General features: G+C 45.0%; 1 protein-coding gene across 1 annotated transcript; it reads left to right on the top strand.

Moving 5' to 3' along the window:
• The first annotated feature begins 27,383 nt into the window (after positions 1–27,383).
• LOC130473802 (C-type lectin domain family 2 member D-like) lies at positions 27,384–71,321 on the top strand. Its single transcript, XM_056845410.1, has 5 exons — positions 27,384–27,507; positions 63,047–63,139; positions 66,272–66,456; positions 68,364–68,470; positions 71,145–71,321. The coding sequence occupies exons 1-5, from the start codon at positions 27,384–27,386 to the stop codon at positions 71,293–71,295; spliced, it is 660 nt and encodes a 219-aa protein (XP_056701388.1). The 3' UTR covers positions 71,296–71,321.
• Positions 71,322–72,089: the final 768 nt, after the last annotated feature.

The raw sequence follows: 72,089 nt of genomic DNA, 5'->3' as shown, positions 1-72,089 counted from the left end.
CCCTATCTCCAGGGGAACTGATCTTTGTAGTCTGGAGATCAGTTGTAATTCTGAAAGATCTCCAGGCCCCACCTGGAGGTCATCAACCCTAAGCAGCCTCTGTTCAGAAGGCCCTGCTTCACATATACAAATACATTCATTGGCCAATGTTTGAATGCTGGGTTCTCTCAGCAAGGCAACCCCATTTCCAAACAGTTGGGAGAATACTGTCGAAGGCTTTCACGGTCAGAGTTCATTGGTTCTTGTAGGTTATCCGGGCTGTGTAACCGTGGTCTTGGTATTTTCTTTCCTGATGTTTCGCCAGCAGCTGTGGCAGGCATGAAGATGCATGAAGATGCCTGCCACAGCTGCTGGCGAAACGTCAGGAAAGAAAATACCAAGACCACGGTTACACAGCCCGGATAACCTACAAGAACCAGTTGGGAAAATCTTTGTGGAGAGAAGCATTCCTTCAAGTGTTCCAGCAGGCCCGGCCTAGGTAGGTCTTTGTGGGTAGGGTTGCCAGCTCTGGGTTGGGAAATACTTGGATATTTTGGAGTGGAGCCTGAGGATGTCAGGGTTTGGGGAGGGGGGACTTCAATGGGGTATAATGTCATGGGCCATTTATGCTTTGTAATTAGCAGCGCGTTCCAGGCTGAAGTGCCCCGCATATATATATTTTTTTAGTTTTTCACGCTGAACCATCATTTAGGAAGTGACTGCGAAGCTGGCGCATACCTGCTTCGCATTTCTTAAGAGCCCCTTTAACGCGACCTTTTGCATTTGCTCCATCCCTCCCCTCGAAGAATCCCCTCATGGAAGCATGCAAAATTACAGCTGTGCGTTAGCTATGCAACCGCCGATTGCTAATGGCTATGCAAACAAGGAGCAGGCAAGTATGTGTGTGTGTGGGGGTGGAATTTCTCCTTTTGCATCGGGACCGTGAATAGACATTTTAAAGGTCGCATTTAAAAAAAGAGCTTTGAGCAAGCATCAAAATTGACCCTGCATAAATGGCCATAGAGTCCACCTTCCAAAGAAGCCATTTTCTCCAAGTAAACTGATCGTTGTCACCTGGAGATCAGTTGTAATAGCAGGAGATCTCCGGCCACCACCTGAAGGTTGGCAAACCTATTTGTGGGTCAAAACCAGAAACTTGAACTGGCACCCCATAATAATTAGTAGTAGCCAGTACTGTTTGTGCTGCAGTTTATGAAAATGTTGAAACATCTTTAGCTACCAAAAGCTGAACACAGTTTAATTTAAAAACCCTCAACTGAAGATATGGAAATCTGTTTCCCTGTGTGGATCTTACTCACCAAATTGTTGTATATGTTTTCTATTGAACACTGCCAAGTTATTGGCTGTCTTTGACCTTTTTTACTAGAAGACCCAGTAACAATTGACCAGGATCAGATGAGCATGCCTATTATATTAGGTGATTTGAAACACAGGCAGGACAATGCAGCTGCAGTTGTCTTGTTTGTGGGCTTCCTAGAGGCACCTGGTTGGCCACTGTGTGAACAGACTGCTGCATTTGATGGACCTTGGTCTGATCCAGCATGGCCTTTCTTATATTCTTATGTTGTCTAAGCAAGAGTGAAGCTTTTCCAGAATTTCACCATCAACTTCAATCCCACAGAGCTTTCCCCAAACCTTCGCTGGTGGAAAATCGGTCTCGGTGTTTCGCTGGCAGGAATTGCCGCTCTGATTGTGGTTCTGATTGTGGTCAGTCTTTCAGGTAAATATTTTGTGCTCTTTTCTTTCTGTTTTGGAAGGACCTATCCATACAATCAGGGCTTTTCACTAAATAAACTCCCAATTGTTCTTCATTCGTTGACCACTAATTCCTCTCAGGGACTCAGGAGGTGGTTTAACCTAGCAAAAAAGTCTGAGAGATTACACCATTTTAAGTTTTGCCCTGAATCTTCCAGAGAATTTTTGTAAACAAATACAGTAATGTTTCTGGGTTCCAAAATAAAGACCAGAAGAACGAGGAGTAGTTCAAACTGTTTTAATCTAAGGAATAACTCCAACACGTTCATGTAAGCACTCTCAACTAACTGAACTGCCTACGTGAACATGTGACCTTTGCAAAGGTCTTCAAATTAACAGACTAGACTAATATAAAAGAATATCTTGAAAGTATAAGTTCTATCACAACAAATATTTCTTGGTTAAGCACAGTATAGCATGGGAACAGCAGATACCAAACCACATGTCATCTTCTGTAGTGGGTATGTGACAGGATATTTATTTTCCTAGTAAAAATCAAGGCTGGTTCCAGGTTTTGTTGGGCCCTGGCCAGAGAGTGACCAGGGCCTCCTCCCTTCCTCTGCTTGCAACTATACCCCCCTCCACGCACACCTCCCTGCCCATCTGCCTCCATTCTTTCCCCCCATTGCCTAGCCATCTGTCCTCCCCCCTCCCCATTCATTTTCCAGTCCTTGTCTACCCTTCCCTGACTGTAGTGGGCAATGTAGAGCTGGAAGCGCGGATGGAGGGAGGGCTCAAAACAAAACTAGTGGGCAGCAGGAGAGGTGATTAGGTGGGGGGATGGCAGCAATGGTCCCTACCTGATGACCTGGACCTTGGCAGCTGCTCCACCTCAGGGTATGTTGATGACGGCCCTAGTAAGAATAATACTTAATTGATGGGAAAATGTGATTCTTTGTACAATGCTGGTATCATTCCTATTGCTATGCCTATTATAATGCTCTTGGATGCTGCTAGCTTTGTAACCCATAATGCCTTCCTAGCTTCCCCAGATTTCTCGGAGATGCAACAGATGGACTTTCATCCACTGCTGTTTCCTGCACGTTTATGTGGCACCAAGGATAGCAGTGTCCTGCAGAGTCTCTATCAACTCCCCAAACACAATTCGTGCATGTTGAGTGAGGCCTCATGTGCAGGTGAGTTCAGCTCTGAGTGTGCATTGTGAAAATGAGTCCATTTTGTCATGAAAACACAGTCAAATTCAGTGCTACAAATGTTGTGCCAGCCTTTATGTCAGACAGTTTTTAACAGAGGATTGGCAACTATTAATCCCAAAGGGTATATGAAACTTCTCTTCAGAGGTGGTATACCTCAGAGCATCAAGGTCTGTTGCCATCATGCCCTGCTTGAGAATTTCTCTGAGACATCGAAGTTCTCTGACAAGTAAGATGGTGAGGGGTCTGGAGATCAAGTCCTATGAGGGAAGGTTGAAGGAGCTTGGCATGTTTAGCTTGGAGAGGAGATGACTGAGAGGTGATATGATAACCATCTTCAGGTACAATGGTGGGAGGTTGTTTTCTGTTATCCTCAGAGATCAGACCAGAAACAATGGGTTGAAATTCGGCTAAATATTAGGAAGAACGTCCTGACAGTTCCTCAGTGGAACAGGTTTCCTCAGGAGGTGGTGAGCTCTCCTTCTTTGGAGGTTTTTAAACAGAGGCTACTTGGCCAGCTGACAGCAATGCTGATTCTGTGAACTTAGGCAGATCATGAGAGGGAGGGCAGGAAGGGTTGCATCAGTGCTTGGCTGTCATGGCCCTTTCTTACATGGCCAGGGAAATGCTCCACTTTGAAATCAGGAAGGCTTTTTCCTCCAGACCATATTGGCCAGGGATCCTGTAGGTTTTGGGCATGGAGCAGGGGTCACTGGGTGTGTGTGGGGGGGCTTAGTTGTGGATTTCCTGCGTTGTGCAGGGGGTTGGACTAGATGACCCTGGAAGTCCCTTCCAACTCTATGTTTCTATGATTCTCTTCTATGATCTTTCTGTTTGCTTGATGTTTTACAAAGTTGGACTAGATAGTGTGTTGGTCTCCTGCTTCCTGATAGCCTCATGACTCAGTCATGAGGGCAGTTTTTCCTCCTCCATTGCAGGCTACATATCCAGGGCCAGTGGAGAATAAGGACTGCCCAATGCTTCCTGGGCTCTGCTGCTATAGGGCCTGGGCCACAATATTTTGGGCAGGCTCTCAGCAGTCAAAGAACTGTGCTTCATGTCCCGTTGCCTGATTTCTCTGGGAGTGCTAGCTGTGTAAATGTACAGTTTTTAAAAATCCTATTATTAGGATTTGCCTGTAACATGGGAAAGGGCTTGGGGGTCTTGTGAGCAAGTAATATTTTTCTGCATTCCTTGGGGGTGCCCCAAGTATACATTTACCTTCCTCCCCTTCATGTCTGGCCCCATTGTACAGTTTTTAATATCTATGGTGTGGGGGAGGGGTTACAATTTGATATAGTGAAAATATTTGCAAAAAGGAAACTGAATCCAGGTAGTACTGCCTCTGGAATTTTTCACTGCTCAGGGAAGTGTGGAGAATGCAACATTGTTGATAGGGACATGTTGGTATTTTCATTATAATTTAGGGTTGCTAGGTCCTTCTTCACCACTGGTGGGAGGTTTTTAGGGCAGAGCCTGAGGAGGGCGGGGTTTGGGGAGGGACTTTAATGCCATAGAGACCAATTGCCAAAGTGGCCATTTTCTCCAGGTGAACTGATCTCTATTGGCTGGAGATCAGTTGTAATAGCAGGCAATCTCCAGCTAGTACCTGGTGGTTGGCAACCCTATTGTTATTCCCTACACATTTTGTAAAGTCTCAATATTGAGGTTTTTAAAACTTTCTCTCCAGGCTAAATTTTAAAATTATAACCTGTAATCTCAGGTACAAATCTGTGACATTTCGCCACATTTTTTTAAAAAATTGTGCAACATATAATTTCTGCTTTATTTTCTTCCTTCCCTCTCGAACAGCTGTTCCCTCAGAAATCTGCATAGAGATCCCAAAGAGCCCCCTAAACGCTGAGGTAAATCAAACAGCCATCATTCCTGTCAAAATTCACGTCCCAAAACCTGACTGGGATTTCCTCGAGGTCCTCTGGCACCAAACCCAAGGAACTCCAGGTGACTTCATTCTGAAATATGGCTTGAGGTCATGCAGTCCAAAGAGCAAACCGCAGCTGTGGTGGAAGCGTGAATGCCAGCTCTTTTTAGAGGTGATGCCAGCCTACCGATGGAGGATGTCGGCCATGATGAATGCTTGGCTAATTATCTGGAATGTACAGGCGAAACATGCTGGAAGATATCAACTGACAGTCAAATCTAACAACATGAAAGAGGCATGTAGCTTTGTGGAACTGAAAGTGACGGAAGGTACAGGGCAGGATACAGAATTTTTCTGATGGAGGGCAAAAGAACAAAATGAGCCCCCCCCCCATATTATATACTTTTTAAATATATATACGTATATAATTATGTTGACCTCTATGTTGGCTGGTTGGCCTGAGAACTGGACTTTGCCATGTAGGATGTGGTTGCTTGGTATTCTGGGGTTGATTAAGCCGCATTGTTATTGGGTTACTACATTTTTATCTGTTACGGATACCTTTTGATACACATTCTGTTAAGTCAGAATAACTCAAAAACCATACATAAATTGATTGCCCATACATAAACATAAACACTTGTATTTATTTAAGTGCCCTGTCTTGGAAGGCATAAGTCTATGCTAGCCCGATCTTGTCAGAACTCAGAAGCTAAGCAGGGTTGGCCCTGGTTAGTATTTGGATGGGAGACCACCTAGGGTCACTATGCAGAAGAAGGCAATGGCAAACCACCTCTGTTGCCTTGAAATGCTGTGGGGTTGCCATAAGTCGGCTGCAACTTGATGGCACTTTGACGCACTCATTTATTTAAGTATTATTGCGAGGTGGGTTCAGAGAGCCAACTCCAAGTTAAAAGGGGTGGAGATGAGAGAGAAGGAGAGCACCAGCGGGCCATTCAGCACAATCCAAGGCAGCGACCACCCTCTCTCAGGCTGACTGATTTACTCAACAAGGAGGGCTCTTGGTCCAGTGTCAAGGCTGCAGCTTCTTCTTCAGCCCCCCTCTGCCCGCCGCCAGGGACAGCCACTCCCCCCAGCCACCCCCAATATCTGGTCCTGGGAAGGTAAGAGAAGGCAATGAGGGAGCTGTGTGCAAGGTTTGTATAGTCCCCAACAGTAACATGTTCAGTGGAGTCAAATATTAAAACTCTTTCTAGACTTTAACCAAGTCAGGCTGTGTGGTGCACTTTGGATGTTTGACTTCTCCAATATTGGGGGTGAGGGGGGTGGGGGAGAGGAGGAACCCTGCATACTAGCTAGACTTTCCCCATGATGTTCTGGTTTTCTCTATGTAGAAAGCTTATGTGAGGAAATATTCAGAATACATTCAGCATATATTCAGAATCCAACCATCCTCTAAGTAACTTCCCTCCAGCTAGAGGATCCTTCCTCTAACTTAAGTTGCCCTTTTTCCAATGGAAGAACGCTTAATTTGGAGAAACCTCCTTAGATTGGAGGAAGGATTTATCCTTGAGCCAAAAGGAAAGGTGGGGTATAAATATTTTAGTAAATAAACTTAGAGGTAGGAGGTGTGGAGCCCCAAGATCCTCCTGAGGACCAGAAACCAATCAAAAAAAGTGTGTGAGATTAAAAGCAAGTGGTCCAGAATGTAATACTTCGGCCCTACTTAGGCCTCTCATAGCTGAGACAGTGTAGTGGGCCTACCATGCTGTTTCCATAGGTGTGTGAACAGTGGTAAAGCAAAAAAGTTAATTATTTCTACAAGTCAACAATGTGAGAGCATATGCACATTAGGGTTGCCAGGTCCCTCTTCACCACCAGTGGGAGATTTTTCGGACAGAGCCTGAGGAGGGCAGGATTTGGGGAGGGGAGGGTCTTCAATGCCATAGAGTCCAATTGTCAAAGTGGCCATTATCTCAGGTGAACTGATCTCTATCGTCTGGAGATCAGTTGTAATAGCAGAAGAAGCAGCTAGTACCTGGAGGTTGGCAACCCTAATGCACATGCTCCTGCATTGTCACCTTAAGGGAAGATCTGGGCGATGTAGACAAGATTCATCTCAAGTGAGACCTTTTTTACATGTTCAATTTAGTCCTGCTTTTCTTAGCAGTCAATCCACAAATATTTGAATCATTTTGGACATAGTACTTCTGCCCTGTGCCTTTCCACGGCCATGCCGTCAGATTATTTTCTTCTGCACATGCCTTAAATAATGAGGATTTTCGAGGGAGGGTATTGTCATCATTGATAGCATCTTTAGTGGCGTCACAGCACCTCCCTTATTTTTTTTAATGGTCCTAAAATATTGATGTATTAATGCATGCGGAAAAGCCTTGAGTTTGGTACTTGAGGACCTATAGGGAAATTGATTCTGATTCCTTTTTCCCTAGAGAGGCAAGGCTGGGGCAACCAGAACCATCAATGTTTCCAGTTTCAAAGCAGAAATCCATTTTTTTAGAGTGATTTCCTTCTCTTGCATCTTGAATTCCTGTCTCTTGGCTTTTTCTTTTTAGTATTCTGTTCATTTAAACTTCAATTAAGAAAGCCTCCCCCAGCTTGAACCGGATAGATCGCAGCAAGATCGCTCTTTGCAATGGAGCTTCGATGCTTCTAAGGCCAATTAAAATAAATGTAGCAAAGTCAGAGTTGCAAAGATCCAAGCAGAGCTCATTGCAAAAACATAGCAATTCAGGTCAAGTTTGCTAAATTTGACCTGACATCTCAAAGATTAGATCTTGGGCTCAGAGGTTAGCTCCTTTGCCAGTTAGGTAAACAGGAGGTACCTAGGCAATACAGGCGAAAACTGAATTTTAAAATACTGTGGTTTTCCTTTGTTCTTGGAAGAGTTATTTTTGTGCTTTCCTCCCTGCCATTCAGAGTCACCTTCTTTTTGAGTAAATATGTTTACTCAACAGCAAAGGCATAAGAATGGACAGGCAGAAGTTACGCCAGAAGCGACAATGATGTCTTTTTCTTCAATATCTCTCCTTTGCTATCCAGTCACAAAATTTGACTGAAGTTGAGCAGCTTTGCAATGTAGGGTCAGGGATTGAAAGTGGAATAGAAATTTAAACAAACAAATAAATAAATAAATAGTTGGTATGGTTGAGTGGCCGGTGATCTTGGGTTGGACTTTGAACTCACGGCTGAGCTCAAGAAGACCCATCTTCTTTGAATTGCTTGTTGGTCATTTATGTAAGCATTTTTACTTGTGAGGCCCTTCAAGCAGCTCTCTTCGCTGTGAGTCAGCGTGGTGTAGTGGTTAAGAGTGGTGGTTTGGAGCAGTGGACTCTAATCTGGAGAACCAAATTTGATTCCCCACTCCTCCACATAGGGTTGCCAGGTCCGCCATCGGCGGGAGGTTTTTGGGGTGGAACCTGAGTGTGAGAGATCCCCCTCTCTGAGTTTGCTTCTCCAAATCAGTTGCTCAGACGTTGATACAGAAACAATAGATTTATTGAAGCCTTCAGGAGATGAGACAGGCACAGGTAGAAAGTTGCAAGTGAGGGGCTATACGGGTTTACAGAATATATTGACTCCAGGGCACTGGGGCACTGGGGTTCACACTTATTGTTATGGGAAGTTACAAGCTTGGCATAATACAAAACATCAGACGGATCCCAGGAAGTCTGGTGCGGCTATCACACTTCCAAGGCCGCACCGGCCTGAGGGAGTACTGGCAGGAAGAACAGCGGGGGGGAAGATACATGGGCCATCAGGCCTGGCGCCTGAGACCAGAAGGTGTGAACTGCTTTTACGAGTTCACTGATAACACCGCAGGTGATGGAAAGCAGAGACACAAAGACAGAGACCCTCACATTCTGCCCCCCTTAAGGCCCCCCTCCGAGAGGACGAGGCTTATCGGGATAAGCGAGGTGGAATTCTCGGACCAGGCGAGGAGCTGCCATGTGGGGTGCGGCCACCCATTCGTCATGAGCGGAGCCAAGGTTTTTCCAGCGAACAAAGTAAAACAGTTTCCCTTTCTTCCATTTGGAATCTAAAACCTTGGATATTTCCAAATGGGTATCCCCTCCTACTACGGTAGGAATCTCATGAGCGGGAGGGGGGTGGAACTGGGGAGCTGCTACATAAGGTTTGAGGAGGCTTATATGGAAGACTGGATGAACTCCCTTGAGAGTCTTAGGGAGACTCAGTTCCACGGTAACCTCGTTGATTACTCTGGTAATGGGGAAAGGTCCTACATAACGGTCGCTCAGTTTTTTGCAGGGGCGAAGAGAGCGGAGGTTTTTGGTGGACAGATAGACTTGCTCCCCCACCTTGAGTTCCCATCCCGGAGACCGGTGTTTGTCTGCTTGTTCCTTGTACTTGCTTTTTGCCCTTTCCAGATTTTTGAGCAACCATGGCCAGGTGGATTTAACCACCTGAATCCACTCCTGAAGATCAGGGGTAGACTGGAGCTCTGGCGAGACGGGGGCAGAACCGAAAGGGCCAAAATCCGTCCCGTATATAACTTGGAAGGGACTAAAGCCGGTAGAGGAATGAGGCGCATTGTTGTACGCATATTCGGCAAATGGCAGCAGGTCGACCCAGTCGTCCTGGTGGAAATTTACATAGCAACGCAAATAACATTCTACTACCGCATTTACTCGTTCCGTTTGACCATCCGTTTGGGGGTGATAGGCGGAAGAAAGGCCCTGTTCCTCCACTCCCATTAACTTTAGGAAAGCCCGCCAGAATTTGGCAACAAACTGGACCCCCCGGTCGGAGAGGACCTTCCTCGGGATCGAGTGTAGCCTGAGGACGTGCGTGATGAACAGTTTAGCTAAGCCCTGGGCTGAAGGAAGACCTGCACATGGAACGAAATGAACCTGTTTGGAAAAGAGGTCTGTGATAACCCAGAGAACCGTTTTCCCCCGACTTGGAGGTAGGTCGGTGATAAAATCCATGGCGATGACTTCCCAGGGACGGGAGGGGTTCTCAAGCGGTTTGAGAAGCCCCGGGGGTTTTCCCATCCGTTTCTTGGCTGTGGCGCAGGTGGGGCAGCTGCGCACATACAACTCTACATCAGATCTCATACCGGGCCACCAGAATTGCCTTCGAACCAGGTGAAGCGTTTTTATGAAACCAAAATGACCCGCTAGCCTGGCCCCATGTACAAGTCCCAATACTTCTTTGCGAAGGGAAGATGGGACATATAGTTTCCCCCCTTGCACCCACCAAGTGTTGGTTCGTTCCAAGCCAGTGGGGAGGAGATGGTGCTCCTCCTCCTGTAAGGAGGCGTCCCGGAGTCGCTGTTGGAATGCTTCCGGGATACCTTTGAGCGTAGGGGGGGTCTCCGGTTGGCGGGCTTGGGATCGGGTGGTAACGGCCAAGCCAGGGACTTCCCCTCGCTGTTCGGGAGTGAACAGGGAGTCGACGGGGCGATCGAAATCGTTGCGATACTGGGGAAGTCGTGACAAAGCATCAGCTAGGGCATTTTCTTTGCCAGGGACATGTTTGAGGGCGAACCGGAATTTCGCAAAAAATTGGGCCCACCGAATTTGTTTGGCATTGAGTTTTCTAGCTCCCTTGAGAGCCTCAAGATTCTTGTGATCTGTGCACACTTCGAACGGCAGCTCGGCCCCCTCTAAGAAGTGTCTCCATATGGTAAGGGCATGTTTGACCGCTGCTGCCTCCTTCTCCCAAATGGCCCAGTTGATTTCGGACTGGGAAAACTTCTTGGAGAAGTAGGCGCATGGCCTCAACCGTCCCCCCTCATCCCTCTGCAATAGGGCCCCGCCCATGGCTACATCCGAGGCATCCACCTGCACCACGAAGGGCTTGGTGCAATCCGGGTGAGCCAAAACGGGTTCGGATGAAAAAAGTAGCTTTACTCCAGTCCAGAATTCGGCTAGCCAGTGACTGGAACTCACTTGCATACTGCGCCACCGACTTAGTCCCTTGGCGCAGTTGCATCAGGGAGGCTTTAGCCCGCTCACCCAGAGTCGGGTCCTCAAAACGGTTTCGGAGTGCTACCATGAACTCGTCCAGGGTTCGCAGCACCGGCGAGCGGAGTTCATACTGCAACACCATCCAGGCAGCCGCCTCCCCTTGCAGTAAGGAAGCCACGTACTGCACCCGGGACTCCTCAGAAACGAAGGTTCGGCCTTGTTCCCGCATAAAAATGTCTACTTGGACCATAAAAAAGGTCAACTGGTCTCCCGACCCGTCATACGTGACTTTCAGGTCCCGACGGGCCGGGGGGGCAGGGGTTGCGGGCGGAACTACCGGCGCCCCGTCTGGGGGAGCACCGGCTGGAGGTTGCAACTTCAGCGCATCTAGGGTCGTGGCCATCTCACCCATTACGCGTTGCATGATCTCCATCTGCTCCTGCATAGCCCGGCGGTCTTCCTGCCACTGCTTTCGTTCTTCCTCCATGAGGGCCTCTTTGCGGGCCGGGTCCCCTTCGAGTCCCGTGCTGGGGAAGGCCAACCGGCGATCCTTCGCCGCAGTCCGCGAGAGCGACCAGCCCTTGGGAGAGTCCAGCCAATAAGTAAGCCCCCGGGGACGTCCGTCCCGATCTTGGTCGGGTGCGCGACCCTCCGGTTTCTTTGGCTTGGCTCCCTCCTCCTTCGGGTCCGGCTTCTCCGGCTCGTCCGGTTCCTTGGGGGCATCGGGGTTAGGGGTGGTGTCCTCGTCGGCTGACATTCTGTCCAAAGCGGTACAGCTGCAGTCCGAGAGGCAAGGACTTGCAACTTAATGTGAGAGATCCCCCTCTCTGAGTTTGCTTCTCCAAATCAGTTGCTCAGACGTTGATACAGAAACAATAGATTTATTGAAGCCTTCAGGAGATGAGACAGGCACAGGTAGAAAGTTGCAAGTGAGGGGCTATACGGGTTTACAGAATATATTGACTCCAGGGCACTGGGGCACTGGGGTTCACACTTATTGTTATGGGAAGTTACAAGCTTGGCATAATACAAAACATCAGACGGATCCCAGGAAGTCTGGTGCGGCTATCACACTTCCAAGGCCGCACCGGCCTGAGGGAGTACTGGCAGGAAGAACAGCGGGGGGGAAGATACATGGGCCATCAGGCCTGGCGCCTGAGACCAGAAGGTGTGAACTGCTTTTACGAGTTCACTGATAACACCGCAGGTGATGGAAAGCAGAGACACAAAGACAGAGACCCTCACACTGAGGAGGGCAGGGTTAAGGGAGGGGAGGGACTTCAATGCCATAGAGTCCAATTGGCAAAGCAGCCATTTTCTCCAGGTGAACTGATCTCTATTGGCTGGAGATCAGTTGTAATAGCAGGAGATCTCCAGCTACCGCCTGGAGGTTGGCAACCCTGCCTCCACATGAGTGGCAGAGGCTAATCTGGTGAACTGGATTTGTTTCCCCACTCCTACACATGAAGCCAGCTAGGTGACCTTGGGCTAGTCACACTCAGCCCCACCTACCTCACAGGGTGTCTGTTGTGGGGAGGGGAAGGGGAAGTGATTGTAAGCCGGTTTGATTCTTCCTTGTGACAGAGAAAGTCAGCATAGAAAAACCAACTCTCGTTCTCCTTTAAACAGGCAAAAGGCAAGTTCCCTAAATAAAGAAATAATCCTTATGATCCTGCCAGCCTCAATTCATTTCCTGTAAAAACAGGATTTTATATATATATACATATACATATACATATATATACTCAAAAAGAAGGTGACTCTGAATGTAAGATGACCCCCCCCCCCCCACACACACACACACCAATGTCATACACAGATTTTGTTTACTGGACATAACTGTACCTTGTATGTGAATGTAAGGCAGACCCCTGTTGTTTTTTTATGGCACCCCTGGGGGGAAAAACAAGTCTTGCATTGGAGTAAAAACCGTAGATTGGCAATATACACTGTATAGTATTTTGGTTGAAGAGAGGCTTAAAATTATTGATTTTGGACAATACTTACCTTTTGATTTTGGACAATATTTGCCTTCATATGGACCACAATAATTTGCAACTGAGGAAAGTTGTGAAACAGAATGGATACCGGAATTCTGTCTTGAACTGTTGGATTGTCGATCTTTGAATATATTTCAGTTTATATGGTAGTTCTTATGAAAGAACAAAACAATACAGGAATTGTATTTAATATCATTGGCTCTTTATTTTTGTGTATGACCCTTTGTGAATTTTGCCATAGTGATTGCCTTCTGGTTGAATAACGTCCAGGTGGTGGCTGGAGATCTCCCACTATTACAACTGATTTCCAGGTGGCAGAGATCAGTTCACCTGGGGATAATGGCTGCTTTGGAAGGTGGACTGTATGGTATTATACCTCCCTCTCCTCCTCAAACCCTGCCCTCCTCAGGCATCACCCCCCAAATCTCCAGGTGTTTCCCAACCTGGAGCTGGCAACCCTAGGCTGGGCAGTAGCTGTAGTGATACAGTTTCATTTCCTGGGTACTTATGCATCTAGAGAGTTGATGAAATCAGTTCTCCTTCAGGGATCTTGGATGGTCAGGACAGGTAATTAGAAGATGTGGTGAAGGGAGAACAACACTTCCTGTAAGGCTTTGTGGTAAGGTACATGCATGAAATAATCTCGATAACATGGACTTACACAAACTCTAAACGGTAAGACTTTGTAAAAACAACAACACTATCTGTAATTACAGGCTGGCTGGCTGATTTGCTCTATGAGTTAATATAGGCCAGAGTCCCCAACCTTTTTGAGTCTTTGGGCACTTTTGGAATTCTGTTACAGCGTGGTGGGCATAACCACACAATGGCTGCCACAGCTTACCTTCAGGCACACAGTGAAGCTCCTTTGCTTCCATGGCAGCTGCTGCTGAACCAATATTTTTTAAAAAACTGCTCAGCCAATCACACACCCATGAACACATGAAGCTGCCTTATACTGAATCAGACCCTTGGTCCAACAAAGTCAGTATTGTCTATTCAGACCAGCAGCAAATCTTCAGGGTCTCAGGCAGAGAAAGGTCTTTCACATCACCTACCTGCCTAGTCCCTTTAACTGGAGATGCCAGGGATTGAACCTGGGACCTTCTGCATGCCAAGCAGATGCTCTACCACTGAGCCACAGCCCCTCCCCCAAACCAAAATGCCCAATGGCTAATCAGAAGCCACGCTGGGCAAAAGTCCCACTTGACCCTGCCCACTTTCTAAAACACTTGGTGGGTGGCAGGAAAGGTGTCAGCAGGTGCCATGGTACCCACAGGGTTTGGGAATGTTGGGAACCTTTGTTATTGACAACTGGTGCTATACAGCTCGCAGTAATGAGTGATGCCTGTGTGGGAGGAGGAAACTCGTATCAGGCTGTATTCTTAGAATATCTCACAGATCTGTGAAATACTGACAGTTGCACTGTGTACTGTGCAGTTTGTATACTGTGACAGTTTACCCAGAAAGAAACAGCCTGGCAGGGCTGGACAGGCCCTTGGGCCCAGCAGCAAGATTCACCTGGGTGGATCAGGTTGGGGTCAAGGGCAGCCTTTGCAGTCTGGCCCAGGGAAGCCCAAAGGGCAGCAGAAGCAACCCAGGCTGAAAAAACAGTGGCTGTCTGGGCCCAGGTGTTTTGAGAAAGGGCAAGAAGAGAGGAGACGAGGGTGGGGCTTAACTAGGGTTGCCAACCTCCAGGTAGTCGCTGGAGATCTCCTACTGTTACAACTGATCTCCAGCCGATAGTTACAACTGATCAGTTCACGTGGAGAAAATGGCCGCTTTGGCAATTGGACTCTATGGCATCGAAGTCCCTCCCTTCCCCAAACCCTGCCTTCCTAGGCTCCTCCCCATAAACCTCCCACCGGTGGGGAAGAAGGACCTGGCAACCCTAGGCTTAACTCAAGGTGTGAAGCTGGGGCTATAGAAAGGAAGGGAGGGGAACTGGAAGTAGGCTTCTGGAGGCGAAGAAGAAGATGTCAGGAGGAGGAGGGAGGTCACAGCTTTGTGGCTCTTCTCCTATGTGACAGTGTGACCCTGAGATGGGTGAGATGAACCACACCTTCAGGGGTCTGTACTGCTGAATAAAGAACCTGTCTTAAAGAAACGGTGACTTGGCTTGTGATATCAAGACCCCATGGGCTCCAGGTACAGTGTTCCTCTGCCCATAGAGGGTGCTGCACATACGAAAAAAACTGCCAACTACTTCCCCAAAAACATGGTTTCCTCAAATGCAACTTGAGCCAAACTGGGTTGTGTTCAAGCATCTGTAGTCATCCAGCCGCAGCTTTTGCAGAAGCTTGATGAGCTTAGAAGAAGAGGAAGAGTTTGTTTTTATATGCTGACTTAGTCTACCACTTAAGGCAGACTCAAACCGGCTTACAATCACCTTCCGCTCCCCACAATGGACACCATGTGAGGTAGGTGGGGCTGAGAGAGCTCTTAATAGAACTGTGACTTGCTCAAAGTCACCCAGTAGCAGCAGCTTCATGTGTAGGAGTGGGGAAACAAATCCAGTTCACCAGATTAGCCTCCACCACTCATGTGGAGGAATCAAACCCGGTTCTCCAGATCAGAGTCCACTGCTCCAAACCAGCAGTCTTAGCCACTACACCATGCTGGAATTTCCAGCAGTGATTTCCAGAGGGAGCCTTGACGTACTGATGATGAGCCCTTGTGGGTAGAATACTCGGGACTTGGAAATCTACAGGTATGATCTTTGAGTCACAGTAATCAGGGGTGTTTTGCAAGGTACCTCCAATAATTGGGATACTGTAAGACTCCCACTCAGCCACCATCACATAAGTTCATACTGCACAGCTGTGTGTGTGTTAAGTGCCGTCAAGTCGCTTCTGACTCATGGCGACCCTATGAATGAAAGTCCTCCAAAATGTCCTATCTTTGACAGCCTTGCTCAGATCTTGCAAATTGAAGGCTGTGGCTTCCTTCAGCTAGCACCGCTGAAACACGAGGGAATCCCTGGGTCTGTTCACAATTACTGATTTATGCAGGTAATGTGGTAGCTGTGGTTTCTCCCACTCACTGTTTTCTCAGTCCTGTTATATGCCATTTCCCAACTACTGTATCTGGACAGGGGTACTGAGAGGGAAGAACTGAGAGGACAATATTCCTGGTGTCCAGGTCCAGCCTGGCAACAGCTGGAGAGCCAATGGTGTGACGTCACTGGCAACTCCAGTCTGAACTCATGATGAGTAAACTTGCCCAACAGTTCACACGGATGAGTACTTGTATCAATGGGAATGTTGTAATTCGGTTTACATGATTGCATCAGGCTGGCAGTTAAGATCTTCCTGGAACTGTCAGTTCCTCTTCCAAAGGTTGTCCTACTTCAAGCTGGTTTCAGAAGGCAATCGTGTCGGTCTGCGGTAACACCTTAGAGACCAACAAGATTTTCGTCCTATAAGCTTCTGGGAGTCAAAGCTCCCTTCGCCAAATAAGCTACTTCAAGCTGAAACCATCACGGTAAAGGAGTTCTCAAAGAAGATGGAGAATGAGGATGGCTATATGACTTTAGACGTAACAAGAAGGGTCTGTGCAGATGCGCAAACACCATGCAAGGAGAAAAAAGGTATGAGCTTAAATTCTCCCAATATGCCCTTTTTTTGGTTACAGAACAGTTGAAGCCACTGAGGAGAAGAAGGTGGTTGGTTGGTTTTTGTTTTAAAGAATATAATGTTTTAAAAGGAGCGTGACCTCTTAATGAAACTTGTCCATATGATTTCTTTTTTCTTTCAAAGACAATCTAAGCATAATTCAAAATTACCATGTGTGTATATATATTTTCAGCATCTTTCTGAGATGCAGGTGCCATATCTTGATCTAGGCAACGGCCCCAATTCAGCTAAATCCGCTGCTACATACTGAAGGCAATGGAACTGAAATGAATCGCAACTAAGGGGTTTAACGCACGGCCAAGTTGTCTCGCTTTTGTGCCTTAATAGTAGTGAATCTCCGTGGTCCACATGCACGACCGTCCAAGTGCTGCGCATCGGACCCACCTTAGTCGCGAATTAAGGCAAAAAAACCCGGGTTAAGCAATCCCTGTTTTCTAGCGATCTTTTCAGTGCTAAACCGCTACTTTTTTTTATTTCGCTACATTACTGGAACGCCGGCGTGCGTGTAATCACACGACTAGCCCGCTACTAACTTCCTTTCGTTCAAGGACACGCCCCTTACTGGTCTCCCTCACATAGGCGTAAACTTTGGGGGAGCTCAAGCCCTCGAGCCCCCCCCCCCGAACTTGCGAGGGGGGGACTGAGCCCCCACCCCAAGGCAAATGGCAGCTGAAGCACAGTCCTGTCCTACCTAACTTTTGTATAGGCTGACCCGTTTTTTGTCACATTTCCTGGCCGTCCCGTCTTTTTAATTAAAATGCCCATTTTGTCCTGTTTTGAATAAACCCAGCCAGTTTTGCTGCCCCGCCCTCACCACACAGCTTTATTTACACTCGGAAGGAAAATGCACAACTTTCCAGCTTTGGGTGGAAGCAAAACGTGGTCCGTCAATCTGATCAACGCGTTCCCATCCGCTGTGCTGTTGTGAGCCTCTGAAGTGGCACGCTGAAAAATGTACAAGGGTTTCCTTCCCCTCTCCTCTGGGCTGGCCACCTCGGGATCATCGCAGCTAATTTCCGGGCGTGGGTGGAAGCAAAGAGGTGAAGTCGGGATGCACTAAAATGAATGACAGGCTAGCCGATTAGAAACAATGGGAGAGGATGCATAGCCTATTGAAGGAGCCTGGATTGCCAATTGCCTTGCATGAGCTTCATTGAAATACATTACAGCACAAACAGAGTTGCAAAGAAAATGTGGAATGGATTTTCCAGTAAGATCTCTAAACCCAGAGCTCTGGGACTGGAATGACAGCCCATGGGACTAGCACAATCCATCCTGTCATCCACACCAGCTTCTACTAGTGAGTTCGTTTGCAATGCCTGTAAACGTCTGAGGTATGCTAGCTTCACCAGATTGCCGGTTTTCTAACATCTCAGCAAAAAAATACCCACATCTTTTTTTCAGTAGCACCAACGCACCTCCCTCACTCTAGTATGCATTCCACTGCCCCACTCCAAAAAGCCATTTTATGCCTGAGAAGATCAATGCTTAACAGGTCGAGACGATGGTATACCGGACCGCTGGTGTTCCAAGAAAAAAAGGGGGAGAATCGCCCTTTGATTGGATAACCCCTCAGCCAATCCTTGGGCGATGTCACTCCCCTGCTATCCCACATTGCGGACTATCCCACATTATATGGTTGGTTCAAACGCACGGGGAGCCTCCAGCAGCTACTTGTTTCAGACTTATGCGTTTGATTATCCAGTCTTAAATATTGTGGGATTAAAATATTGTGAGATGACAGAGGAGCGAACCAGGAACATTCTGCCCATGCGTTAATCCCCTAAGTTGTTTCATTGGTCACAGCAAGATTTAGTCATAACAATTTTTTATCTAGCTTGAGGCAGATGCACTTTTCTTTAAATGATGTGGCCAGGAGAGGGATATATGGTATAGCCAGCATAGTGTAGTGGTTAAGAGTGGTGGTTTGGAGCAGTGGACTGGAGGACAGGGTTTGATTCCCCACTCCTCCACATGAGTGGTGAACACTAATCTACTGAACCAGGTTGGTTTCCCCACTCCCCCACATGCTGGGTTACCTTGGGCTAGTCACAGCTCTCTTAGAGCTCTCTTAGCCCCATCTACCTCACAGGGTGTCTGTTGTGGGGAGAAGGGAAGGTGATTGTAAGCTGGTTTGATTCTTCCTTAAGTGGGAGAGAAAGTCAGCATATAAAAACCAACTCTTCTTCTTTTTCTATGTCACAATTTTTTTAAATAGCTGCCACCTTGGGGCCGTAGTTCAGTGGATGAGCATCTGTTTGACACGCAGAAGGTCCCAGAATCAATCCCCACCATCTCCAGTTAGAAGGATCAGGTAATAGGTGATTCAAAAATCTTTGCGTGAGACTCTGGAGAATCACTGCCAGTTCGAGTAGACAATACTAACCTTGATGGACCAATGCTCTAATTCAGTGTAAGGTATTCACATGAGTTCATACGTGAGGAAATGAGGAGAGGCACCATCTTTAGGAGCATTTAGAAGGTGCTGTAAGGCCATTTTATTCACTAGGACTTTTAATGGGCTTTAGGCTTCAGACATTTTCTTGGGTGGGGGGCTTACTTGGGCTCTTATTGTACTTTTGTGTGTTTCAAAATTAGGCCCTGAAAGACCTCTCGAACCACAGGGGAAATATGGGTTATAAATATTTAAATAAATGTAGCATCAGTAACCCCACTCTCTTCAGCACAGCATATTTATATTAATGAACTGCTTATGTTTTTTTGTAAAGATAACACAAAAAGATCCTATCCAGCACATATCTTTCCTGAAGCATGCATGACTGTATTTCCTTATGTGCCTCCTGCATTCTAAGTAAAAGCTAAAGGTAGTCCCCTGTGCAAGCACCAGGTCATTACTGACCCATGGGGTGATGTCACATCACGATGTTTACTAGGTGGTTTGCCCTTGCCTTCCCCAGTCGTCTACACTTTACCCCCAGCAAGCTCATTCATCCTGCATTTTACCATCTGCCAAAAAAATCTATCAGACAGAACAAAGGATAATACAGAGAACAGATTTTTTTTGTATGGGCTAGCAATGCCGTGAACATTCATATATGAAAATGGATGCCATGAAAATAGTGCCGGGGGGGCGGGGGAGGCAGGAGGTGAAATGTCTTCTGAACCTCCTTGCTTATCTTTGTTGCTGCTCTTTGTAATCTGCTGGCTGCTCAAACTAGTCACCTTTTTTGTGTGGGTTTTCTTTCCTTTCTTCTTTTTGGCACACAATTCTAACCAACCAGGCATTGCACAGACCGAAGAATATCCAAATGGCAATTCAAAGTGAGGACAATGCAGTTTGCTGCAAGGAAACATGGCCAGGATAACAATTCTTTCTAAGGATAATTATTTGATATATAGGTGATTTTTTTTCACCCATTTTAGTCATGATTTCCTCCAAGGAAACTGTTGGTGACGGTGCTGAGAACTATCTTTTGAGATGGCAAGTATTATCCACTCCCACCAGGATCCCAGGGGAAAATGAACTACTGAGAAATGAAACCAGTCCGTAATATAGATATGCCCTTAATATTTTTAATAAGGTTTTCATTCTACCTGCCCTTATTTGTTTTATTTATTCATGCCCTGCTTTTCTTGGGGATTTCTCAATGGGCCGTCCTCATTCCCAAACAGATGGAGAACTTGTATGAACAGAAGAGAAGCATTCTTGACATGAGCCAGGCCCATGAGAGTGTCAGCTGAACGCATGAAAGTCTGAATCTCTGCAGGGATCGTACCTGCGAGACCGCCTTTCCTGGTATACCCCCCAGAGGGCCTTGTGCTCAAGGAATAACAACTGGTGGTTCCCGTCCCTGGCAGCTGTCCTCGACAAGGGCCAGGGCTTTTTCAGCCCTGGCCTGGTGGAACAGTCTCCCAAGTAACATCAGGGCTCTGCGGGATCGGAAGGAGTTCCACAGAGCCCGTAAAACGGAACTGTTCCGCCAGGCCTACATCGGAGGGCAGCCGCAAGTCCTTCCTCATTTCCATCTTCCTGCTGGCCTCCCCATCTCCCCCCCCCCACAATTAGTTTGGGGGTCCACTGTTCACCAGGCCAGTTTAGTGGCGGCAAGTAAAGGGAATGCCATTTTTTTCCTGTAATATAATGAAATATGATTTTATAGTATGTTTTAATAGGTTTTAATTTGTTTTTACTATGTTTTAATCAATGATTTATCATTGTCGAAGGCTTTCACGGTCAGAGTTCATTGGTTCTTGTAGGTTATCCGGGCTGTGTGACCGTGGTCTTGGTATTTTCTTTCCTGACGTTTCGCCAACAGCTGTGGCAGGCATCTTCAGAGGAGTAACACTGAAGGACAGTGTCTCTCTTCAGTGTGACTCCTCTGAAGATGCCTGCCACAGCTGCTGGCGAAACGTCAGGAAAGAAAATACCAAGACCACGGTCACACAGCCCGGATAACCTACAAGAACCAATGATTTATCATGTTGTTACCCACTCTGAGCCCGGCTTGCCAGGAATGAGAGCGGGGTGTAAATGCAAGAAATAAATAAAATAAATAAATATTTTCTACAGAACCCTGATGTTATCAGATGTCTCTGCCTCAGTGGCAGGGACAGAGCTAATAGCATCACGTTTGTACTACAATTTTACCATGAATTTCAATCCCCACAGATTCTTCCTCGAATCTTCACCGGTGGAAAATTGGCCTTGGTGTTTCATTGGCAGGAGTGGTTGCTCTGACTGTGGTTCTGATCTTGCTCAGTCTTCAAGGTAAACACTGTCTGCCTTTTTTCCTTCCAACTTTAAGGGCCTGTATATATAAGCAGTGTTCTCACAACAAACATTTGCTATTCTACTTCGGACAATCACATCCATGGCTGTGTGAGAGCGTCAGTGAACAGTTACACCGCAGGTTTCTTGTCTGACTGATTCAGACTTATATGGAACAGGAAAGCTTTTAACAGGAACAGCACCCAAACCCTACCCATCTTCAAAATACCTAAAGTCCCTAATGCTCTCCTGTCTTAACCAACAGATCTCCTAACCCTTCTCCCACCACAGTCCAACAACCCTCAAATCTATCAATTGGCCAGCAGTTAAACTGCCAAACTCCTCCTGTTTTTCCTTTTCCACATTTTAATCAGCCTTTGAAAGTGATTGGCTGAGGCTCCTGGACTGGGTTGCCAACCTCCAGGTACTAGCTGGAGATCTCCTGCCATTACAACTGATCTCCAGCCGACAGAAATCAGTTCTCCAGGAGAAAATGGCCGCTTTGGCAATTGGACTCTATGGCATTGAAGCCCCTCCCCTCCTGTGAGCACTTGTCCCATGACAATCCCATAAACAACATCCATAGACTAGTAGTCCAAAAGAGAGTTGATTTATTGGAAGATCCACAGGTTTACAGCAGCTAAGAGTCAAGTTGGCACTAATGAGAGCTATAAGCATGGTGCAGGGTATATATGGAAAAGCATAGAACCACGGTAACCCCCCTCCCTCCGAGGTAGGATTCCCACAGAGTCCAGAGTCAAAACACACAGTTGGCAGTTGTTAGAGCTGACCTTGGCCGGCACCTGGAGAAAGCACAACATCCTTTGTCAGGCCATGCCTGGCATTCTCTGCACACTGCACAGGCTAGGTCTAACACCTCCCCAAACCCTGCCCTCCTCAGGCTCTGCCCCCAACCCCAACCCCCAGTGGCAAAGAAGGACCTGGCAATCCTACTCCTGGAAGGCAGTACTTGAAACTGTCTGTCTCCCCCTACCCCCTTAATTTTCCTTATAAACATGTGCAATATGGTCTTCCTCTAAAATGCATCTGAAGAAGTGAGTTCTGACTCATAAAAACTCATGCTGGGATGAACTTGGTTAGTCTTTCAGTTCCCTCTGGACTTCTGCTTTATTCATTTGTTGAATATGAACCAAATCATTTCTAGGATTCAGGAGCGAGCTAGGCCCAAAGGAAGAGCTGAGATAAATTTTTGCCATTTGATTGCATCTGTCCTAAGATTTTCCTGGATCTTCCAGATAATTTTATCAATACATATATTCTGTCCACTGTTGCTATAACACAGTAATCTTCAAAAGGGAAATGAGACCACAGTAAACATCACACAAGAAGATGGAGTAAAAAAGATTTGTTTTAATATTAAAAACTTCCAGCTTGTATTCGAAAATATATAATATGAATTGCCAATGTATTTCAGTAGTCTTCTCTCAGGGAATTTCAGAGGTTTTCCTTTTTTCTCATATAACACAATGCAATCCTCCTCATCATCATCACTAGGGTTGCCAACGTCCAGGTAGTAGCTGGAGATCTCCTGCTGGTACAACTGATCTCCAGCCAGTAGAGATGAGTTCACCTGGAGAAAATGGCCACTTTGGCAATTGGATTCTGTGGCATTGAAGTCCCTCCCCTCCCCAAACCCTGCCCAATTCAGGCTCTGCCCCAAAACCCTCCCGCCAGTGGCAAAGAGGGACTTGGCAACCCTAATAATCACCACAATAAATCTTTCCCTAAAATTGCATTTCCCAGTACTCAACCAACAATATTCTTTTGCGGAATTTTCTACAATTTTTCAAATTAGTCTGCTTCCTATTTCTGACACCTTGCTTTACTGTCAGTTTTCTAACCCATGATGTCTCCACAGTTTTCCAGGGTCCCCATCAAATGACTCAAGACTCTCCTCAAATGACGCAGATGGTTCTGCATCCTTTGCTTCTCCCTGCACACTTATGTAGCTCTGAAAACCACAATGTCCTGGAAAGTCTCTATACACTCCCAAAGTACAACTCATGCATCTCAAGTGGGGCCTCATGCGCAGGTAAGTTCAGCTCTGTGTGTGTGAAGTGGACATGTCCTCTTCGACATTAATACAGTTTTGCATATCTTCCACAGTGGAATTCACTGCCAAAAGATGGAGTGATGGCCTAGATTTTTTTAAAGGACTGGACAAATTCAATGGTACCTCAGTGTTTAGAGGCAGTAAACCTCACAATACCTGATACAGGGAGCAAATAACAGGTCCGGGCTGTTGCCTTCAGGCCCTCCTTAAAACATTCCCAGAGGCATCTGTCTAGTCATTCTAGAACACAGAATGCTGACTAGATGGAGCTTTGATAGAATATTAAATTCTTTATAGGGCCTGTTGTGTATGTACATAGTTGGCAAACACAAATAAACTGAGTTAATAAAATAAATGGTTCTATGTGAAAAGTTAGGATCACAATGAAATATCCACACTGTGTAACAAGAAATGTTGCGTCCCTCCCACTTTATAGGTTTCTCATTCAGGCAACAACATATATAAATATATACAGTTTTGTCCCTGCTTGTTCAAGATAATGTGTAGTTTCCCCCCCCCAGCCCTGATGAATTTGATCCTGGCTGAAACGGGGAATAAAGTGGGTTAAGGGACAATGCATTTTTGGCCTTTCTTTTTTTTACCAACTCAGACCATTGATCCATATACGGTGTGTGTGTAAACTGCCATCAAGTCGCAGCCGACTTATGGAGACCCCTTTTGGGGTTTTCATGGCAAGAGACTAACAGAGGTGGTTTGCCAGTGCCTTCCTCTGCACAGCAACCCTGGATTTCCTTGGTGGTCTCCCATCCAAATACTAACCAGGGCTGACCCTGCTTAGCTTCTGAGAGCTGATGAGATCAGGCTAGCCTGGGCCATCCATATACGGTACCTCAGAACTATCTCTACTCAGATTGGCAGCAGCTTTTTAGGATCTCAGGGCAGAGAACCTGGGAACTTCATCATTGGAAGCATGTAGATGTCACCCTCTCTCTGTAAAAAAAAACAAAATTGTTCTTCACAAATATGAGCAAACAGAACTTTTGAGTGGCAGAGGATCAGCACAAGAGTAAATGAAAGTTCAGTCACAGATAGAAGAGTTTTCACAAGCTGCACCAGATGATCATGTAAGGATGCAGAAAAAGAGCAAGGGTCCAGTGGCACCTTAAAGACTAACAACATTCTGGCAGGTTATGTGCTTTCGTGACTCACAGCTCACTTCTTCAGATTAGATCAGATTTCGTGAGCTGTGACTCATGAAAGTCACATACAGTTTCGTCCCTGCTTGTTCAAGGTAATGTGTACAGTTTCCCCCCAGCCACGGTAAATTTGATCCTGGCTGAAACGGGGAATAAAGTGGGTTAAGGGACCATGTGTTTTTGGCCTTGTGACAGGAAGAAAGTTGATTCATTTGAAATCTGGTGTTACAGGAGCGTTTTACAGATACCATGGGCTGCCAAAAAGACAAATCAGTGGGTTTTAGATCTAACCAAGTCTGAAATCTCCTTTGAAGCTAAAATTCAGTTTCAGTCACCTATAATGGCATGATAATAAAATAGCAGTCACAAAACTACATGGATCTCCAGCCCCAGCATGAGATGGATTGTCTCAGTCAAGGAAGCCACGGCCCTCAATTGGCAAGACCTGAGCAAAGCTGTTAACTATAGGACTACATTTTGGAGGTCATTAATTCATAGGGTCGCCATGAGTTGCAAGTGACTTGATGGCACTTAACTCCCTCCCCCCCTCAAGATGATCTGCTGGATAAATGCTTTGGCTTCGATCCTTCTGAAAATATCAACTGATAGAAGCATTTCCATAAGAAGAGCATGATTTCCTCACCTCCATGATGTGCTGCAGCCTCTCTAAATGCTGCTCCCGGGTGGCAGGGGACCCCCAGGAACAATATGAGGGGGGAATCAGACATCTGCCATGGGAGGGCAGAAACAGTCACAAACATTCTCCCTTCCACACCCAAAAATCCTCTGTGGGATCCAACCCATTGTCTTGTTTAACACTAACTCTTGTAATTTAGCACAGTTTGTCTTAAAGGCTTTCTCAAATTGTACAATATCTACATTATAAGAAGTACAGCATATAACTGTAAGAGAGATACATTTTGAATCCTGGAAAAGAAGTGGGCCACATAATGTTACCGTTTTATTATCCCACCCACCGACCCACCCCTGATTTTGACTCATCAAAATTTTTATGGTTCTGGTTTGGACAAGACTGAAGTTGCAACATGGGACATGTGCAATATGATCTTCTACATCACTTGAGCTGTCTAAATAGTGTGCAGCTCTGGTGGAATTTGCTGCCAGAGGATGCAACAATGACCACAGGCATAGAATAATTTAAAAGAGGATTAGACAGATTCATGGAGGAGAGGACCATCAGTGGCTACCAGCCATGATGACCAAAGGAAAGGCCTCAACCTCTATGCTCTGCTGTCCAGAGCAACTGAGAGGCCACTGTTTGAGACAGGATGCTGGACTAGATGGACCACTGGACTGATCCAACAAGACTCTTCTTACGTTCTTAACTCATTGCAGTGAGTGTGATGTGACTGGGTCTATTATGGCTTTGGCAACAGCGATGTCTACTGAGAAAGGGTCCACAGGAGCTTATGCTGGAATAAAATCTTGTTAGCCTTTAAAGTGACTCCTGCTTATTGTTGGCTGCAAGAGACTACCACATCTACTACCCCTTTGAAATTATTTGACAGACGTTACTTTATTGTGGCATAGTGGTTAAGAGGGTGAACTCTAATCTGGAAAACCAGGTTGGTTTCCCCACTCCTCCACATGAAGACTGCTGGGTGACCTTGGGCCAGTCACAGTTCTCTCAGAACTCTCTCACCCCCACCTACTTCACAAGGTGTCTGTTGTGAGGAGAGGAAGGGAAGGAGATTATAAAACGCTTTGAGACTCCTTAAAGGTAGAGATAAGAGGGGTATAAAAACCAACTTTTCTTCTTCTTAGTGCTTGTGGGTGTTTTCTTAGTGGTTGCAAACTGGTAGGAAATGGCCTCCTGATATCTCTACACATTTGTATGAGATGGCTATCACAGCTTGGAGAAGGTGTTTCCCCTCAGCCAAGGGAAATGGGTATATAACAGAATTTAGAATAGAATTTAGCAATTTTGAAAGACAGAAAGGGAGACATGACAATTCTATGTTGGATGAAAAGTCTTGGAGTACAAATGCTTTGTCATTAACACCTGAAGCTACCTTATACTTCATCAGAATATTGCGCGATCAAGGTCAGTATTATCTATTCAGACTGGTAGCGGGTCTCCAGGATCTCAGGTACAAATGTTTCACATCACCTACTACCAGGTCCTCTTAACTGGGGATGCCAAGGATTGAAACTGGGACCTTCTGCAAATCAAACAGCTGCTGTGCCACTGAGCCACAGCTGTTTTCCCTCTTTATCCCTCAGAGGAGCTGTTGTGAGAGTCAGATCTGCTTCCTTGTAGAATGGGCCTCTATACCACCACACATACGTATGTATTTATATATAAAGCCAATATTACAAAGATATTGTACATTTCTGATGTTCTTTCATCCAAAAGAAACCAAACCCAGCCAGTACTGGTCCTGAAAATTTTTGCCACTTGGATGGTACAAAAGTACTGATTATGACATGTTGATATTTATGATTTGTTTTCCTTCACATTTTAGCAAGTCTCAGTATTTAGATTATTTTTTTCTCCTCTCAAGACTCTTTCAAAAAAAAGTTTGGACTTTCAGAGGGCATTTGGTAGAGGGTAAACTACTTTGGCAGATTAGGTTGTAGTTTTTAATCCTGTGTGTTGTTTTAATCTTGACAGGGTGCTATATCATTTTTTATGCTTCCAACTTGATGTTTATTTGTTAGTTGCCTTAAATCTAAGCTAGGGCAGAATATAAATATTTTAAATAATAATTATCATTTTAAATTCAAATGCTGAAAATTTTCCATATTTTTAATTTTGGCACAATTTATTTTCTTCCTTCCCTTTCGAACAGTTGTTCGTTCTGAAATCTGCATAGAGATTCCAAAGAGCCCCCTATATGCTGTGATAAATCAAACAGCCATCATTCCAATCGAAGTTCAAGTCCCAAATCCTGACTGGGATTTCATCGAGGTCCTCTGGCACCATACCAAAGGAACTCCAGATGACTTCATTTTGAAATATGACCGGAGGTCATGTTCAAAGAACAAACCGCAGCTGTGGTGGAAGCGTGAATGCCACCAGTTTTTAGAGGTGACCCCAGCCCACCAATGGAAGGTGTCAGCCATGCTGAACGCTTGGCTAATAATCTGGAACGTAGAGGCGAAAGATGCTGGGAGATACCAAGTGACGGTCAAATCCAACAACTTGAAAGATGCATGTAGCTTTGTGGAACTGATAGTGACGGAAGGTAAGAGAGGACAGTGAGGGAACGGTGTGTAGGGTTTACACGGTTCCAGACAGTAACATGTTCAGTAGAGTCAAATAGTACAGCTCTTTCTGGACTTCACCAAATCAAGCTTCATGGTAAAGGCTGGATGTTTGACTCCTTCCTTGTTGGGTAGAAGGAACTCCTTGCACATAGAATGCAAGCAGTAAGAATGATAGATTGAATCCTTTTCCCTGAAGTGCTGCTTTACTATATGTAGAATATTTACATAAGGAAGGATTTGAACATAAAAATATCCCTCTTGCTGCCTGAAGTGATTCAGACCTGAATGTATGAACTTGGCCCTTCAAGAATGGAAGACGGGAACCTGAAAACCAGAAGCCAAATGAAGTGCATGAGAATAACAGCAAACACATAGAATGCAGTCTGTCTACTGAAGCCTGGTCAATTCTACTGAAGCCGTGTGTGTGCATTAAGTGCCGTCAAGTCGCTTCCGACTCATGGCGACCCAATGAATGAAAGTCCTCCCAAATGCCCTATCTTTGACAGCCTTGCTCAGATCTTGCAAATTGAGGGCTGTGGCTTCCTTTATTGAGTCAATCCATCTCTTGTTGGGTCTTCCTCTTTTCCTGTTGCCCTCAACTTTTCCTAGCATGACTGTCTTTTCCAGTGACTCTTGTCGTCTCATGATGTGACCAAAATACGATAGCCTCAGCTTAGTAATTTAGCTTCTTGGATCAGTTCAGGCTTGATTTGATCTATAACCCACTGATTCGTTTTTTTGGCAGCCCACGGTATCCGTAACACTCTCCTCCAACACCACATTTCAAAGGAATCTATTTTCTTCCTATCAGCTTTCTTCACTGTCCAGCTTTCACACCCATACATAGTAATAGGAAATACGATGGCATGAATTAATCTAGTCTTGGTGGCCAGTGACACATCCTTACACTTCGAAATCTTTTCTAGCTCCTTCATGGCTGCCCTTCCCAGTCTCCATCTCCTTCTGATTTCTTGGCTGCAGTCTCCCTTTTGGTTGATGGTGGAACCAAGGAAAAGAAAGTCTTGAACAATTTCAATTTCCTCATTGTCAACCTGTAGTCATTACGCCATACTCTAGGATAAAGTATATCATGTAATATGAATAAGTGTGTGGATAGTTTATAAAACCTACAAACAAGGCTGATTTCTCATATCAGAAAGCAAGCAGAACCTGTGCTGAAGGTAATGAAACCCAAAAACAAATAACCAGCACAATGGCCAATATGAATGAATAAGCAATGTGATATGCATTGCAAACAAACCAATTCAAAATGAAATATACATCAATCCTTTAGGAAGCTTGAACATCTCAAACATCTGACTGGCTAGTACAGTGTAAAAACCATGAAAAATTCCTAGACATCACACAATTGTCAAGAACAAAATATCATGTAATCGACAACCTCATGTGTACATCTATCAGTGTATCAATGCATCATACAACAATATGCTGAAGTCAGCATATTGAAAGGATGTGGACCTGGGTAACTGTTTTGCTTCAACTGAATTCAATGGGAGAACTTTGTGGGGCTCTGGGGGACAGTTTTTCCAGGTAGAGGTATCAAATGTGCAGCACAACTGCTAGTGATTCCCCTCAGAAGAGCCCCCAAGTTAGTTGAAGTTTGGGTCAGGGGGTCCAATTCTATGGGCAACCAAATGGAAGAAAACTGGGTACCCATAGAATTGGACCCCCCAATGCAAACTTCATCAAACCTGGGAGTTCTTCTGAGGAGAGTCACCAGCAGCTGTGCTGCAAATTTGGTGTCTCTACCTTTAATAACAGGGCCCCCGAGCCCTGCAAAGATCTCCCACTGAATGCAATCGGAGTAAAACAGTTACCTAGCCCCCCCCCATTGCAGTCAATGGTGGGAACTTTTTCCCCCATGGATGCTCAGGTGTGGCATTAGCCAATTAATGTCTATGAGGCTTTGGGAAGGCTCTGAGGGGGGTGTTTTTCAAGGTAGAGGCACCAAATTTGCAGCATAGTTGGAGGTGACTTTCCTTAGAAGAACTTCCAAATTTGGTGATGTTTGGGTCAGGGGGTCCAATTTTATGCCTCCAATCTTGTATTGGAAACAATTAAAACTCCATTGGATAGATGGGGCACCCCCCGACCCAAACTTCACCAAACTTGGGGGTTATTCTAAGGAGAGTCACCTGCAGCTATGCTGCAACTTTGGTGCATCTACTTTGAAAAGTAGTCTACCAAGAGCCTTGAAAAAAATTCCCATAGACTTTAATGAAGTCAAAAAATTGTGGATAGCCAAAACAAAGCCAATAACCCCCATTTACCGGTATGGGTATTCGGCTTTTTTCCAGCTTTTCCAAAAAAATTCTGGTCCAATAAACCTGAATCTGAAAAATACCAGAAAAAAATGGTGCACACCCCTAGTAAGGACCCTTCAAATGAACAAGTTCCAGCTGATTCCCAGTGCTTTTCTTCGACCTCCAGGTACTAGCTGGAGATCTCCCGCTATTGCAACTGATCTCCAGCCGATAGAGATCAGTTCACCTGGAGAAAATGGGCACTTTGGCAACCTGGATATTGGCATCCCTATTTGGCAGTATTTCTTTGTTGATATTTATGAGAGAGTTCACCCTTAAATATCATAGTTTGGATCCAATGGAGATGTCTATCTGGAGCATAACTCTGTGGCATTGAAGTCCCTCCCCTCCCCAAACCTGGACCTCCTCAGGCATCACCCCAAAAACCTCCTGCTGGTGGTAAAGAAGGACCCAGCAACCCTACATTCAAATGACTTCTATTTGCCCCAAGTTTATTAAGGGTTGGGGAAGATAGTCTGTTTTGGCAGATGCTTCCTGTGCTGTTCTATATTAGGAAGGGTTAGGGTTTGCATGGCCTCTGGGTAAAGGAAGTGAAATTTCCAGGACAGCAGATCTAAAATCTAGTGACAGAAAAGGAAGGGGCATACACGGTGAATTAATAGAATTAATATAAAATATTAGTGCTAAGTAGAACAGATAGAAATAAGAAGAAGGAGTTGGTTTTGAAAAATAGTAGAGAGACAAAAATGAGGGAGGAACGGTCTAAAAGAAATCTATACAGAATAAGAGAAATGGGGACAGACAATGGTGATGGGAGGAAGGTAAGCTGTCTGAAATATGAGACTCTTGTAACCCTTTCCTTCCCCCCCTTTTCCCCTTCAGTATCCCAAAAACCCAATAAAATCTAAAAAATTTGCAAAGAGAAGAAAAGGAAGGGGCAGAGGACTGAGTGGCCTATTGCCCCCATACAAGCCAAAGAAGAAGCCAAAGAAGAGTTGGTTTTTATATGCTGACTTTCTTTACCACTTAAGGAAGAAACAAACCGGCTTACAATCACCTTCCCTTCCCCTTCCCACAACAGATACCCCTGTGGGGTAGGTGAGGCTGAGAGAGTGTGACTAGCCCAAGGTCACCCAGCTGGCTTTGTGTGAAGGAGTGGGGAAACAAATCCAGTTCACCAGATTAACCTCCACCGCTCATGTGGAGCAGTGGGGAATCAAATCTGGTTCTCCAGATCAGAGTCCACCACACCAAGCCACTGCTCTTAACCAGTATACCACGCTGGCTCTCCAAGAACCCTTGCATGACTTGAAGGCACAACTTGACACGTTATACCATTTCAAAACTGCAAAATTATGAAGTCTTGCACTTAACAAAGGTCACAGAGTTTCAAATCCTGGTTCCTGTTTCAGTTGCCAAGAAGTGTGGTTGCTTCAAAAAAATTTCCGCAGTGGGGTCTCGCATATCATTACATGGTCTTGTAACATAGTGCGTGAACTACTTTCCACTTCAGTGACTAAATTCTCACCTCTTTCCACCAGATGACTTCAAACATGCATGTCACTGTCTGGCACCTCAGCTTTTGCTTATGGGGAGGACTGAGCTTGATTTTTGTGACCTTCTCACTACTTTAATGGAGAATAAGAACTGCATCAACAAGGCCTCAGTGTAAATTAGGCCTCCACTGAGAGGACTGGCCCAAAGCATTGTATTTCCTTAACAGGGAGGGGCAAGCTTCTAGGGTTGCCAGCCTCCAGGTGGGGCCTGGAGATCTTCAGGAATTACAATTAATCTCCAGCCTAGAGTTCAGCTCCCCTGGAGAAAATGGCTGCTTTGCATGGTAGCCTCTAGGGAAATATAACCTGCTGAGGACACTCCCTTTCCCAAACATTGCCTTCCCCCAGGCTTCACCCCAGATCTGCAGGAATATCCCAACCTGGAGATGGCAATTCTAGCTACCCCACCACATCCATGCCCTCTGGTCTTCAACTGGTTGCTAAGCCAGGTCTGGCAACTAGGGTTGCCAGGTCCCTCTTCGCCACCAGTGGGAGGTTTTTGAGACGGAGCCTGAGGAGGGCAGGGTTTGGGGAGGGCGGAACTTCACTGCCATAGAGTCCAATGGCTGAAGTGGCCATTTTCTTCATGTGAACTGTTCTCTATTGGCTGGAGATCAGTTGTAATAGCAGGAGATCTCCAGCTAGTACCTGGAGGTTAAGCAAAGCAAGAGTAGACACTTATGGCACAAAAAGCACTACAAAAGAATGCTGAACAAGTTTGTACTGACAAATTAAACAAACAATACAACCAAGAACAGAAGGAAATTCCTGTTACATGTGTAGAAAAGTCACCACGTTCCTGCAGTGTAGACAGGTAAGTGAAGTGACTAAATATCAAAGTCCTGGAATGCCATGAGTAGAGAGAAAATAGGCTCTGACATAGATTCGCCATCAGCTAGTACTGTCAGGCTATATGCCTTCTTGTCCGGAACATATGTTCCATGGAACCTTGACGGAACGTCACAGGATTGCCTGAATTGACAAAGCACCAGCGAAATAGGACTCATTACCGAAAGCCTATTTTCTCTCTACTCATGGAATTCCAGGACTTTGATATTTAGTCACTTCACTTACCTGTCTACACTGCAGGAACGTGGTGACTTTTCTACACATGTAACAGGAATTTCCTTCTGTTCTTGGTTGTATTGTTTGTTTAATTTGTCATTACAAGCATGTTGTTCAGCATTCTTTTGTAGTGCTTTTTGTGCCATAAGTGCCTACTCTTGCTTTGCTTAACTTCCTTGTAAGGCACTACTGATTTTGTTTGATTTCCAAGTACCTGGAGGTTGGCAATCTTACTGGCTACCCTAGCTCAAGGTGGCTTACAAGTAATTATTAAAACATTACAAAATAAAAATAAATAAAAACAAGCAAACCCAAGTACTGCTGTTTATATTCTATCAAAAGTCCTGGCAAACAGACAAGTCTTGCAGCGCCTCTCCAATGAGGGGGCTCCTCTTCCCCTCTTCAGTGCAAGAGCTATGATGGAAAAAGCCTGGGCTCTGATGCCAAGTGGGTCACCCTAAGTGGGGGAACAACCAACGGGTGGCAGCCTGAAGACCATAGTTGGCACATGGGAACATATTGCCCAAGAAGGTCTGTCTTTGCAGACTGTGAAGAATTGCAACAGAAGGGTAAGGCTGCCAACTCTGGCATCAGAAATTCCTTGAAATTAAGGAGTGATGTCTGGGGAGGGCGGAGTTTGGTAAAGAAGAGAGCTCAGTGGGGAAACTATTAAACCCTCCTTCTTCAATGGACTTAGAAGAATGTAACTCTCCTTATGATTGCACTAGAAAATGCTCAGTAATGAAAGGCAGGCAGAACAGGTATCCGGTAATTTTAGGACCTGTTTCCCAACGGCACAGGAAGGTGGCTTTGATTCCGACGTTGGTCGGGCATTTGAACTCAAGCTGATACTATATGATAGGAGGCAACTGATGAAGATTTTGGGAAACAGGTCCTAAAATTACTGGATACCTGTTCTGCCTGCCTGTCATTATTGTGCCTGCCTGGTACCTATTGGACTTTGATGGCCATCACATTCCAAGTTGGACGCTGGGGAACTTTAAATAATACTGAATGAACCATCAACCAGATTAAGTGTGTATGATGATATTGACTATGTTGATTTAATACACAATTTGAAGTGGGATTGTGGAGTTGGAAGTACACTTATTTGTTAGTAGAGCCGTTTGTGGCTGCAAATTTGTGTACCACCTGGAGGTTGGCAACCCTGTTTCCTATAGCTACACTAGCTGTTTTCTTATGGCACGTAGTATGAAAATTATAGCAGCAAAGAGCCTGGTATTTTGTATATATATGTCCGCTTTTCCCTCTTCCTGAATCACAGCAACTACCTAAATCGGGGTCCCCAATCCTCTTGAGTGTGTGGGCATATTTGGAATTCTGACACGGCATGGTGGCCACAGCAACAAAGTGGCTGCCACAGGAGGCAGAGCCAGCCACAAAATGATTGTCACAGCTTAGCTTCAGTAACACAGTGTAGATCTTTGTGCTGTGGTGGCAGCTGCTGCAAAAGGAACATTTAAAAACATCTGCACAGACAACCAAATCTCCAGTAGCCAATCAGAAGCCTTGCTGGGCAAAAACCCACTTCCTAAAAACACTTAATGGGTGCCAGAAAAGGTGTTTGGCGAGCGCCATATTGAAGACCACCGTTCTAAATAAATCTTCTAAAGAATTACCTACTTCTCCGTGTGCCATCTGAAAGGCCTCAGAAAACACAGATCTGATGATCTGATGATTCACTATGTCGCCAGAGCAACCAGCTGCCCTGAAAGAGCGAGCCAGTGATTCTAGGAAACTTGAAGTCGGACAAAGGCTTTTTTTTAACCTCCTGAAAGTCTCAGGATGAAGCAAGTAACCCTACAGCAGCTTCTTCCAAGCATATTAGGGGTTTTTGACATAAAACAAATAACAAATACAAAGAATGTATCATTAAGACTAAATTGTTCACAGAGAGAGTCATGCCTACAAACCAAAAAACAGGAGTATTCAAGTACTGTTAAAGAAATACAAAATTCAATACTATGTTTAACTTTTTACTCAGCCCTCCCACCCACCACAGTGGCTATTTGAGCTGTGCAGAAAATGGAAACGTTTTGAAACTTTGCTGAGCTTCGGAAGTGGCTTGTTGTCACATGGAAGGAAGGGCTACTGCTTGTGTGGGTTGGTTCAGAAAATGTACAACATAATGTCATCAATAAAGAGGCTACGAATTTGTTGCTTTTGTTTAAAAAAAACAAGTACCATTTCCGAAGCTACTTTGCACATCTACAGCCTATCGTGAAGGCCTGTGGCTTGTAGGTTGTAATCTAGAAACTAGGGTTGCCAGCTCCGGGTTGGGAAATACCTGGAGATTTTGGGGGTGGACCCTGAGGAAGACAGTGTTTGGGGAGGGGAAGGACTTCAGTGGGGTATAAGGCCATACAGTCCACCTTCCAAAGTGGCCATTTTCTCCAGGAGAACTGCTCTCTGACACCTGGAGATCAGTTGTAATAGCTGAAGATCTCCAGCCACTACCTGGAGGTTGGCAATCCTACTAGAAACAGATATTTAATTTTGGTTGTGAGCCTCAAAAACAATGTGCTCTGAGGGACAGATGAAACCCCCCCCCCCAAAAAAAACCTCATAATTTAATCAGCCTTACTGGTCATGATCCAGAAATATATAATGTAAAAGAGGAGAGCCACCCAGTACTGGAGAGACCCTGTCATGAAGCTCACCTATGGCCAGTCACCCTCATACAGATTTACCAGGGTTGTTGACAGGATAAACCAAGGTAGGAGATCACCACAAACACCATCTTGAGCTCTGTAAAAGAAATGTGGGATTAAAATGAACTAGATATTAGGCTATGCTTCTGTCTTCTCTTTTGTCTTCAGGCCCAGCTGCCTGCCCCAACTGGCAATCTACAGTACACCCACAAAGGCTACGCTTCTCGTTGCTTTCTCTTCCTTTGTGAACAGAAAAACATAACCACAACCGTGCGCAGGGCAGGAGGGATGGACTTTAGCTGTGCGCATGAACTTGAGGTGATAAATCACCAGGAGGACACTGTTATTAACGGCGTTGCTGTGAATCGGCTGTGGGTGCACAGAAAGATTCTCACTTGCACAGAGCCCCATTCCCCAAAGTGGCATTCGCCATGGATGAAGCAATAGTCTATGCAGACATCAACTTACCTGCAGAGGCCTCCTCCCCAAGAAACCTGCCTTCAGTTCAACATTCAGGTAAGTTACATTCATCTCAGGGTTCTTTTTAAAAATATATATGAATGTCGGAGCAGTGGGTGGAGTCACTTTTCCAGCAAGTTTCGTTGATCCCAGCCATGCTTTAGAATACTGAGGAAAAGATAGGTACAAGTCCACAATTATATACTTGGTGTATTTTTATTCCACGCTTCATCTGTAAAGTTCAGGGCAGCATACAAGGTTATCCATTCTGTCCTCACAATACTCCTGTGAGGTAGGGCATGCTGAGAGGGAATGGTTGGCCCAAGGTCACCCAGTGAGTATCAGGGTAAGCATGGATTTGCACTTATGTCTCCACAGGCCTAGTCCACTGTATCACACTAGCACAACGGGACATTCTTCCAATGTAACATCCACACACACAAACACTTCGCAGAACAGGAATGTGCCAGGCCTTTCTCCATTTAGAAGAAGAAGAGTTGGTTTTTATACCCCAATTTTCTCTACCTTTAAGGAGTCTCAAAGCGGCTTACAATCACCTTCCCCTTCCTCTCCCCACAACAGACTCCTTGAGAGGTAAGTGGGGCTGAGAGAGTTTGGAGAGAACTGCGACTGCGAATGAGGGCAGCTGCATGTTTTTTTCAATACCATCGTTGCTGGCCTCCCCATCCTTCCCCCTCCAACTTAGGTTGGGGAGTACTGCCTGGCCTGGTTTCTTCAGTGGCACAATTGTTGAATTTTTACTGTTGCCATCTTGTTTTATTTATTGCTGGAAGTGTGATTTTAAATATGTTTTAATCTATGTTTTATATCAAATGTTGTGTGGCCTGCTCTGAGCCCGGTTTGCTGGGAATGAGGGCGGGATATAAATGTGAAGAAATAAGTAAGTAAGTAAATAAACAAAGGTCACCTATAGCAGGCTTCATGTGGAGGAGTTGGGGATCAAAACTGGTTCTCTAGATTAGAGTTCACAGCTCTTAACCACTACACCAAGCTGGATCTAGAAAAAACATGGTTCCCCCAAACAAGTTCTTCTCTGAATTTTACATCAGCACCATGGTACAAGGGTGTGGCTCAACTCTCCTGGTGTTTCAGCAAAGAAAACGAATGGCATTGGCCAGCCAAATCTAGTCCTCAGTAACCCTGCCAAATTTTAATCAAGGTGTGATGACCGTTTCTCTTTGAAACGAAGAAGTAAATACCTGAATGCATTTCACACAGTTCTTATGCTGCTGTCTCATGCATTCCATTTGGCAACATGAAGGATCCCAAGTACCCTCACATGATGAGGGCAGCTATTTCCGAATAGGTGCCCCCTGCAGACACAAAGGTGATGCTCGCAGGGTTCTTCTGGAGTATCTCCAGCTCCAAGGAAGTGAGGGAAAGCCAGGATGAGCTCTTTGTTTTGCAGAAGAGTTGCCTGAAGAAGAAAATAGGAGCTGGGAAACCCAGTGGAGGGATGCATGTTGGGGATCACTGACATAGAAGGACTCAAACGGCTCTTGAATAATTGCAACCTCAGCTTTTTCAATGATTTCCTGCAGATCACCGACCTTGCCCCCGCTGGCATTGGATTGCGCTATGGGTTGGATTGGCTGGCAACTTCATACTGGTGGCTGCAGTGATAGCTATGGGGGTTTGGGGTGAGTAACCTAAGATGGGGAAAGGGTGATTGCAGGAGGGAGGAACACTTTGAAATCCCACCCCTCACCTCTCAGCCTCTCCTGACAGGACTCTGCAAAGCATGAGGTGCTTTCTCTTCCTCCCCCTTTTTTCCTTCCACTGACTCTCAACTGATATCTACAGTCTGTTCCACTTGGAGTAGGGTTGATAACTGAATTTTGGCAAATTACTGAAGATTTGGTAGTGGAGACTGGGGAGGGGAGGGACCTCAGCAGGGTATAATTCCATAGAGTTCACCTGCTAAAGAATCTATTTTCTCCAGGAGAACTGATCTCTATAATCTGGAGATCAGTTATAATTCTGCAAGATCTCCAGGCCCCACCTGGAGGATGGCAGCCCTACCCTGGAGCATGTCTAGTCCTGATCAGACCATTCTAAAAGTTTTCTTTCTATCTTTTTCTTAATTTTTCATCAATATATCTAATTTTCAACATGGCCCCATCTGTGGATACTTAAATCCAGAGACTGGGGCCATGGACAGATAAGATCTTTCTGAAAACCTGAGAAAAACCTCAAGTATGCAAAAAAATCTGAAATTTAAAAAGTCTTAAAACCCTCCCAAATGATAAAAGCAGCACCAGGTGTTACAGGCTTTGGCATATTAGAGCACATAAACATGGAATTAGTGTTGTACATACGCAGAAATATTCAATGTAAAACATAAGTACACACATACAAACTGCAAATATATAGCAGAGGTTTAATTTCCTTTTAAAAGGAAGGAGAATAGTCTTTGCCATAGAGGCTTCTGCTCATAATACTCTGTCAAAGGTTACAATGACATTGCAGATTTACCATAAAAATATTCTGCTTATTTCTATGACTTTCCAAAGACCCTTCTCAGCTGTTTGATAATGAGAAACCGTTTCTTAAACTAATGAGAAACCGTTTCTTAAAATAATGAGAAACGGTTAGCTAATGAGAAACAGTTTGCAACTTCTTATATAACCATTGAAATGCAGAACCGAGTGTCAAATTCTTATTCTCACAATGACTTCGAGTATAGAAATGCTGACTATGCTATAATAATGTAATGTAAACAATATATTGTATTTTATGATTTAAACATGTAAACTTGATGCTATAAATTAATGAAGGGGTTCAATCTAAATGTATTTTTGAGAATGAGAATGATACTAAAATTGAGTATATAGAGAGCTAATAAAGCTCAAAACTGATTGTTTATAGTTTAGCAAAATAGCCTGGTAAGGAAGTCCTTATTTGGTAATGCAAAGAGAAGCCACTGAGCATGTGCAGTAATAATGCTGACTGCTTGAGAATTAGTTTCTCACTCATTAAAGATGCCTGAAACAGTATAAATTCAGGCACGCAGAGGGCTAGAACTTCAGACCTCTCTCAGAGGGTCTCAGAAGATCGTGTTGGTATATATGGCTTTACAAATATATTATTCTAGAGTGTGAATTAGATACTTTGAACTAAATCAGACTTCTTTAACTGTTATATTTTAAATGTTGGATTTTAAAACTGAATAGTATGTAGAACTTGCTTGCTTTACAGTATACATTGTTACTGAATATTAAGACTTGCATATACACACATATATATATATATACACAATTACACTGGAGTACATCAATAAAAAGATTTACTTTTTAAGTGAGTAAAGTAGTTGAGTCCTGCTTAGTAGGTGACTATCTGAATAAGATAACATACCACTTCTCAGGAAGGGGTCATTTCTAAGAGCACAGTCACACGAAAGGCACTGACCCGCTTCAGAGCTTTTAGAAATGGATGCTCTCAGTGGCCATAGCTAGGCAACTTCGATAATATTTCCAGTTGAAGCCTTGGTTTCTGTCAATCAAAGGCAGGAAGAGGGGAAAGCATCCTTTCCAGGCCTGTTTTGGCCTTTGAGGAAGCAGTAATCTGGGCCAGGCCCACCAGCTACCACAACTTGATACCACGTGAGTTCTATGACTCTCCTGGGATAGCTGCCCAATTCTGTTTAATAGCAACTACCACAGGAAAGTCAGTGTTGTGTAATGGTGAGTTTCAGACTAAGATCTGGGGGACCTGGGTTCAAATCACCACTCTGCCAAGGAAGCTTCCTGGGTGACCTTGGTCCAGTGACACACTCTTAGCCTAACCTACCTCAACAGGTTGTTATGAGGATAAAAGGATGGTGGGTGGGAGGGAAGGAGAAAAGGAAGCATAGAAAAATGAGTATATGGGAGTTCCCAGTAGGAAGAAAAGAGGAAACTGTGTGGGAAGGGGAATCCAATGGATAGTTTTTTTCTGCTGCTTCTGTCTAATGGCGTGTGTGTTTTAATGGCTTGTCTTCTATGATTTTTTACTGAAACCACTTCAAGTGGGCTACAAATTTGAAAAAAAAAATGAAATAAAATAAGCAGGTATCTGAAGAGAAATATTCTAAATAAACAAATAAGTAAATCCAGGGGAAAGGGAAGTGCTCCAACAAGTCCTTTCAGGTTCCAGGGGGTCTCAGGTCTCCTGAGTCTGCAGAAAAACCTGTCGGGGGTCAGTGTGCCCCCTACCTGCGGATTTAGGTATCTCCAGATAAGGAGCACACTTGGGAATTAGATATATAGATGATGTTTTTGTGTTTGTATTTAGTTTGTACCTTAAACGTTCTGAGTAACTTTTATATAGCTCTGGACTCCGTTGTTTTTTCTCCTCCCAATGTATAGGTAGAAATAATAATAAAGAACTGGTTGGGGTATCAGAGCACATCAACACATATCAATATAATCAGACTGGAGGTGAAGGAAACAGAATACTGGAGGATTTCAAGTCTCGGCTGAAAGAGGATTTGTGTGTGAATTCAACAACACCAACAGGTGAACTTATTCTATCTTTCCCAGGTTCCTCATTCCTATGTACATATCCTTCACCTTCATCTGATATCATTTCCAAATAATTACCAACAGACCCAAAAGTCTGTCCCTCAGCCTCTAGTGACATCTAGTGTTCATGTCTAGAATTGGAAGGCCTGAAAGTAATTTTTATAATCAAATTACTTTGTCTATTGTTTATATTAGCAGAAACAGTGCAAAAAAAAAAACCAACCCAAAACCCTGAAGTGACAGCTTTCCCACTGAAAAAGCTCACTGTCTGTGTTAGACTAAGAGTAGAAAAAAACTTGGCATTAAGACAAACTTACTGAAACAGATGGTTCACATTATTACTAAAAGATTCTGAATATTCTGAAGCTTTGGTTCATGTCCGCACATTTAGCAAAGGTTGCGGCTCCCCAGGTGGGGCCTGGATATCTACCGGAATTACAACTGATCTCCAGACTACAGAGAACAGTTCCTCTGAAGAAAATGGCTCCTTTGGAGGGTGGAATCTATGGCATGATACCCTGCTGAGGTCCCTTCCCTTTCCAAACCCTGTCCTTCCTAAGACCCACCCCCAAATCTCCAGGAATCACACTGATACAAAAGATATGTAAATAAAATCAGAAACAGAAATACATACATATCATCCCTTGCCCTATCTATTTTAAGATTAAATGATAAAATCCAGTTTCTGAGATTCTCACCAAAGTGTTTTCAGAAAGGTTAGTTAGCCTCATGCAACCCACTTCTGAGAGATTTAGGAGTGTACTGGATGTAGCTATCTTATATAGGCTCAATTACATGAAACCCACACGACCATACCAAAACCTTCCAATTTGTCGTTTTTGATGGTAAGAAGTGCTTAGAAGAAAGTTCCCATAGAACTATATGAAAAACTCTGAACTATTAGATCAACTTGATCAGAGATTTTTCTTAGCATCTGCCCATCTATTCAAAGATCATTTAGACACGGGTACTTTCACTCATGTTCGCCCCCTGGCCTGTCTCGGTTGTTCCTTGGAGTTATGCATGAGTTTTCCATCCATTACAGTTGACCTCACTGCCAGCCCTCATAAATCCTGGGACTTCCCATTCCTCTATTAACCCAATTCTTCCATCTCCCTTGAGTTCATCCCGGCTGAAATCCTCATGCATAAGGCAAAGGACACAAAAGCTTGGTTTCTGTCACAGAAAGAACTACAATTACAAAGCAATTACAATTACAAAGCGGCGTGTCAAGGGGCGGGGATTAAAATGCTTCCTGCTTCCTTGGAGTTTTTTTTCTGAACAGCAGAAAGGCTTTTAAAAAACAAATCTTGGATTCCCCCCCCCTCCTTTCAGGTAGCTCTGTTTTTTGTTTTTGTTCTTAAAATGCTTTTTTATGCGGCAATTGGGTTTGGGGGGGGCTTTTTTCTCACACTAAGCACTACAAAGTAAGCCAATTATAAAGCAGCATTTCAAGGGGCGGGGACTTGATTTGATCTTGGAGACTGCTGGTGCATAGATTCCCAACAGAAATATGTGGGTCTGGCGAGCAACGAACCTCAGGTAAAACTCCCATGTATAAACGACCAAAGTTATTTTTTCTCTAAGGATGGAACTGAGAACATAGCTGAGAGAGTAAAACTTGTACATGTTTTGCAAATTTGAAAACTAAAGAAAACTGTCAGGCCTGCTGTTTGTTCAGTCAATACCTCCAACAGTCATGAGTCTACGACACTGCTCTCAACAGATTTTCATCAAAACTTGGCATTTAAGGGATTTCAAATACACTGAATATGAGGCTGGGAAGAGGTTTTGGACTTTCCAAACTCTGAAGCAACCCTGAAAAGTAGAGAGGGATATAGACACAAATAAAAATAATTGTTTTCTTTCTCAGAGAGTAGAAGTTGCAGACTGTGCCCCTTGATGTGGGAGCAAAACAAGGATAAGTGCTACTGGTTTTCTACCACAACTAAGTCCTGGGAGGAGAGCAACAACGACTGTATAGCAAAGAGGTCTCAACTATTTGTGGGCTTTGATCAGGTAAAAAAAATCATTTTATTTGCTTGCTTGTTTGTTTACATTATTTATAGTCTGCCTTTCTCAATGGAATCAAGGTGGATTACACAGTCAATACAATCGACAGGATGGGGCATTCAATGAACAATGCAATAGAAATTAGATGCAATAGAACGAGAAGTCTAAAAACAGAACTGAAGCAAAGTATAAGTATTAACATGACTCATTACACTATGGAAAAATTCCATAGTGGGATCCTAGTTTCAGCAAGTAGTACAGACCACAGTCCCTGATAATTTATGCAAGTAACTTTGTGAAACATTTAGTATAGTGTGACTCTGTTGTCTGTGTAGCCTTTGGAATGGACAAAAAGCTTCTCCATCCATTTCATGCTCCTTTCCTCAAAGGCGATGGGCAGGAGGATATGCAAAAAGGCAGAGTAGTTGGTATCTCTCATTCCTGTCTGGTTCCAGGGCACATTGATGTTGTAGACCTCTCCTTGGTCTCTGCCCACAGCATGGCTGTTGGATTATGGAAGGTGGAGCTGGAAGCTGCCTTCTTTATAGCAGTGGACAGAGGATCCCAATCAACAATAAGCACCCTGTCCACCCCCAACTTCTGCCGGGCATATTGGGCTGTGATGCCCAAGTTGCTGAACATACGGTAGCCCCCGCCCCTGGCAGATTTAAGTAGCCAGGAAGGGCAAGAGTCATACAAGCAGGGGGTGGGCCTCAAGCCTTCAAGGATCATGTCAGACTGAATAAACTGAAAAGTATCTCAAACGATTGGACAGGTTGGCAACCTGTCAACATCTAAACCCTGTCACTGCTAATCTATATTCCAAGCCATAATGAGTACAAGCTATTTTATCTGCAAAGCGCTGAGTAAAATGGTCACTGCGGGTCATCAAGCAGTTTACCTCCTCCTGCAGGCCAATTCCCAACATGCCTCTGACCACCCAGAACAGAGCAGATGAAATGGTGGCAGAAAATTTGTAATGTGAGTGAGCATTCTAGCCAGATCCAGTTGAAGCAAGAGCTCAGGTTGCCAGCTTCATCTCCCAAGACTCTGGACACCGAAATAAAGTTGGAACAACAGCAAATGCTTTTCTCCTAGGCTTGTTTGACTACACAAAGTTGCCTTCTACTGAATTAGACTGTTAGCCGGCTGATAGGGCTACCAACCTCCAGGTAATGGTTGGAGATCTCCTCCTATTACAAGTGATCTCCAGCCGATAGAGATCAGTTCACCTGGAGAAAATGGCCGCTTTAGCAATGGGATTTTATGGCATTGAAGTCCCTTCCCTCCCCAAACCTTGCCCTCCTCAGGCTCCGCCCCCAAATCCTCCTGCCAGTTGCCAAGAGGGACCTGGCAACCCTACCTGCTGAGGACAGGACTGTTTCCCCCAAATTTCTAGGAATTTCCCATCTCAGAGTTGGTAACCATATCCAATTAAGCCATTATGGGTCTCTGGATCTCTTTAGGATCTAGGAAGAAGATCATACCAAAACACGACCATTTCTCCTTGGCTGGCAGGGTTGCCAACATTTTGGTGGGCTTCCACATCTGTCCAGCCTGATCTGCAGCATTAGTAGCAGGTGAAATGTCTTGTGAGATGGAGATAAATGTCTATAGCTCAAGCTGCAGAGTCTGGTCAAAATGTCTTCAGTCCTACATGATGAATTCGGGCCTGATTATTTCTCAGTGTACCCTTTGCTTGGATGTTATTTTAAATGTCTGCTATGACTTCTCCTATCTCAGCCAAATCAATGGGCAAATACATGTCTTTTGTCCTTCATGAATGTCTAAAAATTCAAACGTCAAAATATTCTTGGACAATAAAGAAGTCATAGATCTATGCCAACTTACATTTCACAGGAATTCATCCAGAAAAGGATACAAACTCCTGTGTGGATTGGACTTCGTCTTGTACTGATTAAAAAAAAATGGATCTGGGTGGATGGCTCCCCACTGAATCAGATGCGGTGAGTACTCCATATAGTGGAGCACGAAGGTAGTTTTTCCCTTCAAGCAAGGTAGTTTTTCTCCCTCGATATTTCTATACAGCATGAGATAGATTTTTTAAAAATGGGCACCTTCCTGCCCACATGGCATGCAACACTCTTTTGAGAGCAATGTTCCCAAAGTTCACCAGAAGGTGAACAATGGGGATGATGCCAAATGTGTGGATAACTCCCCAAATGACCTGCTCCAGTTTGGATGCCAAACTGGAGCAAAACCTCCATACAAAAGCAACTCAAATCTCATCTTGTTGCTGTAGGACTTGTTAAAACCCAGCCCATCTCAGTTATCAAAGTTGATCACATATGTTGAACATAAGCAAATTTATTCCATTAATCATTCAGAATGAATAAATTAATATTCAGGTTTAGACCTAAATCGCACAGTATAATCTATTTATGAGCCCCGTGGCATAGAGTGGTAAGCTGCAGTACTGCAGTCCAAGCTCTGCTCATGACCTGAGTTCAATCCCGATGGAAGTTGGTTTCAGGTAGCCGGCTCAAGGTAGACTCAGCCTTCCATCCTTCTGAGGTTGGTAAAATGAGTACCCAGCTTGCTGGGGGTGAAGGAAAGATGACTGGGGAAGGCACTGGCAAACCATCCCGTAAACAAAGTCTGCCTAAAAAACGTCGGGATGTGATGTCACCCCATGGGTCAGGAATGACCCAGTGCTTGCACATGGGACCTTTACCTTTTTAAATCTATTTCTCAGCATCGATTTCCATCTCAGCCTCTCTCTCTCTCTCTCTCTTTGTTTTATTCCAACATGATTTTACTAATGGTAACTTCATAAGGTTTTCAAGGGAAGAGACTTTCAAGGGTGGTTTGCCATTGCCTTTCTCTGCATAGTGACCATGGAAATCCTTGGTGGTCTCTCAACCAAATACTGACTAGGGCCTACTCCTGCTTAGCTTCCGAAATCTGACGAGATTGGGCTAGTCCCTTTAACAGAGGTGTGTGGAAATAGGCAGTTGAAGCTTTCATGCCATAGAGGTAAATAACTTCACCTAGTAGACAACAGCCATTTAGGCTTTAATAAAGGTACAAGATTTTTTTTATCCAGGTTGTTGGCACCCCTAGTTAATGAAAACATGTATGGTCTAACTGAACAAAATCCTGACGTGCTGAATTCAATGTTAAAAGATAGGACTAATAATATACTGACAATGTTTTATTCTTTACTCCAGGTATCCAGCATTTCCTCCGGAGGGAAACCACTGCGGTACTTTGAAAAAGAAAAAGATTGATTATGATCAATGTGACATACTTCTATCCTGGGCTTGTCAGAAGAAATCTGTACTCATTTGAGCATTTTAATGTATGTCCATGTGCTATAAAATAACCAGAAATACTGTTCAGGTTTTGGATGGCAAAGCTGATGGTAACACAGCTTTTGGGTTCCCTCCACGTCATGTGTGAGAATTTCATGACAGTGTTCTTCCTTTTTAGCCTGCCTTTTCTCCATTAAGACTGGGAAGGGCAGCCATGAAGGAGCTAGAAAAGATTCTTATGCGTAAGGATGTGTCAGTGGCCACCAAGATCATGTTAATTCATGCCATTGTATTCCCTATTACTGTGTATGGGTGTAAAAGCTGGACAATGAAGAAAGCTGAAAGGAAGAAAGTAGATTCTTTTGAAATGTGGTGCTGGAGGAGAGTGTTACAGATACCGTGGACTGCCAAAAAAACACACAAATCGGTGGGTTCTAGATCAAATCAAGTCTGAACTGACCCTAGAAGCTAAAATGACTAAACTGAGGCTATCGTAAGGTGCTACTGGACTCTTGCTCTTTTCTACTACTGCAGACAGACTAACATGGCTACCCACTGTGAATGGACCCCTCCAATAAGCTTAGCTGAGTGGAGTCAGGGAGAATAACGAGGAGGAGGAGGAGGAGGAGGAGGAGGGGCGCCGATGGGCTGACGGGAGGGAGGCGTCGTTTGCTGATGGCCGTTTTGCCGTGTCGGGAAAGGGGGGGTCTTTCTGTTCCTGCGTCCTAGTGACTGAGACATGGTAAGGGGGTGATGGGGATTTTTTTTTTGTGGGGGGGGGGAGGGGTTGTGTTTTGCGAAGGCGTATCTGCTTTAAGGTTGCTCGGAGCATTCCTCCCCCCCCCCTCTCTCAAATGGATCACAACCGATGAGGCTCCCGAGCATTGTTTGGAGGTTAGCTTCTTTCCATAGCAAACCTAAAAGGGGCTGTAGGGCAGGCCCCCAAATCATCCTTTTAAAATGACTTATCATGCTGCGCAGCTAAAAAAACGGAGCCGTTCCCTTTGTGCACGGGAGGTTTTGCCTGGGATTTGCCGCGCTCTGGATGCACATTTTCCCCATCCGAATCCTCAGAACTCGGAAATGAGCCCCCCCCCCCGTGCAGAGTTGTGCGCATTCAGATGGGGGAAATGTGCACCTAGAGAGCGGCACATCCCAGGCAAAAACTCCCATCCCTATTACGATCCAGCTGCGAGATGCAAACAAAGAGCTCTGCAGGGGAAGAGGAAAGCCGGGAGGATACGCCTCCGCGGTGGGAAATGAGAGAGCCGGGCTTGCTCCTTGGATCCTTTTAGCACAGTGGTTCCCAACCTTTTTTTGACCAGGGACCACTAGGACTTTTTTGTCCGGTGCAGGGACCCCAAGGTTCAAAATAAAAATTCTGAGAATTTGAAAATAAACTTGAATCATAACTGTTAGTTAAACATTAAACTTAGAATAATATTTGAATATATATAATAGAGAACTTTTAATTGAAAATATTAATTTATTATGGGTTTATAACTTTGTTTCGCGGACCTTAATTTAGTTCTCGTGGACCCCTGGTGGGAACCAGTGTTTAGCAGGTTTCCCAATGCGTCGTAAGCAGAATGACACCCGTCTGAGGCCACCGAGATCAGTGGTGTGACTGGGCTCAAGATGGTACTAGAAAAGGGCAAGAGTCCAGTAGCACCTTAAAGACTTGACAAAAATATTTTCCTGGCAGGGTATGAGCTTTCGTGAGTCACAGCTCCCTTCTTCAGATACAATGACTGAATTATCAAGATGGTACTGTATAAGAGAGACTGCGTGTCCAAAAAACAGTGTCAAACGGCCGAATGTTTCTGTGAACTTTTGACCTGCAAGACCTGGGAAGGGGGCCGTGCGCGAGCGTGGAGAAGTGTGGCTTCGCCCACCTGTCGTTTTGAGGATGTCGCCCGCCTCCAGGTGGGACCTGGGGATCCCCCCAGAATCACAGCTCATCTCCAGTCTGCAGAGATCAGTCCCCCTGGAGCAAGTGGATGCTTCGGAGGATGGACTGTATAGCATTGTACCCCAGCGAGGACCCCGACCTCCCCAGGTTCCACCCCCAGACCTCCTGGAGTTTCCCGACCTGGGGCTGGCAACCAACCCTACACCCCCATCCCCCGCCGGAGCAACAGTTCTTAGTGATACTGTATTGACTGTGCCTCTGTCAAAAGGCTGCGTGTGTCTGTGTGTGTGTGTGTGTGTGGTTTTTTGGGGGGGGGCTCTCTTTTCCTAGAGCGGACTTTGCCCCCAAAGTTTTACGGCTTCTCCCCTTTCCGCCACAGGGGCCTTCCTTCCCCCTCTGTTTTTGGTCAGTTGCGGACTGCTCCTCCCCTTCCCAGTGGAATGGGAGGGGTTGTTGCAAGAGAATTGGGGTGGGGTGGGGTTGCAAGAGGCCCTAGCAGAGACGGAGCAAATTTAGAGCAAATCCGGTGTTCAGCATAATTTAACAAAAAGACAGTTATCCTAAACACAAGACCTTAAAAGCAATCAACCAGTTCTTTCTTACATATGAGCAAAATGATTCTCAGCAAAGAACCCAGAAAAGAACAGGGCGTTGCTTTTCTCTCTTTTTTTTTACCAATGTGCCTGAAAATGTGTGGGGAGTCAAACAGAAAGAATTTTGCTTTTGCCTACTTATGATCGAAAGGGCATTCAAATACATAAAAGAATCTTCTGCCACATTGGCAGAACAAATACAATGTCTGGGATCATACAGGATATTTCTGTAGTGTTCAAAAAAGCTGTAAGCATTTGCTGGAACCTCAGGTGAGAAAGGGTCCCCCCCTGTGCATAGGGCATAGGTGAGAACGGCTGCCTTGATCATGTTTAGTTTGGACTTACGAATCCATTGGCTGTGTACAATTAAGTTAAGGTTGTTACCTGGCCAGTTTTTCAATATTTGGTTGATTTGTTTCAGACACAAGCTTTGTCTCAGTGCAGTATTAAACTATTCTGTTTGTGAGGTCTTTTCCCACCCTCTTCTAGAAGATGCAGCCATCCTGAACAGAAATGATGATTCAGATAAACCCAGGCTTTGGGATTTGAAAAACAGCTGTAAACCACTTGGGGGACTTCAGAGTCAAAACACGGGATATAAACAAACTCATATCTTGCTGCAACTTTCCATACTGTGAGGACTCATTCCCTTAACATTTAGCAATCATTTCTCCCTGATGTTTTGTGTATACATTGAGATTTGCCCCCCTGTGTGGCAGTAGTTAAACAAGCTACCCTCCTGCCTTATTCAGGTGTTCTGTCAAGGGTATTAGGCTGACTATAATACAGGTGAATCTAGTACATATGAGGACTTTCTCCACACTTACGAAAGAATTAGAGGAATTCTTTAGAAAAATGTAGTATTCTGAAGATTCAGTGCAAGGCAATGCCCGAAGGGTCTATTTTTGTCTTGTTCAGGTCTTGCGACCCTGCAGGTCCCCTGGTTATAAGGACAGTTTCCCTAGCGGAGTGGAGAGAGATAGTCAGGGAACACAGTTGAGAAGTCTATCGGATACTGAAATTATGGGGGAAGGTTTTTCCTGCCTGAAAGGGCGTTTTCAACAGCTGATAAATACTCTGCATTTTTTCTGGCTGAAGGCGTGCAACGCCTAAACTAAGGTTTATTTGTAGAGGAGTTTCACTTTACTGCCAATAACGAGATGTTTTGCAGCAGGGTTAGCTAGGCGATAACCAATTTTATCTAGCCTGCCAAGGCTTCCTTCTTGTCACATGCAGTGCTCTGCAATGATAAGTCTGTGGGCAAATTATTTCTGGGAAGGTAGGAGCTAGGACCGAATCTCTGGCTTGGCGCTCACTCTCTACCATATGCTCCACCAGATGCTCTATGATAGCCATGCAGAAGTTGAGGGGAAATATTTATGGCGTTTGAAACAGTAAATATTATATTACAAAGACAAAAAGAGGGATCACTGGGGTAGAGGGGTGCCATAATCACAGTTTTTATCACGCTGGAAACACCAGTGTTAATACCAGCCTATTTTTATTTGTCAGCTGTATTTCCTTTGTTGCCATGCATATTGAGTGTGTGCTGTCTTATGATATAATGTCTCTGCTGCCTTTCAGTCACGGCTCCTAGCATGACTAAATGTAAAGCATTATAAAATTACAAAAAAAAAAAAAAAAAAATGACTAGCAGCATGCATAGACTGCCCAACTGCTGACACCAAGAAAGCAAAATAAGAAATCCTTACAGGGAGCGGGGTAGTGTGAGGAGAGAAAAGCCTTTACATTATGAGCCAGACAACTCAACAAAATACTCCACTGGCTGATTAACTGAATAGTCTTTCTGATACCTGTAATCTGCCCAGCCCCACTGCTTTATTCTGTTTTACTAGGAAACTACATTAGGAGGCTGTAAACCTATGAATCCTAGTGCCAGAAAGCAGCATCCGGGGAAGGCCTCGTCTGGCCTCTTATGTCCCGTTGTTGTCCCTCTAGAGCAGTGGTTCCCAACCTTTTTTTGACCAGGGACCACTAGGACTTTTTTGTTCGGTGCAGGGACCCCAAGGTTCAAAATAAAAATTCTGAGGATTTGAAAATAAACTTTAATGATAACTGTTAGTTAAACATTAAACTTAGAATAATATTTGAATATATATTTTTATAATAGAGAACTTTTAATTGAAAATATTAATTTATTATGGGTTTATAACTTTGTTTTGCGGACCTTAATTTAGTTCTCGGGGACCCCTGGGGGTCCGTGGACCCCCGGTTGGAAACCAGTGCTCTAGAGTGACTGACTGGCCACTGTGTGAGACAGGATGCTGGGCTAGATGGACCACTGGTCTGATCCATATTTGTAATTCTCCTTGAGCCCCAATAAGAAAGGTAGAGTATAAATGAAGGAAATAATATATAAATAAATAATAATCTATTGCTTGGGTAAATAAAAATGTTTTATCCTAATTTCTGAAAATAAGGTCAGGCATTAGGGTGGATAACTGGAAAGGGGCAGTAGTCCATAGATTCCAAAAAGAACCCCTCTCTAACATCCATTAACCTCACTTCTGAACACAGGAGCACCCAGAGATGCTCTGAGCTGAATTACTTTGGAATGTTGAGAGCCACACAATCAAATATTTGGAATGTACTAAAGGGCTGTTATAGTGAAGGTGCACAAGGGCTCTAGGGGAGGAGCCATAGTTCAGAGGCACTCTAATAGGATGGGAAAGTTGTATAAAAATGTTTTAAATAAACATTTGTATGCAGAATGCCCACGGTTCTTGTAGGTTATCCGGGCTGTGTAACCGTGGTCTTGGAATTTTCTTTCCTGACGTTTCGCCAGCAACTGTGGCAGGCATCTTCAGAGTAGTAACACTGAAGGACAGTGTCTCTCAGTGTCAAGGGTGTAGGAAGAGTAATATATAGTCAGAAAGAGGTTGGGTTTGAGCTGAGTATTGTCCTGCAAAAGTAATGTGCTAATCATTGTCCTGTAAGTATCAAGATAATGTGCTAATGTGCTAATGAGGGTATGGTATGTTAATATGGAACCATTGTATCCTGAAGTGATCTGTTAATGTGTGTAATCCAAAGCTAATCTGTATGGCTATTCCAAAATATTTTGAAAAGACAGCATTAGAATCAGCACCTTACAAACCTACAGTCTGGTTCAGGTTCGTAGATGATACTTTTACTATTTGGAGCCATGGTGAAGAAAAATTAATGGACTTTCTAAACCATCTTAATAATATCCATCCAAACATTCAGTTTACCATGGAAAAGGAAATTGAGGGTAAACTCCCATTTCTTGATACCCTTGTCATCCGTAAAACAAACTCTCAGTTAGGTCACAAGGTCTACCGGAAACCAACTCACACAGATCGCTACTTACACAAAAACTCCAACCACCACCCCCGACAGAAAAGAGGAATAATCAAAACATTAATGGACCGTGCAAGACGGATCTGTGAACCACAGTTTCTCAAGGAAGAAACTAATCATCTAAATCATGCACTGCTAGCAAACGGCTACTCCAAGAATGAAATCAGAAGGGCCATTAAACCAAACAAAAATCAGAAAACTCAGGAAAAACAGTCTCCCATAGGAAAGGTATTCTTGCCATTTATTAAAGGAGTCACTGATAGGATGGAGAAACTTTTGAAAAAACATAACCTACAAACAGTGTTTAAACCCACCAAGAAAATACAACAAATGCTACGATCAGCAAAAGACAAAAGAGACCCCCTCACCTCTGCAGGAGTATATCGTATACCTTGCAGCTGTGGAGAAGTTTACATCGGGACCACAAAACGCAGCATACAAACAAGGATAAAAGAACATGAAAGATACTGCAGACTTGGCCAACCTGAGAAATCAGCAGTGGCTGAACATGGACTGACAAAAACAGGACACAGGGTCTTATTCCAAGACACTGAAAGACTGGACAATTCTACCAACTATTTTGTCAGATTGCACAGAGAAGCCATTGAAATTCATAAACATCAGCACAACTTTAACAGAAAAGAGGAGAGTTTAAGAATGAATAAGGCTTGGCTTCCTGTTCTAAAAACCTCCAGACTAACAAAGGCAACATTCAACAATAGCCATACAGATTAGCTTTGGATTACACACATTAACAGATCACTTCAGGATACAATGGTTCCATATTAACATACCATACCCTCATTAGCACATTATCTTGATACTTACAGGACAATGATTAGCACATTACTTTTGCAGGACAATACTCAGCTCAAACCCAACCCCTTTCTGACTATATATTACTCTTCCTACACCCTTGACACTGAGAGACACTGTCCTTCAGTGTTACTACTCTGAAGATGCCTGCCACAGTTGCTGGCGAAACGTCAGGAAAGAAAATTCCAAGACCACGGTTACACAGCCCGGATAACCTACAAGAACCAATGAACTCTGACCGTGAAAGCCTTCGACAATATTTAGAATGCCCACGGTTCAGTCCAAGCACGGTCACTTAAAAGGAGCTTAGGTAATAGGTGCTGGGAAAGATTCAGGTCTGCAGAGCTGAGCTAGATGAACCAACTATTGTCAGCCTCTAACAATATGAGGCTGATTTGTATACCCCCCCTATAAGAGGATCCCTAGTGTATCACTGCCACAAGGAGTGGTACTGTTTATTTGATGAATTTATATTCCACTCTTCAGTAAAATTGCCCTGCAAAGCCGTTTGCAGTTAGAATCAAAATCAATCATGTTTTCTAATTAAAGACAGTTGCTGTGATGCACTATACGTTGATTTCCCCCTCCCCATACATACAGAGCTTCACTAAATTCTGCAGCCTCTGTCACAGGACTGTTGATAAAGATGTTGGGGGAATCCCAGATGTTAGCCCTCCACTTTCACATTCCAGTTCCTGATAGCTTTTATAATTAATCCCTGTGGTGATTCTTCCTAATGAACAGTGGGGAGGTTCTTTCCTGGGAGTGAACCTCTCAAAAATTTACCTGGCCAGGACAAAAGTGACCCAGAAGTGGTTAAGGCCAGGAAGCTGCCAATTAAAGACAGAGCTATGGGGTTTGCCCCTACAAAAGGCAGTCCCATGGCACCTGGAGTATGGTTGGAAGGCTACAGTAGTATAGCTACCTTGCTGATGTTAAAGAAGTCTTGATCTCATCAATGCTTGGATGGATAACTTCCTGGGAATTCTGCATTTCCTTCAATTCAGTGGCTTGGATCCAACAGAGCATCTCCACCTAGGGTTGCCAATATCCTGGAGATAAAAAAGTCCTAATCCTTCAACAGAGAATTAATGGGATGTTATTTACCTCTGTGCCATAGGACTGCCATGAACCTAGGGAAAGAATGCCTTGCTTTTTATAGAGGGTTAATGGATAGAAATGAACAGTTGAAGCATTTCATAGGATGGAGGTAAATAATATCACCAGTAAATAAAACTGCATTTATGAATGTTTGATAACAGTAGATTTAAGACTTGTGTTAGGGAAAATCTATAAAGAAGAAGAGTTGGTTTTTATATGCCGACTTTCTCTACCACTTAAGGGAGAATCAAACCAGCTTACAACCACCTTTCCTTCCCCACAACAGATGCCCTGTGGGGCTGTAAACTGTTATTAAACTGTAAACTGTTATAACAGGAGGAGACTGAAACAGAGCAAGTAAAAGACTGTATGAACCGACTTCTGTCAGAATTGAACTCAGATTGTGAGCAGAGCTTGTACTGCAGTTTACCACTTTGCGCTACAGGGCTTCTATTTCATAGCTATAAAGTATTTAAAAATGGGCTAACAGAGGGAGCGATCGCCCTCTTGTTTTCTGATTATCAGTATTTTAGCAACTTTCAAAGGTTCCCAGCGATCACTTGATTGCACTTAAGAATGTTGTTCTAAAACTGTCAGCCTGGCTACAAGTCTTTATCATTCTTCACCATATTTTCCTGTCAGTACTAATGCAACCTTTGCATCTACAACAGAAATCTTAATGATCTTGTTCTAAAACTGCTATTTTTCATTTTAAATTGCTGAGCGAGCTGGGAGCCCTTGATTGAAATTATTTTTTTTTCACCCAGAGTAACTCTGCCTAGGACTGCATTGGACTTAAAAAGAAAGAAGACGCTTGCCCAGCCCCATATGATTATTTTGCTCCCTTCGCCCCCACCCCCCGGCCGTATTTTTGAGATTCAGTCCCTGGCTGTTCAGAGTTTGGGTTGGCAACCAGCAGGAGATCAGGGGGTGTCAGCAACAGCTTTTAATTTTTTCCCCGCCAGCTGCTAGAGTGCCAGCAGGCAACCCCCTCTGTGGGCTGGAGATCTTCCACCCGCAGTGGGCATAGAATCATAGAGTACAAAGGGGCCACACAGGCCATCTAGTTCAACCCCCTGCTCAGTGCAGCCTAGAGCATCCCTGACAAGTGTTCTTCCAGCTTCTGCTTAAAGACTGCCAGTGAGGGGGAGCTCCCAACTTCCCTAGGTAGCCACTGTTGAACAACTCTTACTGTAAAAAAAATATTTTCCTAATATCCAGCCCGTACCTTTCCGCCTGCAATTTAAACCCACTATTGCAAGTCCTATCCTCTGCTGCATATGGCAACCCTACTCAGAGCTCAGACTACTGTTGACAGTTTGAAATGTCTATGTTTTATTTTTTTGTGCAGAATCCCTACTAACTCTGATTAGTAACAATAATGGAATTGAAAAATTTGCATGACTTATCATGTGGCCCATATCAGCCTCTCTTCTATTTGTGCCAGCTCCCCACACGATAACGCCAGAGTGATGTAGTGGTTAAGAGCAGTGGACTCTAATATGGAGAAACGGGTTTCATTCCCTGCTCCTCCACATGAGTGACAGACTCTAATCTGGTGAACCGAGTTCATTTCTCCACTCCTCCACATGACTATTGGAGATTTCGTTGGCTGTTCAGATTTTTAAAAATGTTGTGCTGCTACCACAACACAAGAATCTTCACTGCGTGACTGAAGTAAAGCTGTGGCAATCATTTTGTGGCTGGCTCCACCTCCTGCAGCAGCCATTTTGTGGTTGCGCCCACCATGCCATGCCAGAATTCCAAAGGTGCCCACAGGGTCAAAAAGAAGAAGAAGAATTGATTTTTATATGTAGATTTTCTCTACCTTTTAAGGATAATCAAACTTTCCCCACAACAAACACCTTGTGAGGTAGGTGAGGCTGAGAGAGCTCGAAGAAAGGTTGGGGACGAGGTGGATGCTAAGTGGTTGCTAAAGTGATTGCTATACAGGGGCCTTAGTAAAGATCTTTAGGCACAGCCTTCCTCCTGTGGGCTTAAGAAGAGGTTCCTCTGCCCATTTATAGGCAAGGAAAAGTGAAGTGTTCCAACAAACATGCATCCTGCTGATAAGCTATTAAATCAGCTTGATAGGAAAAGAAAGAAGTGTTGTATTCTTAATTCTGGGGTTTTGCATTTCCCACCTACTAATTTGGAAGTGTTGGTCCATAACTTCAGTCCAACGGCCGCTTCCGCTTGGAAGATCCTTCAGATTGTGTGGATAAGCCTAATTTTTTTCTGCAGCTTCACAAAAGGAGACTGTTTGACAAACAAGGAGAAAGCATTGTTGGAGACATAATGACTCCTCTGACACTCCTTCAGTAGGGGAGGAAGGGTGAGAATGTGTAAGGCGCGTGAAAAGTATTCACTTACATGGCATTAATGCACAAAGGCTACGATTTAAAGATCCCTTTAGGCATGCAAGTTCTTTGGCCTACACACCAAGGCTTTCCCTTCTCACCCTCTTCTGTCATTGTGGGGAGCTGCTTTTGAAATGTGGACAAGGAGGGAGGGGGCCGTGGCTCAGTGGCAGAGCAACTGCTTTTCATGCAGAAGGTTCCAGGTTCAATCCTTGACCTCTCCAGTTAAAGGAATCAGGTATTGGGTGATGTGAAAGAGCTGTGCCTGAGACTCTGGCGAGCCACTGCCTGTCAGAAAAGATGATACTGATCTTGGTAGACCAATGGCTGGCTTCAGTATACAGCAGCCTCTTGTGTTCACTTGAGGCTAAACCATTCTGTATCCTTCGCAATAGTTAGGGTTGCCAACCTCCAGGTGGTAGCTGGAGATCTGCTGTTACAACTGATCTCCAGGTGGTAGAGATCAGTTCACCTAGAGAAAATGGCCATTTTTGAAGGTGGACTTTATGGCATTATACCCCATTGCAGCCCCTCCCCTCCCCAAACTTCCTTAGGCTCCACCCTCAAAATCTCCAGGTATTTCCCAACCCTACCAATAGGATTTAATACCTTTTGGTCAAATGATCTAAAACATGAAATTTTGATATATGGGTGGAGCAACCCTGTTGTCCCACCAAGGATGGCACCAAATGACCCTAGCCTGATCTCGTCAGATCTCAGAAGGCAAGCAGGATCGGCCCTGGTTAGTACTTGGATGGGAGACTACCAAGGAAGGCCATGGTCGCTATGCAGAGGTGGACTATGGCTAACCACCTCTGAACATCTCTTGCTTTGAAAACCCTATGGGGTCACCGTACATTACAATGACTTGATGGCATTTTAAGCCACTGCCATGCTGTTGATGCACCCATTTGAGCCGTGCATGGAAGGAGCCAGTGCACTTGCAGCAACAGTGGCATGGCACTATGATTTCAGCCTCCCCTCCACACAGACAAAGCACAACCTTGAAGATACAAGTACACCGTAATACTCTTACCAACAGGCAACACAAGCACCTGTCACACATAAGTCTGCCTTACACTGAGCCAGAAGCCCTGTACTCATGACCCCTTTGCATGTTGAGTGTGTACAAAGATGGGGAGTGGGTACAAATGCACCCTATCTCCACATGATCGCCAGCTCATGCTCATGTCGTCCACATGCTGAGGAAGCCTACCCATGTAGGCTCCCTCCTGGTGATGGACTTTTAAAAAGCTGCATTCCTGATTATGGGGATGACACCTATAGGTGTGACAGTGGTGGTAGAAAGTGCCGTCAAGTCTGAGCTGACTTATGGCGAGCCCTCATGGGGTTTTGAAAGCAGGAGACATTCAGGGGTGGTTTGCCATTGCCTGCCTCTGCGTCATGACCTTGGACTTCCTTGGTGGCGTCCCAAACAAGTACGAACCCTGCTTTGCTTCCGAGATCTAATGAGATCTGGGCTATCCAGGTCAGGGCTCCTATAGGCGTGAACTTCCTTTAAGCACAAACGTTCTGCTCAAGAGCAGTAGAAAGCAAGTTCCAGAACAAAAGCAGCCAGAGACTTCCAATGCAGGCTTACACCTCCACCTGCCTCCTCTAGGCAGTCTGTCAGCAACACAATAGATTATATCTAGTGGATCCCTTTGTATGGCTAGCACCTGTTTTTGACAGAGCAATCAGTTGTATTTGTTTACAGAAATTTTATATGGCTGACCACAGATGACGATAGGAGAGTTTTGCATGTTATGATGATTTTGTTATACTTGCTCCACATTCATTAATGAATATTTGTTTAAGTAGTTTAGAATTTATTTCCACTGGTTGGTAGTGGGGACCTACTTGCACATGCAGTTTCCTGAGCCATAACGCCCCCCTTTCAGGGCCTTAAACTCTTTAGCTCAGGAAAGCACCTTGGTACTTGGCTTTTGTATGCGTAATGTCCCAGGATCAGTCCCTGACATTCCCAATGAAAGGAAGGGTCGGAGATATCCAGAATGGGACAGAATTTAGCTACTTATGCATGGAGGTTTAGCTCCACTTTGGTTCCCAAACTGCAACACTTTTTTGGGAGGGAGCATCCACATGACATCACCGTCTAATTGAGCTCCAGTCATTTTCCCCCTCCTTGGTACATTCACCCCCAAACCTCCTTTTGTCTGAGAGCCAGCGTGGTGTAGTGGTTAAGAGTGGTGGTTTGGAACGGTGGAGTCTGATCTGGAGAACCGGGTTTGATTCCCTTCTCCTCCTGAGCAGTGGAGGCTAATCTGGTGAACTGGATTTGTTTCCCCACTCCTACACACGAAGCCAGCTGGGTGACCTCGGGCAAGTTACAGCTCTGTTAGAGCTCTCTCAGCCCCACCTACCCCACAGAGTGTCTGTTGTGGGGAGGGGAAGGTGACTGTAAACCGGTTTGAGTCTCTCTTAAGTGGTAGAGGAAGTCGGCATATAAAAATCAATTCTTCTTCTTCTCCTCCTTCTCCTCCCCCCCCCCACCCCCAGTCCAAGTAGGTTATCAGGCATCCTAGACACTAATCCAGACTAGCTCCATTTTGCTTCCTTAAGCCACTAATAGCCTCTATTTTCAGTCTTTTTTTAAAAAAATTGGAAATTCCTAGATTGCTATAGTGTTATAACATTGTTACAGTTATTGTGACAATCTACTAGTTCCTCTGAATTCCTAGCTTTCATTTTTTATAAATTGTACCACTAGCCCTTTTCATTTTGGAGATGCATGTTACAAAAGGCTAGAGCAGGGGTGTCAAACTCATTTGTGAGGAAGGCAGGATATAACATATATTTCTCTTGGTCGGGCCGACCATATGTAATTAATTAATTAATACCATAAATCTGGAGGCCAGGTCTACCCATTGGTTTGCATGGTGGTAGACCTGGCCTCCTGGTGGGGACCCCTCCCCTCCAGAGGCCAGGACTACCCATTGGTTTCTGTGGGCCTCTGGAGACCAGGTCTACCAAGTGGTTGGGTATGGTAGACCTGGCCTCCAGAGGGGGACTTCAGGGACAGGGCGATCACTGGGGGGGAGGCAGGGACCGGGCGATCGCTGGAGGGGAGGCAGAGAGAGTGCAGCGATTGCTTCTCCCAGCAAGGTAGGGGAGGGGAGGCAGGGAGGGCGAGGAAAGAACGGGCAAGGTGCGTCGGTGAGCGAGGCTGGAGCAGCCCTGCTCAGCCCGGAATGGGGGAGAGTCGCAGGGTTGGAGAGCGGGGCCGCCGCTCTCCATAAAGAGAGGGGGAGTGGGGGCTGGCTGCCTTGGCTTGCGGGCCGGGGAACAGCCCTCCGGGGGCTGGATCCGGCCCGCGGTCCACCAGTTTGACACCCCTGGGCTAGAGGCTTATTTTTTACAAATAGAATCAGGGAATTCAAAGGACATAGGTCATGGCAGTAGATTGTTATAATACGGTAGTTATCTAGATAGATAACATGCCATTGGGTGACAACCAACGCATGGTGACCCCATTGACAGGGAAAAGATTCGCAGAGGTCGTCTGCCATTGCCTGCCTCTGCGTAGCAACTCCAGTCTTCCTTGGTGGTTTCCCATCCAAGTACTAACTGTGTCTGACCTTTGCTTAAGCAGGTTTTTGCACGTAGCAGTAAGTAATACGGACCTTCTCTTTGTTTCTATACAGGCTGAGGCTTGTTGCTCTCAGCTCAGAGGATGGCAGAAGAAGCCCCAGGTGAGTGGTTGAAAGTCTGTCTTTTTCTCCTAAGGCAGAACTAAAAATAGAGCTCGAGGGGAATCATGGAGGGAAGTGCTCATTGATTCTGTACATGCCTGGAATCGGTCATTTCTGCTGCATAAAGTTTTAGTGGAGAGAGAATGTATCCCATCTGCGATGGAAACCATTTTCCCTTCCCTTTCAAATATGTTTTTTGATGCCTTAGGTCCATATAAATCAAACCTGATTCCAAGGTTATGGTGAGATCAGGGCAAATTAATTTGCTCATCAGGAAGCAGCTAATGGGTTTACTGGCAATCTCATATCCATTGTGACCCCCTGAAAGAACAGTATATACATCCTGGCCTACTGGCTAAGACAGACTGTTAAGTGCCTCACTGCACTTGAAAATTAATACCCAGGCTTACCTGGGCCAGCTTGAAAGCTGTCTGTCCCCGTTTGTTGGTCATAAATCTTCTATTGACACCAAACCACAGTTTCCATGCCTGAGTGGCTAAGAGCTTCCTGTAAAAGATTTGTGTTTCATGGGAGAAGTCAAATATTGCTCCCATGAGCCATCAGGAAGACATACATGCCTCGTAATTTATGTGTATGAGGCACACTTTCCCAGTCTGCTGCAAATTCGCTCTGCAGAAGAACAGCAGAAGGAAGAGACTTTCCGTCGCTTCTCATTCCTATTGTAAAAAGAGCTAGGGGCTTGGGCTTTTCACCTGGCATAGAGGGGATGACGCACAATGGATTGTTTTGACCAAGTAACAAAGCTCTCAGGCCAAGTAGAAAGACAGGAGCAGGAGGGGTAGCAGAGGAAACATCTGTTACTGTAGGGCTTGAGTGAAGATTCTGCAGGGGAGATTCCCAAATGTCTAAGCAGGAAATGTGGAGGCAGCAAGAGGGCTGGTTGCTGGGGTCAGGGGCAGAGATCCAAGGAGTAGTATTCCAAGGAGAATGGAAGGCAAAAAGATACATGGAATCTATCATGCAAAGTACAGCTGAGTACAATAAGGATACTCTGGTAAGCAGAGCACAGAATATTTAGAGAAGGATTCTGATGTTAGTTATAAGACTTAGTATTGAATAGGATATACGAGATTCAGTTTTCCTAGGCTTGGGAAGGGGAGAAATATCCAGGGGATAACTTCCTTATTGGTGGGAGGTGTGGCAGAGGGAATTCATAGAATCATAGAGTTGGAAGGGACCATCAGGGTCATCTAGTCCAACCGCGTGCACAATGCAGGAATTTATGGGCCCTAAGATGTTCTCCACATAACGAACAGAAGGGAAACAATTGGCCAGTATCAGAGGGTGATCTTGGCTGCCTAACAAGAAAGTGGAGCCAGTGGAGGTACAGCTAAACCAGGGGTCCCAAACGTAGTGACTATGGGCACCATGATGCCCACCAATACCTTTTCTGGCACCTGCCAAGTTTTTTTAAGAAGTGGGTGGGGCTAGGCAGGGCTTTTGCCCAGCAAGGCTTCTGATTGACTATTGAAGATTTGATTGGCTGTTCAGCTATTTTAAAATGATGCTTTGGCAGAAGCTGCAACCACAGCACAAGGATCTACACTGTGTTACTGAAGTTGAGCTGTGGGAATCATCTTGTGGCTGGCTCCACCTCCTGTGGCAGCCCTTTAGGATGGCAGCCATTTTGTGCTGCATCCAGCCTGCCAGGTCAGTATTCCAAATGTGCCTGCAGGCTGAAAAAGATTGTGAGCCCCGATCTAAATTATTTTGTGAGAAGAAAACTTTATTAGCTAAAAGCGTTGATGATTAAGGAAGGATGTTAATGTAATAAGAGTATTTGTGCCAAGATGAACTTTGATCACTTGCCAGAAAGTCCTGATGAATAGTCTGAAAGCCTCAGTGCTTCAGTGACTTTGTATGTCTCTAGACTTCACTCTTTCCATAAGTTCTTACAGAATCTGACTAGGTATTCCCTGATGTTGCCTCCTCTCTTGCAGTTCTCCCTCTCTTGCAGTTCTCTCTTGCAGTTCTCCCATTTTGTACTGAAAATGGGCTAACGCGTGTATTGTGGGCCGCATACAAGTGGCAGAGAGGAGCTGGTCACAATGCTAAGATGGGAGGGGAAAGAGAATGGCCAACCAAAATGGAGACTTGATGGCAACAGCATCCTCCATCCTGAAGAAACTGTTGGTCATATTTCATGGCGGTGTTACTATGCCGTAACCTTTAGGATTTGGCTAGTCATAGTAATTGTTGGCCATTTTTTTGCTTCCTGGTAGAGAGAGTGCAAGAACCAATGGTCCAGGATCCAATGACAACTGGGGCAGGACAATCTGGACATACTGGTAAAACTAATAATTTCTTTTGTTGTGTTTATATTGAGATCTCCTCCAAAAGTGCCGGGCCTTAAGAGAGCTTAAGGAGTAGAACTACACTGTGTGCTATCAGAGCTTTCTTTATGGGCCATTTGGGGTGTTTATTTACAAGATTTGATAGATTCCAAATGGGATGCCAGCTTTTTTTTCCTTGGAGGGGTCTTGTGCTTTGGACAGCTGTGTTGCACCCAGAAATTCACAAAACAAAGCACTTCCCACCATTACTTCATCATGTCAGAAAAGGGGACATCTGCTGAATTTATGCCCGTATGAAGACCTGCTAGAAACCAGTTTGACAATCCTGGAATTTATTGCATTGAAACAGGAGGAAACACGTCTTCAAACGTCCCAGCTTTTTGTCCTTGCCCATTCTAGCTCAGGGAACGGGAAAGATCTTTCTCTTTCTGAGATCCTGGAGGTCCGCTTTAAGTGGGACACAACAATACCGTACAGTTAGATGGACCAGTTGTCCGACTTAGTATAAGGCTGCTTCATGTGAGGGCTGCTTTTCTCTCAGCTGTTGTTTGCAGATGAAGACAATAGGTCTGCGCTCACAGCCTTGACCACAAAAACGAATTCACCAAGTCTCTTTGAGTCATGAATCATATAAATATCTCACAAATCAGCTAACACCTCTGAAGACGGAGCAGCCTGCACCCTCTGTCTGCCATCTTGCCAACCTCTCTCCAAATTCACCAAGTCAGGTCAAACTGAATTTTGTTCCTGGATTTCTAAACTTGTTTCAGGAAAAGGCTTATTAGTAGAACAGAGTCCCAGATTCAGTGCCTGACGCCTCTGTTTAGAAAGATCTCAGCAACAGGTCTAGACAAGTCCTTTGTGTAGGCAGGACTTGTGAGGCTGATCGGTTCTGAGGTAAGTCAGGGTGACATCACATGCACTGTAAAGCATTCAGAAGAGCAATGTCAAAGAAGCTAGATTTTTTGCAGGTTGAGATCCCACCCACCCCAGATTGCTTCCAGAGAGAGATTAGGAAGGGCCTCGGGATTCCCCAGAGTCAGGGGAAGTTTTGCATTCAAATAACTGTTGGATCTTCCATTCTGTCATTGGGTTCTTTTCACAATGAGATGGACAAGGGAAAGGTGGAAGAAAGATTGTGTCGTCACGTCCAGTCCTGCTCTTGATTTCTTCCCTCAGGGACAATTTTTGTGGGAAAATTGTATCCACATATCTACTAACGATGGCATTGTGTGTGCCTTAATGCTCTGAAGCCGCTTTTTCTTTACCATGTTATCACTTGTTATGCAAAGAACACTAGATGCCGTCCACAAGCAGACCACCCAACGCACCTGAGTGAAAACTGCATCCACACTGAGGAATGTACTGCAATGCCTTTCATCAAAAACAGCTCATGCAGGAGTAGATGAGGCCTATCTTGTCTTTTGAGGAATGCACTTTGATACATTCTTTAAAAGTGGGGCTGATACTTTTCATTCCTATGACCGCCATCTTCTCAAACCCATCTTGTTTTCCAGCTTTCATCCCAAAGTGCATTGCAGATAAAAAATACCCCCTGGTGGCCACTCTTGTGGTCACGATTCTGCTCATTGTCATCATCGCCTTGGCTGGTGAGTGCAGAAGAATCTTGTCCTTTCACCTTTTTAAATATTTATTTTAAATAAAATTAAGGTATGTTTCACACTTTGAAAGATAAACATCTGTTCCGCAGAAAACTGCTGAAGGAAGTTGCGAGCCAGCTAAAGGTAAATGTGCTAATGGGTTTAATGCCAGCCATTCTGATGAGAGAGGTTTGAGAGCATGCTTAAGTCTGTCTCAGGCAAATCAAGGTGCACTGAAAACAGCCTACTTTTTGGGTGGATTGTGACCAATCAAAGAAGATATTGGTAAAGATATGTATTTAAATCTTGTGGTATGGAGATTGGTGCAAGAGGAAAGAGGAAGAGAAGAAGAGTTGGTTTTTACATGCTGACTTTCTCGACCACTTAAGGCAGCGATGGCGAACCTTTTAGAGACCGAGTGCCCAAACTGCAACCCAAAACCCACTTATTTATCGCAAAGTGCCAACACGGCAATTTAACCTGAATACTGAGGTTATCCCCTCTTAAAGGCATCTAGGCTAGATGCCATCACCACATCCTGTGGCAAGGAGTTCCACAGGTTAATTACATGCTGGGTAAGTGGGTTCCTCTTTTAGTAGGGGATTTCACTGAAAGGTGGGAGGCGCCGCAAAGCCCACACTGTGGCCCGAGTGCTCTGCTCCCCTCCATCTATGCCACGCTGTGAGCTATGCTCCCCTCCAACCTAGCTCCTCTCCAACCCCACCATGGGAATCACTTTCGCCACAAACTCAACAGACTGCTGTCCGTGCCGCACCCTCACGCTGCATGTGAGCCACCTGGCATGTGAGCTGCCCTGCCGCATGTGACAGAGGAGGGAGGAAGCGCTCTCATTGGGCTGCTGGGCAGAGGGGCGGGTGATGTGAGAAATGCCCTCAGGTGCACATGAAGAGGGGGAGGGGAGCAGCCCGGCCCCACATCCCTCTGGCTTTCTAGTAATGAACTCAGGCGAACTCTGTGCGGGGGCGACGGCGTGCATGCCCACAGAGAGGGCTCTGAGTGCCCCCTCTGGCACTTGTGCCATAGGTTCGCCACCACTGACTTAAGGAATAATCAAACTGGCATACAATCACCTTCCCTTCCACTCCCCACTATAGACACCCTGTGAGGTAGGTGGTGCTGAGAGAGCTCTAAGAGAGCTGGGACTAGCCCAAGTTCACCCAGCTGGCTTTGTGTGTAGGAGCGGGGAAACCAGTTCACCAGATTAGTGTCCACCACTCATATGGAAGAGTGGGGAATCAAACCCGGTTCTCCAGATAAGAGTCTACCGCTCCAAACCACCGCTCTTGCGTGCATGAATGCATGAAGCTGCCTTATACTGAATCAGACCCTTGGTCCGCCAAAGTCAGTATTGTCTACTCAGACCGGCAGCGGCTCTCCAGGGTCTCAGGCAGATAAAGGTCTTTCACATCACCTGCTTGCCAAGTCCCTTTAACTGGAGGTGCTGGGGATTGAACTTGGGACCTACTGGATGCTGAGCAGAGGCTCTACCACTGAGCCACAGCCCCTCTCCTAACCTCTTAACCTTCTCTTAACCACTACAGTATGCTGGCTTACCAAACTGCATCAATTGGAAGGAGTAGCCTATAGTGAGATGAGGAAACTTCAGAGTAGGAATCTGAGAGGAAAAAGAAAGGCACGAAACATGTTATTTGTCAGCTTGCACACACTTTTCTCCTTTGTAAACTCCTTTCTATCAAACTGTTATTCCGCCTTCCTCCAAAGAGCTCAAGGTGGCGTGCGTGGTTCTCCATTCCTCATTTTTTTCTCTCAACAACCATGTGAGGTAAGTTAGGCTGAGAGAGAGTGACCGGCCCCAGGTGACCCAGTGAGGCACAGAGGGGATTTGAACCATGGTCTCCCAAGTCATGGTCCAACACTGTAACCACCACTGTAACTACCACACCACACTATTTGTCATGATGTACCAGTTGAAGACGGAAGTTAGTAGTCAGCTAATTTAGTTTGATGTCTGAATGCTGGTACTTGAACAAATTCAGGTTGGCTTCTGTGTAATTGGAATTGTTGACAAGGATTAGACCTTGGTTAAGAATCCTGAATGGGATGTGGAATGGTATAGTATAGCCTGATTGCATCAGATCTTGGAAGTGAAGCAGGGTTGGTACTTGGATGGGAGACCACCAAGGAACACTCTGCAGAGGATGGCAATGGCAAACCACCTCTACCTAATCATTTGTCTTGAAAGTCCTACTGGGTCACCATAAGTCAGCTGCAACTTGACGGCACTTTACATATGCACACAAGAATCCTGAATACTGAGGAAGAATCTAATTTCCTGTTGCTGGGCAGGAATCTAGTGAAATGCTTTTCACACTTAAGGTCCCAGGTTAAGTCTCACACATGAATACCCATGAAGTTGTCATAACTGAATCAGACCTTTGGTCTGTCTACTCAGATTGGCAGCATCTCTGCAGGGTCTCAGGTTGAGGTCTTTCACCTACTACCTGACCCTTTTAACTGGAGATGCTCTGAGTTGAACCTGGGACCTTCTGCATCCCAAGCAGATGCTCTGCCACTGAGCAACAGCCCCTCCCTGGAACCTCATAGAAACAGAGTTGGAAGGGACCACCAGGGTCATCTAGTTCAACCCCCTGCACAATGCAGGAAACTCCAAACCACCTCCCCCCCCACACCCCATACTTCATGCCCAGAAGATGGCCAAGGTGCCCTCCCTCTCATGATCTGCCTAAGGTCATAGCATTGCTGACAGATGGCCATCTAGCCTCTTCTTAAAAACCTCCAGGGAAGGAGAGCATACCACCTCCCGAGGAAGCCTGTTCCACTGAGGAACTGCTCTAACTGTTAGAAAATTCTTCCTAATGTCTAGACGGAAACTCTTTTTATTTAATTTCAATCTGTTGGTTCTGGTCCGACCTTCTGGAGCAACAGAAAACAACTCAGCACCCTCCTCTTTATGACAGCCCTTCAAGTACTTGAAGATGGTTATCATATCCCCTCTCTAACCTCCAACTAGCCTCAGGTTAATCTCAGCCCCTGGACAACCACAACCAATCCAACCACTGAGTTAGATGGGCCCATGGCCAGATGGTATATAGGGTTTCATGTTCTGTCTTAAACCTGAGCACTGTGTTTTATTTCCAGCTCGGAAACCACAGCTTTGTTCACCGTGTCCTCCTGTTGCTGACGGCGCCTGCCCAGACCGCTGGATTGGGTACCATGGAAAATGCTACTATAAATCCGAAGATGAAGGGAATTGGAGTACCAGTGAAACAACATGTTCCTCATTCAATGCTACCTTGGCATTGATTGATTCGCAGCGGGACCTGGTAAGGAACACGTATGTATCCGTGACTGACAGGCTGATCGTCTGAAGCAAGCATGTGCACAACCATCATTGTGTTGCTGCTGTTCTTCCTTCATCCTGACATGTCATGGGGATACATTCTTGGCCCAGAAACAAGGGAATTTCCAGGGGACCTGAAATATCAAAGCCTGCCCCAAATCTTCCAGTTTTCGTCACATTTAACTCCTGCTCCTGAGAATTGGCATCATCTGTTGCAAAAAAAAAAAAGGTCGGTGGGTTCTTTTCGAGGCTGTGATCAAGTTGGTCAAGGATCACTTGCTGAGCATGTTGACATCATAGTGCCACAGTCAGGTCTGATGTCATGAAGCCAACCCAGAATAAGGGCAAGGCTTCTTGCCCTCACTCTGCACTGTTGCACAGGCAGCGTGTAGTGAGTGCTGAAACGGGGTAGTCCATGGGTCATAAAACATTTCAGCTGGACCATAATTGCTTATGATTGTGACACCATCCATGTCCTGCATATTTTACACAAGTCCTTGCTCAGCAAACATGTGGGAGAGACAAAGGGAAAAAGGAGCTTTCAAATTTCCTCAGTTTTTACCTCAACCCTTTTTCATAATCACTAAGGGAGAGATGCCTTAATTCAGAAAGAAGCCATGCAGGGAGAGAAAGGGGGTCTAAACATTCCACTCTTCTTTTTTTGCCTTTTGAAGCTGCTCTTTCTCTGCTGGTAGGTCCTAGAGGGGATAAAGATGGGTGCCTGTGTTTTGCTTGTCTATTTTCCTTCCAAGGCTCATAGGAGTGAGGATAGGTGATGGTTTAGGTACGTGAAATCATGCAGAAGTTTTCCTTTCCCCATACAGTCCTGATCTGAATCAGTGGGTGCCGGCTTCTGTCAGAGAAGCAAAGAAAAATACACAGGATTTGCATTTCCCTGAGAGAGAAGTCTCATCACTGCAAGTTAAGCCTCCTCCCCCTCGTTATTGACCTGCATTCTAGTATCATAAGGCCAGAATGCCTAGCTTTGTGGGTGTCAGCAATGACTTGGCACAGAAATTCAGTCCAGTGTTAACTGTTCTTTAAGCACACAGAAGGAGCAGGGAAAGGGAGATCTGGGCTGTGTTTCCACCTGGGGATTTCCCCCTGGGTGGCACATAGCATGCCCCCACTTTATTTGAGAACTTCTTCACTGTTTCTGGCTGTCGGGGCTCCCAGGGCTTCCCCTTTTAAGCTGGAGCAGATAAATACTTTATTTGGCAGAGCTTAGGGGACAGAGCTTGGTTCAGTATTCAAAATGGTGACGCGATGCTTTAAAAGAAACTCATCCAAGGCTCAGCTGTGAACCACGTTTTAGCTGTTGGTGGGAAGGGAGGTTGCTGGGGCGTGGTGGTGTGGCATGACTGTCTGGTGAGGGGCAATTTCGGCAGTAAGCAGCACAGGGACAGGGCGTGTGAATCCCATCTCCGTGTGCCTCAATCCCTCTTGCTTCTGTTTGCGCTGCAAAAGCTGCCCCTGTGTGAAAGCATCCAAGAGTGAAGAAGAAGAAGAGTTGGTTTTTATATGCCAACTTTCTCTTCCACTTGAGGGAGAATCAAACCGGCTTACAATCACCTTCCCCTCCCCACAACAGACACCCTGTGAGGTAGGTGGGGCTGAGAGAGCTCTTAATAGAACTGTAACTTGCCCAAGGTCACCCAGCTGGCTTCATGTGAAGGAGTGGGGAATCAAACCCGGTTCTCCAGATCAGAGTCCACTGCTCCAAACCACTGCTCTTAACCACTACACCACACTGGCTCTCCAGCATCCATTTCCCATTTTCAAAAATCTAAAAGTGCCCACAGTCTCAACAGGATTGAGGACGTTGATGCAGAGAGAGTTCGAATGTGTGGCAGAAGTGTATTAATCGTTTCTTTATTTCTCTTCTTCTAGAGTTTTTTGGTGAACTTGACTCGCCCTGTTCATCACTGGATTGGCCTCTCGAGGCAAACAGGCCAGGAGGCATGGAAATGGCAGAATGGCACAGAATTTACACACCAGTGAGTAATGTCTCGATGCTCTCTCCATTTGCCTGTCAGTATTTGTCTACTGTAAGGGTAATTTCTAACACAAGCTTCTGGAGCTAATGTACATTACCCACAGTTCTCCAGGTGGCTCTTTAGCTGAATAGACCTGGAAGTCAAAAGACACCATCTTTAGGGCTGCTACCCGAGTTACTGGGGCAGTCTGTGGCTTTGGCTCAGTGATAGATTACATTCAGTGCATGCAAAGGGCTTGGGTTCAGTTATTCAAAACTCCTTTCAGGGGGAGGAGTCATGGCTAATGGTCCCAGGTTCAGTCACTGGTAGAGATGCTCAAACACCTGGCAGTTTGGCTCACTTCCCTTTCACCAGTGGTAATCAGGTAGCTAGTTAATTGATGGGCTGTTTGCCTGTTCGCAACTTGTTCATGTGTATTTTCAGGAACAGGCGACTTGCAGCTATCAGATGCTGACTCCCAGCTGAAAGATCAGCTGGGAATCTTATGATCTCCTGCTGGGGAAATCTTGCTCCTCTCACTTTTGCAACTTCCAGTTTCCTATTTAAAGTATGAATTTCAAATTTACTCTTTGTAAATTAAAATGCTCTGTGGCTTGATTGGCAACTCTTGGTTGTATCAGCCAGCCTCAAGTATGAAATTTTATAAGCACTCAGCTCTCAAAATAATGCGGAATATTGAATGCCATTGTGACTTATTAGTTAAAAAAAATCAGTGACTTGTTACTTTAAAAACAGTCTGCTAAACATCATTACTTGCCAAATTGCAAATTGTGTCATATATAGAATGTTGAAGCCATGTGTCATAGCCAGATGTCAAGTATATGGGAAATATTGTAGCATTTAGAGAATATCTGGAGAATATTCAACATCATATTTTGCAGGGAACTCCTGGTTTCCAGGATCCAGATGTCCAGTAGTGGGTCACAGGGGGATCTGTGATTAATCAAGCCCAAAAGGTCACAGGATATGGGTAGAACAGGATATAATGAAAAATAATTATGCCTATATCAATCGAGCTGGAAGAATGTATTTCCTGCAATTAAAATGTGACCACCATGCCCTTATTGTGTGGCATTACAGTTTTCTGCTGTCCTGTGACCATTATGTTTGCATATTGCAACTGTTGATTCTATAGCTTTTCATCTCAAGCACTCACCTCTGTAAATGCTGCAGTAGTTTGCATACCAAACTTCTCCCATGGTAATGTGAAGAATATTTACATTATTGTGGCCGGCAGTCTGGCTCTCTGATGCCAGCATGTGAGCGGGGTCAGGACAGCTGGCTGGGTAGTTAAAGGACAAGGCTGAAAAAGGTGGAGGAAGCAAAAGGCAGGAGGCAGTGGGAAGAAACATGCGCGAACAGCTAGAATCAGCAAAGCAGCGGGGAGCTAGGAAGACGAGCTGTGGAGGAGGCTGAACTCTCAAAGCCTGCATGACATCAGGAGGTTACTCACCAGCAGGGGAGGCTGAGAGCCTGGAATATCAGAAGTTGCAGCCGGCTGGCTGGAGTCTGGCAAGGGGCCAGCTAGATAATTTGCTAAATGGAAGGTCCCTGTTTACGCAAAGAGCTCTCTACTGCCCAGAGACCTTGGCATAAGGGGAAGGACTAAAGGGGAATGAACTGAGCATGGGAATGGGGGGGGGGGGGAAACTCACTTGCTGTTCTGGATTAAAGGAAGGCCAAAGAGAAAGGAGGAACCCAGGAGGGCGGACCCCTGCTGGTGAAACCCCTGGTCTGAGGCCACTTAGCTCATGACAGATGTTCACATGGGCCATGGCTTTGACTGACATTTTATCTCAATTGGAGCAGCTGTTACAAGATGGAGACACTCTAGCTTTCTGTGTTTTCTAAGGCGGTATTTTGTGTGGAAACACAAGTGCAAAATTTTCTCTCACTCTGGGAACTGTGTCTGCTCTTCACAGAGCAATCAGACTTTCATTGCCAAACTTTCTTCTTAAACCAAAGGGTTCCAGTTTAATAAATCACGATGGGTAGCTGTGTTAGTCTGTCTGTGGCAGTAGAAAAGAGTAAGAGTCCAGTAGCACCTTACAGATTAACAACATTTCTGTTAGGGTATGAGCTTTTGTAAGTTACTAGAGATTCATGGGCTATGACTTCTCAGATTCAGTTGGGGAGGGGACTGTGTAGCATCTTGAGAGGGCATATTAAAAAAATCATCACACAATATCATCTACAACTTACTACATATGTGGAACATACACATGCCATTCATTGTCTGTTAAAAACAACAACTTGATAGAATATAGACCAGAGTCCTGTGACGTTTTGAATGTAAAGAAAAATATCTGCTGCTCTAAACTAGCAAGTTCCCAGGAAGCATTAACCCATCCCAGTTTTGCTTGGTTGGATGAATTATTGCTGCAATGTTTACTCCACCCCTTCAGATGGCACTGTAGTACAGACCATAATTTCTTTCAAGAGTATGCTAGAGGACTGGAGGGCTTGGAGGACCCATGTTCAATCCCGGCACAGCCACAAAGCTCACTGAACAGCCATGGGCCTCTCGTTCTGTCTTGCTCAGCCTACCTTTCCTCACAGTGTGATTCTGGGGATAAAATGGGGAGAAAGAGACCCATATGTGCTGCCCTGCGCTCCTCTGAGGAAGGGCAGGATAAAATGTCATATTTAATAATAAAAGAAATGCTTATTTCAGGTTTCTTGTACGAGGAGACAACAGGTGCGCATACCTAGACGACACTGGGGTCAGTAGCACCAGGTGCTCCCAAGAGAAAAACTTCCTCTGCAGCCAGCCAGATGCCTGTTCCAGGAAGAGAAAGCCAAACCTTGCCAGAAAGGATACGTGACCTGCTTGGCGTGGAAGACGGCCCAAGCTACCACGAATGATGGCAGGAGTCAGTGGAGGAACCGACCGCTCTTCGTGGCTAGTGCAGTGTCTGGGGCCATGGTTAAAATTATTCTAGCCCTTTTAATCTAATCTCTGTCTATGTCAGACATGAGAACAGAGTTGAGGGAGTATAATGTTTACAAAACAGATACAATTCAGGAAGACCCTGGATTTGAATCTTCCCTCCGCACTGAACCTACAACATGGCCTTAGCAAACTACTGTAGAAACACTTGCCAGGAGAATCCACGTGTATTTATGCACATGTCCTCTGGTTGCTGTGTGAAATGGGAGTGATCGTGGAGCTTTCCGTTTTCTCCAACACTGGAAGAGAATAGGTCTGAAAGAAAATACTTAAAGAAATGAAGAGCTGTAGAGTAGGGCAAGGGCAGGGTTTAATTCTTTTCATTGTGTTCTACCATGTGTAACCCCAATACCCACTCTACATGTAAAGACACACAGAAACCCCCATATCACCCAGAGTTGGCGGGGAAGACAACAGGAAAATAGAAGACACCCTCCAGCTACTGGAAGCAGAGAGAGTGCAAACACCCCCAAGGTCTCTGACACTTATTCTGTCACTTACATTAAGCAAACTTTGGGTGGCAGTAATTCACTTTCATTCCATGTCATGGCCAGCAAATCAGTTCCAATGAGTCCATTCCCCTCTAGTTCAGCTATAACATTCCTGTATTTTTATATTAATTATACATGTTCTGTGTCTGATGAATGTTATTATTGACTTTACATTTGA

The sequence above is a fragment of the Euleptes europaea genome, chromosome 1 (assembly GCF_029931775.1).
Source record: "Euleptes europaea isolate rEulEur1 chromosome 1, rEulEur1.hap1, whole genome shotgun sequence".
Classification (NCBI taxonomy): domain Eukaryota; kingdom Metazoa; phylum Chordata; class Lepidosauria; order Squamata; family Sphaerodactylidae; genus Euleptes; species Euleptes europaea.
The sequence above is the reverse complement of the archived record's forward strand: the minus strand, read 5'-3'. Positions and strand labels throughout refer to the sequence as shown.

What these genes read in the sequence shown, in the direction of transcription:
- LOC130473802 (XM_056845410.1), top strand. Translation starts at nt 27,384, where the DNA reads ATGCTGAACGCTTGGCTAATAATCTGGAACGTAGAGGCGAAAGATGCT. An exon ending in TGTCATCATCGCCTTGGCTG is followed by an intron (nt 63,140 to 66,271) that starts GTGAGTGCAGAA and finishes TTTTATTTCCAG; the next exon opens with CTCGGAAACCACAGCTTTGT. An exon ending in TTGATTCGCAGCGGGACCTG is followed by an intron (nt 66,457 to 68,363) that starts GTAAGGAACACG and finishes CTCTTCTTCTAG; the next exon opens with AGTTTTTTGGTGAACTTGAC.